Source organism: Pristiophorus japonicus, unplaced genomic scaffold (assembly GCF_044704955.1).
Source record: "Pristiophorus japonicus isolate sPriJap1 unplaced genomic scaffold, sPriJap1.hap1 HAP1_SCAFFOLD_336, whole genome shotgun sequence".
NCBI lineage: Eukaryota > Metazoa > Chordata > Chondrichthyes > Pristiophoridae > Pristiophorus > Pristiophorus japonicus.
In genome coordinates, this window is record NW_027253172.1 from 235,880 (window position 1) to 307,968 (window position 72,089).

General features: G+C 42.3%; 8 non-coding genes across 8 annotated transcripts; all 8 read left to right on the forward strand.

Annotated features, from left to right (window-relative positions):
* The first annotated feature begins 21,912 nt into the window (after window positions 1-21,912).
* trnap-ugg (transfer RNA proline (anticodon UGG)) lies at window positions 21,913-22,000 on the forward strand. Its single transcript is given in 2 exon segments — window positions 21,913-21,948; window positions 21,965-22,000. It is a non-coding gene; the product is annotated as a tRNA-Pro (tRNA).
* A 3,041-nt stretch (window positions 22,001-25,041) lies between these two features.
* On the forward strand, window positions 25,042-25,129 carry trnap-ugg (transfer RNA proline (anticodon UGG)). Its single transcript is given in 2 exon segments — window positions 25,042-25,077; window positions 25,094-25,129. It is a non-coding gene; the product is annotated as a tRNA-Pro (tRNA).
* Window positions 25,130-28,173: 3,044 nt separating this feature from the next.
* Window positions 28,174-28,261, forward strand: trnap-ugg (transfer RNA proline (anticodon UGG)). The gene is given in 2 exon segments: window positions 28,174-28,209; window positions 28,226-28,261. It is a non-coding gene; the product is annotated as a tRNA-Pro (tRNA).
* Window positions 28,262-31,302: 3,041 nt separating this feature from the next.
* trnap-ugg (transfer RNA proline (anticodon UGG)) lies at window positions 31,303-31,390 on the forward strand. The gene is given in 2 exon segments: window positions 31,303-31,338; window positions 31,355-31,390. It is a non-coding gene; the product is annotated as a tRNA-Pro (tRNA).
* A 3,044-nt stretch (window positions 31,391-34,434) lies between these two features.
* trnap-ugg (transfer RNA proline (anticodon UGG)) lies at window positions 34,435-34,522 on the forward strand. The gene is given in 2 exon segments: window positions 34,435-34,470; window positions 34,487-34,522. It is a non-coding gene; the product is annotated as a tRNA-Pro (tRNA).
* Window positions 34,523-43,810: 9,288 nt separating this feature from the next.
* Window positions 43,811-43,898, forward strand: trnap-ugg (transfer RNA proline (anticodon UGG)). Its single transcript is given in 2 exon segments — window positions 43,811-43,846; window positions 43,863-43,898. It is a non-coding gene; the product is annotated as a tRNA-Pro (tRNA).
* A 9,272-nt stretch (window positions 43,899-53,170) lies between these two features.
* Window positions 53,171-53,258, forward strand: trnap-ugg (transfer RNA proline (anticodon UGG)). The gene is given in 2 exon segments: window positions 53,171-53,206; window positions 53,223-53,258. It is a non-coding gene; the product is annotated as a tRNA-Pro (tRNA).
* Window positions 53,259-56,286: 3,028 nt separating this feature from the next.
* Window positions 56,287-56,374, forward strand: trnap-ugg (transfer RNA proline (anticodon UGG)). Its single transcript is given in 2 exon segments — window positions 56,287-56,322; window positions 56,339-56,374. It is a non-coding gene; the product is annotated as a tRNA-Pro (tRNA).
* Window positions 56,375-72,089: the final 15,715 nt, after the last annotated feature.

A 72,089-nucleotide genomic window follows, 5' to 3' on the forward strand; every position in this document is an offset into this window, starting at 1 on the left:
CATTCTGTGCGTGTGTCTGCTTAATATTAGTCTGATTACAGCTGTGAAGACCGAATTTGTAAGGTGATATATTTGAAAGCGAAATGGGTTTCCTTGCGTAGGAGTGAACCCAGTTGACAGCGCGTCTGTTGAATAATTCAAAATGTATTTATATTTGAGTAAAACCCTTTCTCCAATCATAGCTGAAGCCCTGAAAAAGCTCCCAATTCTCTCCACAATAAAGTGACCAGCTGTGGACACATTGCCGAATGGATAAGGCATCCGCGTTCAGTTTTAATCGTGATGTTGTCAGAAGATTGCAGGTTCGGGTTGTGCTCCGGTTGTTTAACTCACCGGGCAAAACTTATTCTTCTGTGTTCCGACTCTCCCCAAAAAGCGACCAATTCTGACAGTTACTCAACTGAAATTATGGAAACGCCTGCTTACTGAGACTGATTCTGCGTTTTCCATATTGCCGATCTGGGGGCACCCGCAAGGCATGCGACGAACATAAGAAAATAAGCATTAGTAGAAAGGGTCGGCGATTCTGCCCTTCCAGCCTGCTCCGCAATGCAATCACCTCCAATTCTTCTAAACTCTGTAGAATATAGGCCGAGTATACTCAACCTCTCCTCATGGAACATAACATTGCGGTTTCGAGTCTGTTGAGGTCGGTTTGCCCAGTGGCTTTCAACGTGGAAAGGAACTGTTTTTACCCGAACATTTCTAACAGTCTCTGACCTTACATAACGGACTTAGCGAAATTAATTTTGCTCACAGAAGCTGACTGCCAGTTTTTCACATTGTTGCTCCGGGTGCACGGGCAGGTCCTATGGTAAAGAGAACAGTCGTGCACGTTTTCTCTTTGAATGTCATTTCTTAAAAAATCTTTGTCAGTTCACTCCAGACGAATGATCTGAAGGAAGAAGTGAGGAAAAGTTCCATCTCCGATCCGGATCTCTGTTCCACCTTCATTCAAGAAATGAAGAATTCCAATAGTCAGTGTTCATTTTAACAAGACCTGAACAATGCTTGGACAGAGACCAGTGGTTTTAAGGAGATGTGGATTCAATGCCTATTGTATGTAAGTTTCAGTCAAATTCTGGGAAGATTCATCAGCATCAAAATTTACAATAAATGAGCACAACGGTTTAGGCGGCCATCGCCATAACGTCCCGTCTACTGTCTAAGACAACTCAGCCATTCAACCTGGTGCTGTTAGTCTCCAACCAGAAATACTCTGCTAGAATGTCCCCCTCACCTTCAAAGTCCTGCCCGTGCACCCAGATTGACAAAGTTCAAAATGTAGAATCAGATTCTGCAAGCAAAATGCCTTCAGGAATGCTCTAAACTACCTCATGGAATGAAGCCTTTTACACTGATCAGACAGCCTGGCGACGCCGGGTTCATTCCCAGTCATTACAGAATCCTCTACAGATAGACAACATTTGGCGTACTTTGTGCAAATCTGGTCGCCATATAATTTACAAAATTGATGTAATGGAACTGGAGAGGGTAAAGAGAGGATTTACAAGGAGTATACATGAAATGCGAGGAAATATATATTAGGAAAGGATGAACAGGCCGCGTCTCTTTTCACTTGAGAAGAGAAGTCTGAGAGTGACCTAATAGAGGTCTGCTAGACATGAAAGTGTTTGATACGTTAAATGCACAGAGAGAGAGTTTCCACATGTGGGGAGGACCGTCACTGGAGGGTATCAATATAAGATCGTCACCAACAAATCCAATAAAGAATTCACAAGAAACTTGTGTATCAGAGATTGAGAATGTAGAACTCACTATCACAGGAATTTGTTGAAGCAAGTAGGATATAATCATATCAGGGACAGTTAGATAAGTATACGTGTGAAAAAGGAATATAGCGTAATTCTGATGAGAGGATGTCCAGTGGACCATAAAGGTGGGAATCGACTGGTTGGGTCGAATGGCCTGCTCCTTCTCTGTATATCCTAAATAATCGTATGCATTCGACACACATGATAGTAATTCAAAGGCCAGCTCCTTAAAACCTTCAGCACTAGAGAATGGGCACTGACTAAAATACAGTGCTGAGGATTTTTCAACATTATTGTGAGCTGGACGCTGAATTTAAATGTATCCAAATTCAGGCGAGTTCCTGCGTGCTGAATGGAACACGGGTGTCAGACGTCAAGTCGACACAGCGCCGCTACACCGGGAAACAATTAACTTTACTCAGTGGATTAGTTTTCATTAGTTGCTCATGTGAAGCTCTGAGATTTAGGAAAATGTGGGGAAAATGGAGCAAATTCATAAGTTTATATTTACTTTTATCTAATAGCCAGCGAGGCTCGCTTATTAATTTGAGAAATTTCATGAGCTGAGTGTAACATGCTTGGTAGAAAAAGATGAATCTGGACATGACCTTCAAGGTAAAAGTACAATGAAAAAAAAACAGAGGCATGAAACATTCCACAAAAATATTACGAGAATGGGATCAGAACCAACACGTGCAGTGTATAAGGGATTGCAGTACATCTACTTAACCACACGGCCACCTCGTCTGAGGCCTAAAGTGTGATCTGCCCTTCGGTTTCCTGTTTTTTGCATCCAAACATATATACCCTGCGACAAAGTCCAGTTCACCACTTGTATGGCCCGAGCATCCAGGTCCACAAATTTCAAAGTCTACAATCAGATTCTGTAAGCAAAAGCTCTTCCAATACTTCAGGTGAGGGAGTTTCAGAAATGGCCAGTTTTGAGACAGTTTCACAGCAGAATAGAAAAGTTATTTCCCGGTGAGTTATGCAGCCCCGACAGGGCATGGTTAGCACCAAAGTCAGACGCCTTATCCATTGAGCCAAATCCCACTGCCGTTGTCAGTAGATGTGTTATATTTGGAACATAAGAACATAAGACATAGGTGCAGGAGTCGGCTATTTGGCCCTGCTCCGCTACTCAATAAGATGATGGCTGATCTGATAATGGAATCAGCTCCACTTCCCTGTCCGCACTCCATAACCCTTTACAAAATTATTGCTCAAAAAGCTATCTATCTCCGCTTTAAATATATTCAGACCAAGCCTCCACAGCGCTCTGGGGCATTGTTTAACAAAATTCTGAGAGAGGAAATGTTTCCTCATCTCAGTTTTAAATAGGCAGCACATTATTTTAAGACTATATCCCCTTGTTTTATTTTCTCCTAAGAGTGGAAATATCCTCTCTGCATCCACCTAGTCGAGCTCCCTAACGATCTTATACGTTTCAATCAGATCACCTCGCATTCTTCAGAACTCCAATGTGTATAGGGCCAACCTACCAAACCTATCCTCAAATCAACGCCCTCATCTTCGGAATGAACCTAGAGAACCTTCTCTGAGCAGCCTCCAATGCAAGTATAACCTTTCTTAAAATGGAGAACAAAACTGTACGCAGTACACTACGTGGTGACCTGTACAGTTGTAGCAGGACTTCATTGTTTTTATACTCTATCTCCCTTGCAATAAATGCCAACAAGCTATATGCCTTCCTGATTACTTACTGTAACTGAATAATAACGTTTTTGTGTTTAATGCACAAGGACCCCCAGGTCTCCTTTTATTGCATCACGTTTCAACGTTTCTCCATTTAAATTGTGGGCCATGAAATTCCGTTTTCGCCTTCCCGCGGGCATTTCAGAGATAAAATACGCATCTACATTAAGCTGTTGACCACGTTCGACTTTATTGAGGACTCCTTCGACTCTGCTTTGCAGCGTGTGCACGGCCTGGAGCTGGAGTCACATGGCTTTGTGCAGCCAATCAGGTGAGGTATCATAGTAATAGGAGTTCCGCAGGATCCTATACTCCTGTTACTATGATTGTGATAGAGCCTGAAACACTAAAAACACAGCCCCAAACAGCTAAAACACTTATAAAAAAAATAATTACACTACTTCCATTTAAATTAAAGTTAATAATATCTTTAAAAAATTCACGAATTTTAACATTTTCTTTAACAAACTTACCGTTGTGGGGAGGCTTTTTAATGATAAAATATGTTTCAATAACTTTATTTTTATATGTTTCTTGCTTTTTAAAACACTTGCGCCTGTAAAAGTCAGCTATGCGCCTGCTTTTTCAGGCGCAAGATTTTTGAGGACATTAGTAAGAATAATTATGGGGAATTTCCACCTACAAGTGTCCTTGCTCCAGGGATACGGCAAGTCAGAAACTTGCACACTGAAAACCGGCATTTCCGATGCCTTCCCGGGTCCATAGGAACTCCGTACAGACCCGGGGAAGCCGGAATTTCAGGGCCAATATTTGCTTTTCTATTATTTCTGCCAAAGTTGATAACCTCACATGTTCCCACATTATAATCAATCTGCCTAATTATTGCCCAGTCACTTAGCCTGTCTATATCCCTTTGAAGGTTTGTTTTGTGCTGCTCACGATTTGCTTTCCCACCCATATTTGTATCATCAGCAAACTTGGCTACTTTACACTCGGTCCTTTCATCCATGTAATTAATACAGATTTTAAATAGTTGAGGACCCAGCACAAATCTCTGCGGCACTTCATTAGTCACTGTTTCCCATCCAGAAAATGACCCGTTTATCCTGACTCTCTGATTTCTGTTAGTTAGCCAATCCTCTACCATGCTAATATATTACCGCCTACCCCGTGAGCGTTTATCTTATGTAGTAACCTCTTATGTGGCATCTTATCGAATGCCGTCTGGAAATCCAAATGCACCACATCCTCTTGTTCCCCCTTATTCACTCTGCTCGATATATCCTCAAAGATTTGCAGGATATTTATCAAACATGACTTCCGTTTCATAAAACCATGTTGAGTCTGCTTGATTCAATCATGTTTGATCAAATGTCCTGCTACTGCTTCCTTAATAATGGACTCCAGCTTTTTCCCAACGACAGATGTTAGTCTAACTGGTTTATAGTTTCCAGCTTTGCGTCTGCCTTTTTATTTAAATAGGGACTTTACGTTTGCGATATTCCAATCCGCTGGGACTAACCCAGAATCGAGGGAATTTTGGTAGATTACAACCAAACCATCCATTATCTATGCTGCCGTTTCTCTTAAGACCCTAGGATATAAGCCATCAGATTCAGGTGACTTGTCCGCCTTTAGTCCCATTATTTTACATCTTATTACTTCCTTAGTGATAATGATAGTGTTAAGTGCCTCCCTCCCTATAGCCCATGGATAATCCATATTGGGATGTTTTTAGTGACTTCTACCGTGAGAACTGATACAAAATATTTGTTCAAAGTCTCTGCCACTTCCCGGTTCTCCATTATTAATTCCACATTCTCATCCTCCAGGAGAACAACATTTACTTTAGCCACTCTTTTCTTTTTTATATATCTGTATAACTCTTATTATCTGTTTTCTATATTTCGTGCAAGTTAACATTCATAATCTATCCTCTTTTAATCATATTTTTAGTCGTTCTTGGCTCGATTTTAAAAATGTCCCAATCCTCTGGAATCGAACGAGTGGATAATTGGGCGAGCGTGATGTAACAGGTGGCCTAAAAGTTGCTGCAAAATAATTCAGAAGAATTTCAGCTGAAATGAACTCCAATCCGAGCGGATTACGATCAAATGCCTACACTCACTGATTCACTACGAGTAGGGCTCGAACCTACTCGGGAACAATTCCATAAAATTCCGAATCCAACGATTTAAGCAGATTAATAGTGCAGCTAGCACATTGAATTTTTAAGCATACACCGAGTGAAGCAGCACTGACAGCACAACCATTTTAAACAGACAAAGACTAATCCGAGTCTGACAGCACAACTTGATGTCGCTGTATTACGCAGTATAAAGCGGGATAGGCTGAATCACTTTCGGCGGAAAATAAAATGTGAATCCCTGCTTGTCTCAGCTAATCAGCTCGGTGGTCAAGGGGTATGATTGTCTCTTTGATAGGAAAATAATGGAACCCTTCCTAATAGAAGAACATCTAGAAACCAAAAGTATAAAAATGAATTATCAGCATTGATTTCAACAGGGAAAGTCCTGCTGGACCAACCTCACATACTTTCTGAAGAGGTAATAGAGAGAGTAGACCTTGATAAGGCAATAAGTGTGATGTATCGAGATTTTCAAAAGATCTTTGCTTTGATACCAAATAATAGCCTACTGAATACGGTCAGGGGATAAGTAGCAGAATGGATAGCGAGCTCGCTTCAAGACTGCAATCAGAGATTGGACATAAACGGTAGCTATTCACATTGGCAGAATGTCGGCAGTGGTTTTCCAAAAGGATCAATGCTGGGACCATTATTGTTCACAAATTATAATAACGATTTAGATTTGGAACTAAAAACAGAATTTCCAAATATGTTAATGATACCAAATTGGAGGAAATTTATACTGAGAAGGACTGCAGCAAATTAAGGACAACACTGATAAACATGCAGAATGGGCACATCATTTTCAATGAAGTTCCACACACATAAATGTAAGTTATTACATTTTGGTGGGAAGAATATGGAGGTCACTTATTACTTGGTGCAACTGACTCTCGGGGGTGCAAGAGGTACAATAGGATCTCTCAGTATAACAACTCACTTAAATCGTGACAGAGTTTAGCAAGGCAAAATAAAGGTAACTAAGAGTGGAGATTATTTCCAGTGTTATAGAATTGCAAAGTAGGAAGGTTATGCTGAAACAGTATTGAACCTCGGTTAGACCACACTTAGAGTACTGCATGCAGTTCTGGTTATAAAGATGATATAGAGGCTCTTGGGAGGGTGCAGAGAGGATTTACACGGACGATACCGGAAACGTGAGGTTATTCATAAGAGGAAATAATGAACAAGTTAGGGGATTCAGAAGCAACTTCTTTCTGGAAAGAGTGATGAGAATGTGGAACTCAAAATGCAGGAGTGGTTCAAGCGAATAGTATAGATAAGTTTAAGGAGAGGCTATACAAGCATATGAGGGAGAAAGGAATAGACGGCTATGCTGGTAGATTTAAATCAGGAAAGACTCGAGAAGATTCGATTAGAACATAAAAGCTGGCATGGTTGGATTAGGCAGAAAGGCAGCGTAGTCTATGCTCTCCTTTGTAAGCCTATACATTTCCGTTATCTGCAGCATTAGGCATTGGATTCAATGACAAGCTCTCTGGGTATATGTAGGGGTGTCTGGGTCACGATAAGAACTTTCAGTTTCTGGATCTCGTTAGATGCTGTCTGGGTCTGTGTTGCAGCTGCCTGTGTCAGATTGTGAGCTGACTGTGTCTGTTTAAGTGTTGTCCGTGATTGCGGAGGAACGTCGTGATTTGTATTGCAGCTCCATGTGTCAGGTTTGGAGCTGAATTGGTCTGTGCAAGAGTTGTCTCTGTTTGTGTTGGAGAGTCTGCGTCCGTGTTGGAGTGTGTCGGTCTGAGTTGATCTTCCTGGGTAGATGTTGCTCTGTATTGGCGTATTTGCTTCATTGCCGATACTGTCTTGATCTTCAAATGAGGTGTCTGGGTCTCCGAAGCTAGCTGTCTGGCTGGGTGTAGCAGCAGTCTGGTCCTTTGCTGGAACAGTCTGCGCCCGTGTAAGAACTGATTATCTCTGTGTAAGAGCTCTCTTGGATCTGTGTTGGTGAAGCCTTGGCAAGGGTAAAGCTGTCTATGTCTATGTAGAAGGGAATTAATCTGTCTCGGAGGTCCCTATGTCTGTGATAGGAGCTGTATGGGCCTGTGTAGTAAAGTTTGTGCCTGTGCTGTTGATCCCTGCTTCAGTGTAGCACCTGCCTGGTTCTGTACAGGAGCTGCCTGCTTTCACGAAGGAAATGTCAGTGTCTCTGTCGAAGCTCTCTGGAAAGGTTTTGGTGTTGTCTGTGGCTGATGAGGATATGTTTGCTCCTGTGTAGTTGATGCTGGGTCTGTGAAAGGAACTGTCTGAAAAATGTAAACAAGCATTTTGATGCTGTGTATGAGGTTTGCCTATCTGCACAGGAGTGTCTGCATCTGTGCAGTTATGTCTGGCTCGGTGTAGGATCAGTACCCCTCTGTGCGGGAGCTGCCTGCGTCTGTTTAACCGCTGTCTAGGTCGCTGTAGGACAAGTTTGGATCTGTGAAGGTAGAGTGTGGGACTGTGTAGGAAGATTCTGAATCTGTGAAGGTAGAGTCTGGGAATGTGAACGAGCAGTCTGAGTCAGTGTTGCAGCTCTCTGGGTCTGTGAAGGAATAGTTTGGATCTGTGAAGGAACATAGACATTTAGAAATCCACAGCGCTGACGGAGACCACTTCGGCCCATCGTATACGTGCCGGCTGACAATGAGCCACAAGGCACTTTGATCAACAACACTGAAGGCTATATATGAACCTGTGATGATTAACAATGGCGGAATGATAAAGAATGCCCAACCTAATAAGTCCGCACCGCACAACTGCTACACCCCTTCCACCGAAATCTTATACACAGCACCATAACTGGAGCCATGTGAAATCATGTGAGAAGCAAAAAACAGAAAAAAAAGCAAGCTAATGTGGGAAAAAAAATCTGTGTAACTTCCTCTCCATCTTGTCGATTGAAATTAGTCCAGGAGATCAACTTGGCCGTATTGGATTCCCTGCAGTACTTACCATTATATCTGCGCCAGCCAACAAGAGGTTATCCAGCCTATTCCCACTTACCAGCTCTCGGTCCGTAACTCTGCAGGTTACAGCAAGGACATTATAATTGACTTTATAAAGCATTGGTCAGGCGGCAGCTGGAATACTGTGTGCCGTTCTCGTCATCACATTTCAGAAAAAAGATGGAAATCCGCTGGAAAGGGTACTGAGGAGATTTCCAAAAATAGTTGCCTGGACTGGAGAATTTGGGTGATGAGGAAAGATTGGAAATGCTGAGTCTGCTTTCTTTGCAACAGAGGAGGCTGAGGGGAGACTATATTCAGGTGCATAACTTTATGAGGACCCTAGATAGAGTTGGTAGGAAGGACTTGTTTCCCTTTACAGAGTGGTCAACAACCAGGGGGAATGGTTTTAAAGTAATTGCGGGGTGTACCACTTCCCCTCTCTCGGGAGCCTCCTATCAACAAGAGCAGGCATTGATGATGAGAGGCAACACCGCCTCCAGTGCGCCAGTGCAGCCTTCGGCCGTCTGAGGAAAAAAGTGTTTGAAGATCAATCCCTTAAAACTGTCACCAACTCATGGTCTACAAGGCTGTAGTAATACCCGCCCTCCTGTATGGCTCAGAGACCTGGACCATGTACAGTAAACACCTCAAGTCGCTGGAGAAAACCACTATCGATGTCTCTGCAAGATCCAGCAAATTCCCTAGCAGGACAGACGCACAAACATTATCGTCCTCGTCCAGGACAGCATACCCAGCATTGAAGCACTGACCACATTTGATCAGCTCCGCTGGGCAGGCCACGTGCCAGACACGAGATTGCAAAAGCAAGCGCTCTTCGAGGAAATCGTCCACGGCAAGTGAGCCAAGGGCGGGCAGAGGAAACGTTACAAGTACACGCTCAAAGCCTCACTGATAAAGTATGACATCCCCAATGACACCTGGAAGACCTTGGCCATAGACTGCGCGAAGTGGAGGAAGTTCATTCGGGAGTGTCCTGAGCTCCTCGAGTATCGTTGCCGAGAGCATGCAGAAATCAAGCGCGGAAGGAGCGTGCGGCAAACCAGGCTCCCTTTCCATCCTTTCCCTCAACGAATATCTGTCCGACCTGTGGCAGAGACTGTAGTTCTCGTATTAGACTGTACAGCCACCTAAGAACACATGCTAAGAGTGGAAGCAAGTCTTCCTCGATCCCGAGGGCTGCCTATGATGATGAATTAGGGGGAGTGTTAGACGAGTTATGAGGGTAAATATCTTTACCCAGGGGGGCCTGGTAGTCGGGAACTCATTGCCTGGATGGGCGGTAGCGGCAGAAATACTCACACCTTTTAAAAATACTTGGATGCCACTGATAGTGCTGTAACCTACTTAGAGCTGGGAAGGGAGAATTAGGCTGGAAAGCTCTTGGTCGGCCTGCGCAGACACGATTGGCTGAAACGGCCTCCTTCCATGCTATACATGTTTGCGTCTCCTACATTACAACAGTGAATTAAAAGTAATTAATTTGCTCAGAACCACCTTGTGAAGTGCTGAGGTGAATGTCGCTGTACAAATGCTAGCATTTTAATGTTAAAGTGACTTAAGAAAGGACGCAGCGTTGAGGCAGGTTAGCTCAGTTGGTGAGAGCGTCGTACTAATAACGCAAAATTCGCGGGTTTGAACTCATTACGGGCCATCTATTATATTTTCGGAGTTGCGGTTAGGCTGCAAGTATTTTAGAGCAACTTAAACATTCAGGAACGAAAATCACACCGGAACTATAGTATATTGAAGTAACGCTGCAAAACATTAGTTCTGCCGAGAGCTGATAGCCCTGCGGAGTGTTTTCAGCATTTCATGAATAATTCCATATCCTCCGGGGCTTTGTGACTTCTCGTATTTCAATCAATGAAAGGCTCGCTGCCGCTGATTGGTTTGCAGTGCAAAGTATGGAACTGATCAAAATGCAATTCCGCTGTGTAATCCTTCATTCTCATCATTAGCCTGCTGCAAACGGCAGGGGCCACGTCGCTTAATGGATATGGCATCTCACTTTGATGCAAACGCTGATGTTATCAGAAAATCGCAACGTCAAATGCTGCCGCTGTTATTTTGTCAAATCTTGTTCAACTTTATGAAACCAAACCCCGTTCCCACTCATGAACGGAAGGTGATTTCCTCCCTAACAAAGCAGGGATCTTTATTAAAAGGCATTTTTTCATGCGGTGTATATTTCTCACTGATTTTTGCAGATAGTTTATAACAAACCAACAATCAAGAATTAATACTGATAAATAATTAGTGTTTCCAGTTCGAACAACAGCTTCGCGTCTATCAGTGTAATAAAGGGCAGTGGAGGGAATTGTGGTCAGATTCCAGTGATATCCACAGGGAGTCGAGTAAAAAAAAAAGTCGCCTGTTGAATCACTGCGAGGAGGATTCAAACTTTTAAATCCAACGCCTTAACCTCTCGGCCATCGCAGTTACACGATAACGCTGTTTTAATAGTCCAATGGTTGGTGCAAATTATCAGAGAGACTGCCTGCATGCTTGCCCTGTTGCCTCTCCCAGACGATGTGAAAATTAAATCGGAGAATCATAGAATCTCACAGCAAAGAAGGAAACATTTCGGTCAGAACTGAAATAATTTACATTTCGGGAAATGTAAATGAACAGACTGGGGAGCTTCTTTCTAGAAAAACAAGGGAGAAATATTTTTAACATTATGAAGGTATGTGATCGGCTTGATGTGGAGAAAATGTTTGATATAGTGCAGGATTTCAGAACGGAGGTCACCGCTAAATTCAGTTGGCAATTCAACAGTAACTTATTTACCAAAGAGTGGTTAGAATGTGGAAGATGCTACACAAGCAGTAGTTGAGGCGAATAGCACAGATTTTTTTCGAGGGAGTACCTAAGCACATGACTGAGAAAGCAAAAGAACAGTATGCTGTTAGGATCAAGTGAAGTCGGGTAGTGTGGAGCATTAACTTCAGCAACACCAGTTAGGTGCAATTGTCTCTTTCTGTGGTGAAAACTCTATATAACATCGAAACATAGAAATATAGAAAATAGGTGCAGGAGTAGGCCATTCGGCCCTTCTAGCCTGCACCGCCATTCAATGAGTTCATGGCTGAACATTCAACTTCAGTACACCATTCCTGCTTTCTCACCATACCCCTTGATTCCCCTAGTAGTAAGGACTTCATCTAACTCCTTTTTGAATATATTTAGTGAATTGGCCTCAACAACTTTCTGTGGTCGAGAATTCCACAGGTTCACCACTCTCTGGGTGAAGAAATTCCTCCTCATCTCGGTCCTAAATGGCTTCCCCCTTATCCTTAGACTGTGTCCCCTGGTTCTGGACTTCCCCAACATTGGGAACATTCTTCCTGCATCTAACCTGTCTAACCCCGTCAGAATTTTAAACGTTTCTATGAGGTCCCCTCTCATTCTTCTGAACTCCAGTGAATAACGTTACGTAACACACATTTTAAACAACAACTTATATACAATTAGCGCCTTGAAATTAGAGAAACGTCCATGGTGCTTCACAAGAGTATTATGCGATACAAATTTGACACCTAGCCGCTAAATACAAGTTAGCGCAGGTGACTAAAAGATTAGTGAACCAGGTATGGTTGACAATGAGGAAGAAAGCTGTACATTGCAGGAAGATATCAAAGAACTGGTCAGGAGTTTAATGGAATTTAACACGGAGAAGTGTGAGATAATGCATTTGGGGAGTGCTTATAGGGAAAGCGAATAAACATTAAATGTTAGGCCACTGATGAGTGTAGAGGTGCAAATGACCTTGGAGTGCATGTCCACAGAATCCTTGACGGTAGCAGGGCCAGTAGATAAGATGCTTGGGAAGGCTAGACAGAAACAAAAAGAAGGCGGGTGGCGCTGTTGGTTAAAGAGGAAATTAATGCAATAGTAAAGAGGACATTAGCTTGGATGATATGGAAGCGGTATGGCTCGAGCTGCTGAATACCAAATGGCAGAAAACGCTCGTGGGAGTTTTGTGCAGACCTCCAAACACTAGTAGTGAGGTTGGGGACTGCATCAAACAAGAAATAAGGGATGTGTGCAATAATGGTACAGCAGTTACCATGGGCGATTATAATCTACATATTGATTGGGCTGAACACATGGTAGCACTGCGGTGGTGGACGATTTCCTGGCGTGTATTAGGGATGGTTTTCTAGATCAATATATCGAGGGATCAACTGGAGAGCTGGCCATCCTAGACTGGGTGATGTGTAATGAGAGGGGGCTAATTGGCAATCTTGTTGTGCGAGGCCCCTTGGGGAAGAATGACCATAACATGGTCGAATTCTTTATTAAGATGGCGAGTGAAACAATTAATTCAGAAACTAGGGACCTGAACTTAAGGAAAGGTAATTACGATGGAATGAGGCGTGAATTGGCAAGAATAGACTGGCAAATGATACTTAAAGGGATGACGGTGGATAGGCAATGGCAAACATTAAAAGAGCACATGGATCAACTTTAACAATTTACATTCCTGTCTGGAGTAAAAATAAACGGGGCAGTTGGCTCAACCGTGGCGAACAAGGGAAGTTAAGGATAGTGTTAAATCCAAGGAAGAGACATATAAATTAGCCAGAAAAAGCAACAAACCTAAGGACTGGGAGAAATATACAATTCAGCAGAGCAGGATTAAGGGTTTAATTAAGAGGGGGGAAATAGAGTACGAGAGGAAGCTTGCCGGACACATAAAAAATGAGTGCAAAAGCTTCTTTCGATATGTGAAGTGAAAAAGATTAGTGAAGACAAACGTCGGTCGCTTGCAGTCGGATTCAGGTGAATTTATAATGGGGAACAAAGAAATAGTCGAGTAATTGAACAAATACTTTGGTTCTGTCTTCATGATGGAAGACACAAATAACCTTCCGGGTGTATTAATGGACCGAGTGTCTCGTGAGAAGGAGGAACCGAAGGATATCCTTATTAGATGGGAAATTGTCTTAGAGAAATTGATGGGATTGAAGACAGATACATCCCCGGAGCCTGATAGTCTGCATCCAATAGTACTTAACGAAGTGGCCCTAGAAATATTGGATGAATTGGTGATCATTTTCCAACAGTCTATCAATTCTGGATCTGGGTAGCTAATGTAATATCACATTTTTAAAAAGGAGGGAGAGAGAAAATGGGTAATTATAGAATGGTTAGCCTGATATCAGTAGTGGGGAAAATGTTGGAATAAATAATTAAGTATGATATAGCAGCGCATTTGGAAAGCTGTGATAGGGTCGGTCCAAGTCAGCATGGATTTAAGAAGGGAAAATCATGCTTGACAAATCTTCTGGACTTTTTGACGATATAACTACCAGAGTGGACAAGGGAGAATCAGTGGATGTGGTCTATTTGGACTTTCAAAAGGCTGTTGACAAGGTCCCACATAAGCACATGGTATTGGGGGTAATGTACTGACGTGGATAGAGAACTAATTGGAAGACAGGAAGCAGAGTGTCGGGATAAACGGATCCTTTTAAGAATTTGCAGGCAGTGATTAGTGGAGTGCCGCATGGCTCAGTGCTGTGATCCCAGCTCTTAACAGTACATTAATTATTTGGATGAAGGAATTGAGTGTAATATCTCCAGGTTAGCAGATGAAACTAAATTGTGTGGCGGTGTGCGCCATTAGGAGGACGCTAAGAGGCTGCAGGATGACTTGGGCAGGTTCGGTGAGTGGGCAAATACATGGCAGATGCAGTATACTGTTGATAAATGTGAGGTTATCCACTTTGGTGGCAAAAACACGAAGGCAGAATATTATCTGAATGGCGGCAGATTAGGAAAAGTGGGGGTGCAACGCGACCTGGGTGTCATGGTACATCGGTCATTGAAAGTTGGCATGCAGGTTCAGCAGGCGGTGAACAGGGCAAATGGTATGTTGGCCTTCATAGCTTGGGGATTTGAGTATAGGAGCACGGTGGTCTTACTGCTGTTCTACAGGGCCTTGGTGAGACCTCACCTGGAATATTCTGGTCAGTTTTGATCTCCTAATCCGAGGAAGGACATTCTTGCTATTGAGGGAGCGCTGCGTAGGTTCACCAGACTGATTCCCGGGATGGCAGGACTGACATATGAGGAGAGACTGGATCAACTGGGCCTTTATACACTGGAGTTTAGAAGGATGAGAGGGGGTCTCATAGAAACGTATAAGATTCTGACGGGACTGGACAGGTTAATGCGGGAAGAATGTTACTTATTTTGCGAAAGTCCGGAACCAGGTGACACATTCTTAGGATAAGGGACAGACCATTTAGGATAAGATGAGGAGAAATTTCTTCACTCAGAGAGTTGTTAACCTGTTGAATTCCCTGGCGCAGAGGGTTGTTGATGCCAGTTCATAGGATATATTCAACAGGTAGTTAGGTATGGCCTTACGGCTAAATGGATCAAGGGGTATGGAGAGAAACAGGAACGGGGTACTGAGGGAATGATCAGCCATGATCTTATTGAGTGGTGGTGCAGGCTCGAAGTGCCAAATGGCGTATGATGCGCCTAATTGCTATATTTCTATGTTAAGATTCAACACGGAATAGTTGCCTTCATTAGATGAGTCGTAGATTATAAGATCGGGGAAGTTATGCTTCAAATGTGTAAAGCTCTAGTTAGGCCACAGCTCGAGTATTACATGCAGTTCTGCTCACGGTACTATGGGAAGGATCTGACTGCACTCGTGAAGATACAGGATAGATTTAGGCGGATGGTGAATTTAGCTCTGAGTAAATACTGCATAGACTGAGTTTGTTTTCTTTGGAACTAAGGAGGCTAAAAGGTGTCCGTATTGAAGTGAATAAAACTATGACTAGCCTAGATAGAGTGCATAGAAAGGATAGATTTCCCTTAGCAGAGTTGTCAACAACCAGGCGGCATAGATTTAAAGTAATTGGTCGGAGGTTATAGGGAGTTGAGGTGCAATGCTTTCACCCAGGGAGTGGTAAGAGTCTGAAAATCACAGCCTGAAAGGACTTTCGATGGCGAAGTCCTCACCACTTTTAAAAAGTCCTTGAATGTGCACTTGAATTCCAGTAATCTAAAAGGCTACGGACCAAGAGCCGGATGTGGCATTCGTCTGGATAGCTTGGATTTAAGTCGTAATTTCGGTCATGAGCTGGTGTTTCCTCGGCCGCTCAGTACATTTTGCAGCAAATCAATACTTCCGAGAAGGGAAACTGCGGGCCTGCACTTCCTGTAACACAAGTGGCTCCAATCCCACCCACTTTTCTATTGAGTTCTCTTAGCACACTGAGTCTGTTACACAGCAACCGGAGCAAGCCATCAACCCTGTTACAGAAGGACAGTAGAATTCCATTAACCCCTCGAGCCAGTTGCAAGGGTCAAGAGGAAGTCAGTCAGATACTTGGGCTTTTTATACAAGAATAGTAGAACGCCATTCGGCCGCTCGTACCTGCTGCAGAGATGACGAGGAGGCACTCTTTCCTGTTACACAGATTTAGGAGGAGGCCTTTCAGCCGCACCGCACTGTTGCACAGGGAAAGGAGGAAGCCATTAACGCCTCAAATCTGAGCCTTAGCAGAGGCAGAAGCCGATCAGTTCCTTGAGCTTGCTCTACAAGAAGAGCAAAAGTCCATTTAGATCCTAAAACATAGAAACATGCAGTAGTCGTCCATTCGGCCCTTCGAGTCTGCACCACTATTCAATATGATCATTCCTAATCCTCTATCTCAACAACATATTCAGGCTTTTTCCCCATATCACTGGATGTCTTTTGTGTCTAGAAATCTATCACCATCTTAAATATATTCAGTGACTCGGGCTTCACAGTCTTCTGTAGTAGAGAATTCCACAGCTGCACCACTCTCTGAGTGAAAAAAAACCTCCACTTCTCCTTTCTAAACTACCTACCCCGTATCCTGAGACTGTGACTCCTTGTTAAAATCTTCCCATCAGGAGAATCATCTTCCCCGCATCCAGTCTATTCATCCTCTCAGAATGGTAGAAGTTTCAATGAGATCTTCTCTCATTCTTATAAACTCCACTGAATACAGGCCGAGTCGACTCAATCTCTCCTCATACGACAATCCTGACATCCCAATAATCCGTCTGGTGAACCTTCGCTGCACTCCCTCTATGGCAAGTATATCCTTTCTTGATTTACGAAACCAAAACTGCACGCCATACTCCAGGTGCGGTCTCACCAAGGCTCTGTACAACTAGTAACACATCGTTGCTCCTTTACTCAAATCTTCTTGCACTGAAGACCAACATGCCATCTGCCTTCTTAACTGCTTGTTGCACCTGCATGTATGCTTTCACATTACAGTTTTACAAGGACACCGATCCCGCTGCCCATCGATCCTGTTTCCTGTCCATTAAACAATTTTCAATTCATGCTAGTAAATTACCCCCAATCCGATGTACTTTTATTTTGCACACTACATCTTACGTGGGACTTTATCCGAGGCCTTCTGAAAATCCAAATACACTATATACACTGGTTCTACCTTATGTTTTCTATTATTACTTACTCAAAAAACGCCAGTTTGTCAAACATGATTTTCTTTTCATTAATTCATGTTGACTTTCTCTAATCCCTTTGATATTATGTAAGTGTGCCGTTATAAAATCCTTTATTATAGGCTCTCGCATTTTCCCTGCAGCTGATGTTAGGCTAACCGGTCTGTAGTTCCTTGTTTTCTCTCTCCATCCATTTTTAAACAGTGAGGTTACATTTGCCACCGTCCAGTCTGCAGGAACTGTTCCATAAACTATAGATTTTTGGAAGTTGTCAACCAATGCAATGCATGCACTCTTTCCATTGCAATCTCTTTTAGTACTCTTGGATGCAGATCATCAGGCCCTGGTGATTAATCGGCCTTCAGTCCCATTTGTTTCCTCAGCACTATTTTCTTACAAATAATAATTTCCTTTAATTCCTCTTGCGCAGTAGACCTTTGGTTCGCAAGCATTTCTGGAATGTTACTTGTGTCCTCGTCCTTGAAGACAGAAACGAAGTATTTATTTAATTGTCCTGCCATTTCCTTGTTCCATATTATAAATTCTCCCGTGTCTGTCTGTAAAGGACCTACGTTTGCCTTCACTAATCTTTTCCTTTTTATGAACTTGTAGAATCTACTACAGTTGGTGTTTATGTTCCTTGCAAGTTCACTCTCATACTCTATGTCTCGCCTCTTAATCAATCTCTTGGCACATTTTTACTGAATTCTAAATTGTCCACCATCCTCAGGCTTGCTACTTTTTCTGGCAACTTTGTATAACTCTTCTTTGAATTTAATACTATCCTTAATTTATTTTGTTAGCCATGGTTGGGTCAGTATCATTTTTGTGTTTTTACACCAGAAAGGAAAGTATAACTGTCGCACTTCATGCATTCGTTCCAGAAATGTTAGCTGTTGCCCATCCACCAACATGACGTTTATTGATTCTTCCCAATCTAGCACGGCCAATTCATTCCCCATACATTCATCGTTTCCTTTGCTTGGATTTAGGACCATAGGTTCGGATTGGAATACTTCACTTTCCATCTTAATAAAGAATTCAATCATATTATTGCCACTCTTCCCGAAAGGACCCCGGTCAAAAAGATTGCTAAATAACCACTTCTCATTACATAATACCCAATATAGGATATTCTGTTCCCTAATAGGCTCCGAAAATACTGGGCTAAAAAAACATCTCATACACATGCCAGGAATCAATCGGCCATATTATTATTACTTTAATTTATATGCAGTTTAAAGTCACCTTCGATGATGGTAGTACCCTTGTTACATGCAGCTCCAATTTCCTGTTAATGTTATCCTCTACACTACCACAACTGTTTGGAGGCCTATAGACAACTCACACCAATCTTTTCTGCCCCTTCGTTGTCCTTCGTGCCACCCAGACTGAATCTACATCTTGACTTTCCGTGCTGTTAAACTTTCTCATTCTTGCGCTGATTTCATCCTTTACTAACAAAGCCACACAACCCGCTCTTCCTTTCTGCCTGTCCTTCCGAAATACCGGATATTGTTTGATATTCAGTTCCCAACCCTGGTCACCGTGCAACCATATCTCTGTAATTGCAACGATATTGTATCCGTTTACATCTATTTGAGCTGTCAATTCTTCTACCTTATTACAGATGCTTCGTTCATTCAGATACAATGCTTTTAGATTTGTCACTTTAAATCGTAACATTATTTTGTACTATAGCCCTATTTATCTTATCGCTTTTTTTCTTACCAGGATCCTTTTTGTTAGTGCCCCCTGTTGTTTCTATGCTCTGTCCCTTCTTGACATAATGTGGTTACAATACAACAATCACTTTCCGGCATTGTTTCCTTTTCATTTCTCTTTAGCATTCTAGATTTCTCTGCAACACGACCTCCGCCCCCTCTCCGCGCGGCCCCACATCCCGAACCCCACTCTGCTCTCCCCTTAATAGAACACGTTGCATAGGATTAGGACGAGGCATTTCAGACCAACCGACCTGTTATACAGGAACAGGTTGAGACTAAACAACCCCTCGAACCTGTTACATAGGACTCGGAGGATGACATTCCATCCCTCAACCTGTTGCACAGGAACAGGAGGAGTCATTCAGCCCCTCTAGCACATTACACAGGCGGAGGCCAATCATAATAGAATAATGGTTATGGCACTGGACTAGTAATCCAGTGTTAGTAATGTTGACCATTGATGCAACACACCCATCTCGTTCGATGGTCTCCTTTAGTGAAGGAAATCTGCAGTCCTTACTGGTCTGGGCCTAAATGGGGCTCCAGATCCCGAGCAACATGGTTGACTCTGAACTGCCCTCTGAAATGGCCTAGCAAGAAACTCAGTTGCATAAGATGGCTAACCATTACCTTCACAAGGGCAATTAGGGAAAGGCAAAAATGGTTGCCCTTGCTAGCATTATCCACATGCTAGAATATATAAAAGAAATACTAGGATTGCTAGATTGTTAAACAGGAAAAAAAAGAACCGCAAGTCAGGTCAGAGAATGTTGAATCAGGAGACAACTAGATAAATGCATAGCTAGCTGGCTTCAAGACAGAAAGCAGAGTGTAGGGGTAAAAGTTAGCTTTCATAGTGGCAGATGGTGGCTAGTGCTGTTCCAGAAGGATCTGTGCTGGGACCACTGTTGTTTACAATTTATATTTAAGATTTAGACCTAGGAATCAAAAACATAATTTCTCAATTTGCGGATGACGCCAAATTAGTTGGATATTCAATACTGAGGATGACTGCAACAAATTCGGTCGCGCGAACCTGTTGCATGGATGAGGAGAAGGCAATGCCAAACCAACGAACCTGTTGCTCAGAAATAGTAGAAGGCAATTGAGCCCCTCCAGTCTGTTACACAAGAACAGGAGAAGGCCATTAAATCCTTGCTAGCGATGTCCACATGCTTGAATGAATAAAATGAAACCATAGTTTGTTACATGGGAACAAGAAGAGCTGGAAAGTGGGTTCAGGTTGGATAGGTATTTGTCGGACATTGCGGACACAGTGGGGCGAAGTGGCCTTATTCCAAGCTGAAAAGTTCCATCAGTCAATGACAAAACATCACTTTCAAACAGTAACATGATGATTCGGGTCTGAAAGAGCATCCGTTTTGGACGGCAGAGATTGATCCAGTTGCGACCCAACAAGTTCACTCTGTTTCTCTCTTCGCAGGTTTTTGCCTCGTCTGCTGAGTATATGCAGATTTTTCTGTTTTTAGCTCAGATTATGCATCTATTTTAATTTTGGATTGATGCAACATTTGGCGGCTCGGTGGTGCACTGGATAGCACGTTGGCACTTCTAATCCATAGCATATTAAACATTTGTGGGTTCCACTCACACCAAAGTCAGTATTTGGGCTTGGGCTGCATAGTGAATTGTGCAGCAAAACAATACTTCAAAGAAGGCTAGCTGCGGTACCTGCGCTTTCTGTTGCACAAGTGGCTGCAGTCCTTCCCAATTATCATCTGAGTATTTTGCACAATAGCAGATGCAAGCAATCGTTACACACGGACAGGTGGAGGCCATTGTGTCCATTAACCCCTCAAACCAATTGCAAAGGGCAGGAGGAAGCCATTCAGCTTCTTGTGCCTGTTTTACACGAAATGTCGAACTCCATTCGGTCGCTCGAACTTTTGCATAGATGACGAGAAGGCAATGCCAAACCAACGAAGCTGTTGAGCAACAGTTTACTATCCTCCCTCCTTCCTGCCTGTCCATCACCAGTGGCTTCAACAACCGTCCCAGTCCTGCTTGGTCCTGAGACCCGCGCTCAATCACGCACAGCACAATTGCATTCAGGAATGATAGAAATCCCACTTTATTCTTCTGAAATGGAACTGCTGTTCGTGAAGGGCCATTCTACAGCTGTGTAAGAGGGATGTGCTTCCTGTCCAGGATCATTCGGTGTCTGTGTCAACGGGATGGTTGTCAGTTCCGGTTCATCAATTGCCCCTTTAAAACGTATTTTCTCATTATCCGGATCATCCTGTACATTTAAAAAGGAGTGTGATTATCAGCTGTGATAACCGAATTGTTAAACTGTTGTGTTTCAAGGTACATTGACGTTGCCTGTGTCCGTGCACATCCATATCGCAGCGCATCTCTTCATTACTCAAAATATGCTCATGTTTTCCGATATCCACTCCTTGATGTAACCCTTGTCCCAAATTTGCTCTCAATATAAAAAACAACAAATTATGCACCGACGGTAGCGGCCGCGTGGCCTAAAGGATAAGGTGTCTGATTTCGATTGTAACTGTGATCTTATCAGATGATTGCAGGTTCGAGTCCGGCAGTGGTCAGCTATCGCGCTTTGTGAAATTTTATATTCTTTGTTTTGATTCTGCCTCAAAACCAACCATCTCGGACAGTCACTCACCTAAAGTAAAGGAAGGCTGTGTGCTTTAAGAAGCTAATGGCACATTTTCATCACTGTCGATCTGGTTGCACGGGCAAAACAAGTGGTGAAGTAGATTTTCGTGCATATTATTTCTGTTTGAATGCAAAAAGTAGGGGATGGATGTCTGACTTTGCAGTCAATAGGAGACAAGGTGACTGACAGGTTGAAGCAATGGACTGCTGATCCAGTATGCCCCCAGCTTCGTCGTTATTGTGTTAAACATTTTCCCCTAGTTTTTTTATTCAATCACATTTATCCTCATTGCCAAATTCACCTTTTACTGAAAAGGATGCAGCTCGTTGATGAAGTAATGTCACAAAAAATAATCACTTCATCAAAGGGAAAACATTAGCAGAACGATGGAGAGGGGGACTCATGAAATCGGTCTCTGAGAGTCAGCACAGGCACGATGGGCCGAATAGCAAACTAACATCAGAAACTGAGAGCTACGCTCCTCACTGTCGGCGGGTCGTTGGTCTAGGGGTATGATTCTCGCTTTGGGATTATAATAATTGAAATGCGAGAGGTCCCGGGTTCAAATCCCGGACGAGCCCTGCCAACCTTTTGTCAAAAAACGACTTCTCAGCCGGTCGACATGTGAGAAAACTGACATGTTTCAAATTAAAACGTGTGATTGCACTCCGTTGTTCACACAGCGTACAAAAATCCTGGAGATTCCCAGGAGCAAAGTGAAACTCACCGAACTGAGTAAAGTTCATGTTTCTCAGATGTGCTCGGCTCTGCGTCTCATTGGACAACATAAACCCCGTTTTGATTCCGGCAAATACTTGATCAGTGTATCTTCCTTTCTGCACGCATGAGCTCACCTCCATAGGGATAAGCATACATTCAACGTCAATCTCAAATTCAACGTGAAACAGACTCTGCCCTGAATATGAGTGCGTCCTGTTTCTCTCGCGCTGAAAAGATGTGAGAAGCTGGCTTTGGATTTAGTCCCTTGGCTGCCGAATTTAAACCGTGCAGGAAATCGATCCGGGGTGGCCAAGCTGCCTGGTCTAATTAAAAGGCGTTCAAACCCTAGATTCCAGGCAGGTTATAGTGTTCTGGCCTCAACATTCGGTTCAACGTATCGGATCATAAGCACCGCTCCTATTGTCTGCTAATGGTTCTGCTGTTCACACTAACACCTCCTCTGGTCCATCCTTTGTTACTTTATTGCCGCTTACCACTCACTTTGCCTTTTTGCATTGTGCCATTTATTATTCAATCACTCCTACGCTCCACTGTATCACAGGCATTCCCTTTTGTCCTTCCTCGCTGCCTATTTTTCCAGGCGCTATTTTCCAGGAAAAATCTGTAAACTTTACATTTTTCTTAAAATATCGGAATGATCATCTGACTGAACGTGAGCCCGGGAAATTCATCCACAGAATGTTCACGGCCTGCTGAGTTTTACAGAATGCTTTGTTTTTGTTCATTGTGTTCCTGTATCCCTTTTAAGGTGATGTGCTGGTCTGCCCGGGGTCATTCTCTGTCTCTCCAAAATGGTGTGCTATCAGTATCGGATCATTATCTATCTGTTTAAAAGGAATGTGCTGTCTGTCTCGGATTTCAAATTTCAAATTTCAAAATCTGCCTTTGGAGAGTGCAGAATTTTTAGTTTGTTGGTGTGTTAGTGTAAGTGAGAGAGTGCGTGGAAACGTTCTGCGCGATCTTACTGTGCATTTCATGTCATGGGAGGAAAAATGCATTACATGCAACTTGAAGCCACACTGATTTGATTCAACACGCATTCAGGGACTGACTGACAGGAGAAGAGTCTGCTGTGGGATTTTGCTATTCCACATGTGAAAGAAGGCAAATTATATAAGTTAGAAACATAGCGATTTTAGCGAGAGCTTGCGGATGGGCTGTGTGACATGATGAGCTCCTTCCCCCTTATTTTCAAATACAAATCAAATCAAGACAAGACAAGACATGACTGACTGACTGACTTTGTTTATATAAATTTCTGTATCAATATTTATATATGCATATATTTACATACATTCCCTACTTTTTAACTTTCACAATAAATGTGCTTTTCTGTTCTGCCTGCATTGGCTCTATTACATTTGACCTCTTTCACAGCACACGCAGCTTCTGTCTGATCCTGCAGAAAAGCACTCGCGACTTTAAAAGATGGCGTTTGTTGCCCACATCTTCCCTCGTGGCTTGTCTTACACCATGGGCTTACTGTGTTTGGGAATTTACTGACTGCACACCCTGATTTCCAGTGCATTTCATGCAGTCGCACAGACTTCGTTCAATCAAAAATATATAGATTAAGAAACAATTATTTATTTATTTCAATCAAATCAAATTCAATTTTATGCAATAAAATTGTAAATGTATTTATTTTCTTATTATGATAAATATATATATGTTTTAAATTGTCTTTTTGTCTGGGTTGGTTTTATTTCCCTCCCTCTTTCCTGCTTGTCTATTAAATGTGGCTTCAACAACCGTCCCAGTCCCGCGTGCTCATGAGAACCGCGCTCATTCACGCACAACACAATTGCATTCAGGAATGATAGAAATTCCAATTTATTATTCTGAAAGGGAACTGCTGTCCGTGAAGGGCAATTCTACAGCTGTGTAAGAGGGATGTGCTTCCTGTCCAGGATCATTCGGTGTCTGTTTCAACGGGATGGTTGTCAGTTCCGGTTCATCAATTGCCCCTTTAAAACGTATTTTCTCATTATCCGGATCATCCTGTACATTTAAAAAGGAGTGTGATTATCAGCTGTGATAACCGAATTGTTAAACTGTTGTGTTTCAAGATACATTGACTTTGCCTGTGTCCGTGTACATCCATATCGCAGCGCATCTGTTCATTACTCAAAATATGCTCATGTTTTCCGATATCCACTCCTTGATGTAACCCTTGTCCCAAATTTGCTCTCAATATAAAAAACAACAAATTATGCACCGACGGTAGCGGCCGCGTGGCCTAAAGGATAAGGTGTCTGATTTCGATTGTAACTGTGATCTTATCAGATGATTGCAGGTTCGAGTCCGGCAGTGGTCAGCTATTGCGCTTTGTGAAATTTTATATTCTTTGTTTTGATTCTGCCTCAAAACCAACCATCTCGGACAGTCACTCACCTGAAGTAAAGGAAGGCTGTGTGCTTTAAGAAGCTAATGGCACATTTTCATCACTGTCGATCTGGTTGCACGGGCAAAACAAGTGGTGAAGTAGATTTTCGTGCATATTATTTCTGTTTGAATGCAAAAAGTAGGGGATGGATGTCTGACTTTGCAGTCAATAGGAGACAAGGTGACTGACAGGTTGAAGCAATGGACTGCTGATCCAGTATGCCCCCAGCTTCGTCGTTATTGTGTTAAACATTTTCCCCTAGTTTTTTTATTCAATCACATTTATCCTCATTGCCAAATTCACCTTTTACTGAAAAGGATGCAGCTCTTTGATGAAGTAATGTCACAAAAAATAATCACTTCATCAAAGGGAAAACATTAGCAGAACGATGGAGAGGGGGACTCATGAAATCGGTCTCTGAGAGTCAGCACAGGCACGAAGGGCCGAATAGCAAACTAACATCAGAAACTGAGAGCTACGCTCCTCACTGTCGGCGGCTCGTTGGTCTAGGGGTATGATTCTCGCTTTGGGATTATAATAATTGAAATGCGAGAGGTCCCGGGTTCAAATCCCGGACGAGCCCTGCCAACCTTTTGTCAAAAAACGACTTCTCAGCCGGTCGACATGTGAGAAAACTGACATGTTTCAAATTAAAACGTGTGATTGCACTCCGTTGTTCACACAGCGTACAAAAATCCTGGAGATTCCCAGGCGCAAAGTGAAACTCACCGAACTGAGTAAAGTTCATGTTTCTCAGATGTGCTCGGCTCTGCGTCTCATTGGACAACATAAACCCCGTTTTGATTCCGGCAAATACTTGATCAGTGTATCTTCCTTTCTGCACGCATGAGCTCACCTCCATCGGGATAAGCATACATTCAACGTCAATCTCAAATTCAACGTGAAACAGACTCTGCCCTGAATATGAGTGCGTCCTGTTTCTCTCGCGCTGAAAAGATGTGAGAAGCTGGCTTTGGATTTAGTCCCTTGGCTGCCGAATTTAAACCGTGCAGGAAATCGATCCGGGGTGGCCAAGCTGCCTGGTCTAATTAAAAGGCGTTCAAACCCTAGATTCCAGGCAGGTTATAGTGTTCTGGCCTCAACATTCGGTTCAACGTATCGGATCATAAGCACCGCTCCCATTGTCTGCTAATGGTTCTGCTGTTCACACGAACACCTCCTCTGGTCCATCCTTTGTTACTTTATTGCCCGCTTACCACTCACTTTGCCTTTTTGCATTGTGCCATTTATTATTCAATCACTCCTACGCTCCACTGTATCACAGGCATTCCCTTTTGTCCTTCCTCGCTGCCTATTTTTCCAGGCGCTATTTTCCAGGAAAAATCTGTAAACTTTACATTTTTCTTAAAATATCGGAATGATCATCTGACTGAACGTGAGCCCGGGAAATTCATCCACAGAATGTTCACGGCCTGCTGAGTTTTACAGAATGCTTTGTTTTTGTTCATTGTGTTTCTGTATCCCTTTTAAGGTGATGTGCTGGTCTGCCCGGGGTCATTCTCTGTCTCTCCAAAATGGTGTGCTATCAGTATCGGATCATTATATCTATCTGTTTAAAAGGAATGTGCTGTCTGTCCCGGATTTCAAATTTCAAATTTCAAAAACTGCCTTTGGAGAGTGCAGAATTTTTAGTTTGTTGGTGTGTTTGTGTAAGTGAGAGAGTGCGCGGAAACGTTCTGCGCGATCTTACTGTGCATTTCATGTCATGTGAGGAAAAATGCATTACATGCAACTTGAAGCCACACTGATTTGATTCAACACGCATTCAGGGACTGACTGACAGGAGAAGAGTCTGCTGTGGGATTTTGCTATTCCACATGTGAAAGAAGGCAAATTATATAAGTTAGAAACATAGCGATTTTAGCGAGAGCTTGCGGATGGGCTGTGTGACATGATGAGCTCCTTCCCCCTTATTTTCAAATACAAATCAAATCAAGACAAGACAAGACATGACTGACTGACTGACTTTGTTTATATAAATTTCTGTATCAATATTTATATATGCATATATTTACATACATTCCCTACTTTTTAACTTTCACAATAAATGTGCTTTTCTGTTCTGCCTGCATTGGCTCTATTACATTTGACCTCTTTCACAGCACACGCAGCTTCTGTCTGATCGTGCAGAAAAGCACTCGCGACTTTAAAAGATGGCCTTTGTTTCCCACATCTTCCTTCGTGGCTTGTCTTACACCATGGGCTTACTGTGTTTGGGAATTTACTGACTGCATACGCTGATTTCCAGTGTATTTCATGCAGTCGCACAGACTTCGTTCAATCAAAAATATATAGATTAAGAAACAATTATTTATTTATTTCAATCAAATCAAATTCAATTTTTTGCAATAAAATTGTAAATTTATTTATTTTCTTATTATGATAAATATATATATGTTTTAAACTGTCTTTTTGTCTGGGTTGGTTTTATTTCCCTCCCTCTTTCCTGCTTGTCTATCACATGTGGCTTCAACAACCGTCCCAGTCCCGCGTGCTCATGAGAACCGCGCTCATTCACGCACAACACAATTGCATTCAGGAATGATAGAAATTCCAATTTATTCTTCTGAAAGGGAACTGCTGTCCGTGAAGGGCAATTCTACAGCTGTGTAAGAGGGATGTGCTTCCTGTCCAGGATCATTCGGTGTCAGTTTCAACGGGATGGTTGTCAGTTCCGGTTCATCAATTGTGCCTTTAAAACGTATTTTCTCATTATCCGGATCATCCTGTACATTTAAAAAGGAGTGTGATTATCAGCTGTGATAACCGAATTGTTAAACTGTTGTGTTTCAAGATAGATTGACTTTGCCTGTGTCCGTGTACATCCATATCGCAGCGCATCTGTTCATTACTCAAAATATGCTCATGTTTTCCGATATCCACTCCTTGATGTAACCCTTGTCCCAAATTTGCTCTCAATATAAAAAACAACAAATTATGCACCGACGGTAGAGGCCGCGTGGCCTAAAGGATAAGGTGTCTGATTTCGATTGTAACTGTGATCTTATCAGATGATTGCAGGTTCGAGTCCGGCAGTGGTCAGCTATCGCGCTTTGTGAAATTTTATATTCTTTGTTTTGATTCTGCCTCAAAACCAACCATCTCGGACAGTCACTCACCTGAAGTAAAGGAAGGCTGTGTGCTTTAAGAAGCTAATGGCACATTTTCATCACTGTCGATCTGGTTGCACGGGCAAAACAAGTGGTGAAGTAGATTTTCGTGCATATTATTTCTGTTTGAATGCAAAAAGTAGGGGATGGATGTCTGACTTTGCAGTCAATAGGAGACAAGGTGACTGACAGGTTGAAGCAATGGACTGCTGATCCAGTATGCCCCCAGCTTCGTCGTTATTGTGTTAAACATTTTCCCCTAGTTTTTTTATTCAATCACATTTATCCTCATTGCCAAATTCACCTTTTACTGAAAAGGATGCAGCTCGTTGATGAAGTAATGTCACAAAAAATAATCACTTCATCAAAGGGAAAACATTAGCAGAACGATGGAGAGGGGGACTCATGAAATCGGTCTCTGAGAGTCAGCACAGGCACGAAGGGCCGAATAGCAAACTAACATCAGAAACTGAGAGCTACGCTCCTCACTGTCGGCGGCTCGTTGGTCTAGGGGTATGATTCTCGCTTTGGGATTATAATAATTGAAATGCGAGAGGTCCCGGGTTCAAATCCCGGACGAGCCCTGCCAACCTTTTGTCAAAAAAGGACTTCTCAGCCGGTCGACATGTGAGAAAACTGACATGTTTCAAATTAAAACGTGTGATTGCACTCCGTTGTTCACACAGCGTACAAAAATCCTGGAGATTCCCAGGCGCAAAGTGAAACTCACCGAACTGAGTAAAGTTCATGTTTCTCAGATGTGCTCGGCTCTGCGTCTCATTGGACAACATAAACCCCGTTTTGATTCCGGCAAATACTTGATCAGTGTATCTTCCTTTCTGCACGCATGAGCTCACCTCCATAGGGATAAGCATACATTCAACGTCAATCTCAAATTCAACGTGAAACAGACTCTGCCCTGAATATGAGTGCGTCCTGTTTCTCTCGCGCTGAAAAGATGTGAGAAGCTGGCTTTGGATTTAGTCCCTTGGCTGCCGAATTTAAACCGTGCAGGAAATCGATCCGGGGTGGCCAAGCTGCCTGGTCTAATTAAAAGGCGTTCAAACCCTAGATTCCAGGCAGGTTATAGTGTTCTGGCCTCAACATTCGGTTCAACGTATCGGATCATAAGCACCGCTCCCATTGTCTGCTAATGGTTCTGCTGTTCACACTAACACCTCCTCTGGTCCATCCTTTGTTACTTTATTGCCGCTTACCACTCACTTTGCCTTTTTGCATTGTGCCATTTATTATTCAATCACTCCTACGCTCCACTGTATCACAGGCATTCCCTTTTGTCCATCCTCGCTGCCTATTTTTCCAGGCGCTATTTTCCAGGAAAAATCTGTAAACTTTACATTTTTCTTAAAATATCGGAATGATCATCTGACTGAACGTGAGCCCGGGAAATTCATCCACAGAATGTTCACGGCCTGCTGAGTTTTACAGAATGCTTTGTTTTTGTTCATTGTGTTCCTGTATCCCTTTTAAGGTGATGTGCTGGTCTGCCCGGGGTCATTCTCTGTCTCTCCAAAATGGTGTGCTATCAGTATCGGATCATTATCTATCTGTTTAAAAGGAATGTGCTGTCTGTCTCGGATTTCAAATTTCAAATTTCAAAATCTGCCTTTGGAGAGTGCAGAATTTTTAGTTTGTTGGTGTGTTAGTGTAAGTGAGAGAGTGCGTGGAAACGTTCTGCGCGATCTTACTGTGCATTTCATGTCATGGGAGGAAAAATGCATTACATGCAACTTGAAGCCACACTGATTTGATTCAACACGCATTCAGGGACTGACTGACAGGAGAAGAGTCTGCTGTGGGATTTTGCTATTCCACATGTGAAAGAAGGCAAATTATATAAGTTAGAAACATAGCGATTTTAGCGAGAGCTTGCGGATGGGCTGTGTGACATGATGAGCTCCTTCCCCCTTATTTTCAAATACAAATCAAATCAAGACAAGACAAGACATGACTGACTGACTGACTTTGTTTATATAAATTTCTGTATCAATATTTATATATGCATATATTTACATACATTCCCTACTTTTTAACTTTCACAATAAATGTGCTTTTCTGTTCTGCCTGCATTGGCTCTATTACATTTGACCTCTTTCACAGCACACGCAGCTTCTGTCTGATCCTGCAGAAAAGCACTCGCGACTTTAAAAGATGGCGTTTGTTGCCCACATCTTCCCTCGTGGCTTGTCTTACACCATGGGCTTACTGTGTTTGGGAATTTACTGACTGCACACCCTGATTTCCAGTGCATTTCATGCAGTCGCACAGACTTCGTTCAATCAAAAATATATAGATTAAGAAACAATTATTTATTTATTTCAATCAAATCAAATTCAATTTTTTGCAATAAAATTGTAAATGTATTTATTTTCTTATTATGATAAATATATATATGTTTTAAATTGTCTTTTTGTCTGGGTTGGTTTTATTTCCCTCCCTCTTTCCTGCTTGTCTATTAAATGTGGCTTCAACAACCGTCCCAGTCCCGCGTGCTCATGAGAACCGCGCTCATTCACGCACAACACAATTGCATTCAGGAATGATAGAAATTCCAATTTATTATTCTGAAAGGGAACTGCTGTCCGTGAAGGGCAATTCTACAGCTGTGTAAGAGGGATGTGCTTCCTGTCCAGGATCATTCGGTGTCTGTTTCAACGGGATGGTTGTCAGTTCCGGTTCATCAATTGCCCCTTTAAAACGTATTTTCTCATTATCCGGATCATCCTGTACATTTAAAAAGGAGTGTGATTATCAGCTGTGATAACCGAATTGTTAAACTGTTGTGTTTCAAGATACATTGACTTTGCCTGTGTCCGTGTACATCCATATCGCAGCGCATCTGTTCATTACTCAAAATATGCTCATGTTTTCCGATATCCACTCCTTGATGTAACCCTTGTCCCAAATTTGCTCTCAATATAAAAAACAACAAATTATGCACCGACGGTAGCGGCCGCGTGGCCTAAAGGATAAGGTGTCTGATTTCGATTGTAACTGTGATCTTATCAGATGATTGCAGGTTCGAGTCCGGCAGTGGTCAGCTATTGCGCTTTGTGAAATTTTATATTCTTTGTTTTGATTCTGCCTCAAAACCAACCATCTCGGACAGTCACTCACCTGAAGTAAAGGAAGGCTGTGTGCTTTAAGAAGCTAATGGCACATTTTCATCACTGTCGATCTGGTTGCACGGGCAAAACAAGTGGTGAAGTAGATTTTCGTGCATATTATTTCTGTTTGAATGCAAAAAGTAGGGGATGGATGTCTGACTTTGCAGTCAATAGGAGACAAGGTGACTGACAGGTTGAAGCAATGGACTGCTGATCCAGTATGCCCCCAGCTTCGTCGTTATTGTGTTAAACATTTTCCCCTAGTTTTTTTATTCAATCACATTTATCCTCATTGCCAAATTCACCTTTTACTGAAAAGGATGCAGCTCTTTGATGAAGTAATGTCACAAAAAATAATCACTTCATCAAAGGGAAAACATTAGCAGAACGATGGAGAGGGGGACTCATGAAATCGGTCTCTGAGAGTCAGCACAGGCACGAAGGGCCGAATAGCAAACTAACATCAGAAACTGAGAGCTACGCTCCTCACTGTCGGCGGCTCGTTGGTCTAGGGGTATGATTCTCGCTTTGGGATTATAATAATTGAAATGCGAGAGGTCCCGGGTTCAAATCCCGGACGAGCCCTGCCAACCTTTTGTCAAAAAACGACTTCTCAGCCGGTCGACATGTGAGAAAACTGACATGTTTCAAATTAAAACGTGTGATTGCACTCCGTTGTTCACACAGCGTACAAAAATCCTGGAGATTCCCAGGCGCAAAGTGAAACTCACCGAACTGAGTAAAGTTCATGTTTCTCAGATGTGCTCGGCTCTGCGTCTCATTGGACAACATAAACCCCGTTTTGATTCCGGCAAATACTTGATCAGTGTATCTTCCTTTCTGCACGCATGAGCTCACCTCCATCGGGATAAGCATACATTCAACGTCAATCTCAAATTCAACGTGAAACAGACTCTGCCCTGAATATGAGTGCGTCCTGTTTCTCTCGCGCTGAAAAGATGTGAGAAGCTGGCTTTGGATTTAGTCCCTTGGCTGCCGAATTTAAACCGTGCAGGAAATCGATCCGGGGTGGCCAAGCTGCCTGGTCTAATTAAAAGGCGTTCAAACCCTAGATTCCAGGCAGGTTATAGTGTTCTGGCCTCAACATTCGGTTCAACGTATCGGATCATAAGCACCGCTCCCATTGTCTGCTAATGGTTCTGCTGTTCACACGAACACCTCCTCTGGTCCATCCTTTGTTACTTTATTGCCCGCTTACCACTCACTTTGCCTTTTTGCATTGTGCCATTTATTATTCAATCACTCCTACGCTCCACTGTATCACAGGCATTCCCTTTTGTCCTTCCTCGCTGCCTATTTTTCCAGGCGCTATTTTCCAGGAAAAATCTGTAAACTTTACATTTTTCTTAAAATATCGGAATGATCATCTGACTGAACGTGAGCCCGGGAAATTCATCCACAGAATGTTCACGGCCTGCTGAGTTTTACAGAATGCTTTGTTTTTGTTCATTGTGTTTCTGTATCCCTTTTAAGGTGATGTGCTGGTCTGCCCGGGGTCATTCTCTGTCTCTCCAAAATGGTGTGCTATCAGTATCGGATCATTATATCTATCTGTTTAAAAGGAATGTGCTGTCTGTCCCGGATTTCAAATTTCAAATTTCAAAAACTGCCTTTGGAGAGTGCAGAATTTTTAGTTTGTTGGTGTGTTTGTGTAAGTGAGAGAGTGCGCGGAAACGTTCTGCGCGATCTTACTGTGCATTTCATGTCATGTGAGGAAAAATGCATTACATGCAACTTGAAGCCACACTGATTTGATTCAACACGCATTCAGGGACTGACTGACAGGAGAAGAGTCTGCTGTGGGATTTTGCTATTCCACATGTGAAAGAAGGCAAATTATATAAGTTAGAAACATAGCGATTTTAGCGAGAGCTTGCGGATGGGCTGTGTGACATGATGAGCTCCTTCCCCCTTATTTTCAAATACAAATCAAATCAAGACAAGACAAGACATGACTGACTGACTGACTTTGTTTATATAAATTTCTGTATCAATATTTATATATGCATATATTTACATACATTCCCTACTTTTTAACTTTCACAATAAATGTGCTTTTCTGTTCTGCCTGCATTGGCTCTATTACATTTGACCTCTTTCACAGCACACGCAGCTTCTGTCTGATCGTGCAGAAAAGCACTCGCGACTTTAAAAGATGGCCTTTGTTTCCCACATCTTCCTTCGTGGCTTGTCTTACACCATGGGCTTACTGTGTTTGGGAATTTACTGACTGCACACGCTGATTTCCAGTGTATTTCATGCAGTCGCACAGACTTCGTTCAATCAAAAATATATAGATTAAGAAACAATTATTTATTTATTTCAATCAAATCAAATTCAATTTTTTGCAATAAAATTGTAAATTTATTTATTTTCTTATTATGATAAATATATATATGTTTTAAACTGTCTTTTTGTCTGGGTTGGTTTTATTTCCCTCCCTCTTTCCTGCTTGTCTATCACCTGTGGCTTCAACAACCGTCCCAGTCCCGCGTGCTCATGAGAACCGCGCTCATTCACGCACAACACAATTGCATTCAGGAATGATAGAAATTCCAATTTATTCTTCTGAAAGGGAACTGCTGTCCGTGAAGGGCAATTCTACAGCTGTGTAAGAGGGATGTGCTTCCTGTCCAGGATCATTCGGTGTCAGTTTCAACGGGATGGTTGTCAGTTCCGGTTCATCAATTGTGCCTTTAAAACGTATTTTCTCATTATCCGGATCATCCTGTACATTTAAAAAGGAGTGTGATTATCAGCTGTGATAACCGAATTGTTAAACTGTTGTGTTTCAAGATAGATTGACTTTGCCTGTGTCCGTGTACATCCATATCGCAGCGCATCTGTTCATTACTCAAAATATGCTCATGTTTTCCGATATCCACTCCTTGATGTAACCCTTGTCCCAAATTTGCTCTCAATATAAAAAACAACAAATTATGCACCGACGGTAGCGGCCGCGTGGCCTAAAGGATAAGGTGTCTGATTTCGATTGTAACTGTGATCTTATCAGATGATTGCAGGTTCGAGTCCGGCAGTGGTCAGCTATCGCGCTTTGTGAAATTTTATATTCTTTGTTTTGATTCTGCCTCAAAACCAACCATCTCGGACAGTCACTCACCTGAAGTAAAGGAAGGCTGTGTGCTTTAAGAAGCTAATGGCACATTTTCATCACTGTCGATCTGGTTGCACGGGCAAAACAAGTGGTGAAGTAGATTTTCGTGCATATTATTTCTGTTTGAATGCAAAAAGTAGGGGATGGATGTCTGACTTTGCAGTCAATAGGAGACAAGGTGACTGACAGGTTGAAGCAATGGACTGCTGATCCAGTATGCCCCCAGCTTCGTCGTTATTGTGTTAAACATTTTCCCCTAGTTTTTTTATTCAATCACATTTATCCTCATTGCCAAATTCACCTTTTACTGAAAAGGATGCAGCTCGTTGATGAAGTAATGTCACAAAAAATAATCACTTCATCAAAGGGAAAACATTAGCAGAACGATGGAGAGGGGGACTCATGAAATCGGTCTCTGAGAGTCAGCACAGGCACGAAGGGCCGAATAGCAAACTAACATCAGAAACTGAGAGCTACGCTCCTCACTGTCGGCGGCTCGTTGGTCTAGGGGTATGATTCTCGCTTTGGGATTATAATAATTGAAATGCGAGAGGTCCCGAGTTCAAATCCCGGACGAGCCCTGCCAACCTTTTGTCAAAAAACGACTTCTCAGCCGGTCGACATGTGAGAAAACTGACATGTTTCAAATTAAAACGTGTGATTGCACTCCGTTGTTCACACAGCGTACAAAAATCCTGGAGATTCCCAGGCGCAAAGTGAAACTCACCGAACTGAGTAAAGTTCATGTTTCTCAGATGTGCTCGGCTCTGCGTCTCATTGGACAACATAAACCCCGTTTTGATTCCGGCAAATACTTGATCAGTGTATCTTCCTTTCTGCACGCATGAGCTCACCTCCATCGGGATAAGCATACATTCAACGTCAATCTCAAATTCAACGTGAAACAGACTCTGCCCTGAATATGAGTGCGTCCTGTTTCTCTCGCGCTGAAAAGATGTGAGAAGCTGGCTTTGGATTTAGTCCCTTGGCTGCCGAATTTAAACCGTGCAGGAAATCGACCCGGGGTGGCCAAGCTGCCTGGTCTAATTAAAAGGCGTTCAAACCCTACTTTCCAGGCAGGTTATAGTGTTCTGGCCTCAACATTCGGTTCAACGTATCGGATCATAAGCACCGCTTCTATTGTCTGCTAATGGTTCTGCTGTTCACACTAACACCTCCTCTGGTCCATCCTTTGTTACTTTATTGCCCGCTTACCACTCACTTTGCCTTTTTGCATTGTGCCATTTATTATTCAATCACTCCCACGCTCCACTGTATCACAGGCATTCCCTTTTGTCCTTCCTCGCTGCCTATTTTTCCAGGCGCTATTTTCCAGGAAAAATCTGTAAACTTTACATTTTTCTTAAAATATCGGAATGATCATCTGACTGAACGTGAGCCCGGGAAATTCATCCACAGAATGTTCACGGCCTGCTGAGTTTTACAGAATGCTTTGTTTTTGTTCATTGTGTTTCTGTATCCCTTTTAAGGTGATGTGCTGGTCTGCCCGGGGTCATTCTCTGTCTCTCCAAAATGGTGTGCTATCAGTATCGGATCATTATCTATCTGTTTAAAAGGAATGTGCTGTCTGTCTCGGATTTCAAATTTCAAATTTCAAAAACTGCCTTTGGAGAGTGCAGAATTTTTAGTTTGTTGGTGTGTTTGTGTAAGTGAGAGAGTGCGTGGAAACGTTCTGCGCGATCTTACTGTGCATTTCATGTCATGGGAGGAAAAATGCATTACATGCAACTTGAAGCCACACTGATTTGATTCAACACGCATTCAGGGACTGACTGACAGGAGAAGAGTCTGCTGTGGGATTTTGCTATTCCACCTATGAAAGAAGGCAAATTATATAAGTTAGAAACATAGCGATTTTAGCGAGAGCTTGCGGATGGGCTGTGTGACATGATGAGCTCCTTCCCCCTTATTTTCAAATACAAATCAAATCAAGACAAGACAAGACATGACTGACTGACTGACTTTGTTTATATAAATTTCTGTATCAATATTTATACATGCATATATTTACATACATTCCCTACTTTTTAACTTTCACAATAAATGTGCTTTTCTGTTCTGCCTGCATTGGCTCTATTACATTTGACCTCTTTCACAGCACATGCAGCTTCTGTCTGATCCTGCAGAAAAGCACTCGCGACTTTAAAAGATGGCCTTTGTTGCCCACATCTTCCCTCGTGGCTTGTCTTACACCATGGGCTTACTGTGTTTGGGAATTTACTGACTGCACACCCTGATTTCCAGTGCATTTCATGCAGTCGCACAGACTTCGTTCAATCAAAAATATATAGATTAAGAAACAATTATTTATTAATTTCAATCAAATCAAATTCAATTTTTTGCAATAAAATTGTAAATTTATTTATTTTCTTATTATAATAAATATATATATGTTTTAAATTGTCTTTTTGTCTGGGTTGGTTTTATTTCCCTCCCTCTTTCCTGCTTGTCTATCACCTGTGGCTTCAACAACCGTCCCAGTCCCGCGTGCTCATGAGAACCGCGCTCATTCACGCACAACACAATTGCATTCAGGAATGATAGAAATTCCAATTTATTCTTCTGAAAGGGAACTGCTGTCCGTGAAGGGCAATTCTACAGCTGTGTAAGAGGGATGTGCTTCCTGTCCAGGATCATTCGGTGTCTGTTTCAACGGGATGGTTGTCAGTTCCGGTTCATCAATTGCCCCTTTAAAACGTATTTTCTCATTATCCGGATCATCCTGTACATTTAAAAAGGAGTGTGATTATCAGCTGTGATAACCGAATTGTTAAACTGTTGTGTTTCAAGATACATTGACTTTGCCTGTGTCCGTGTACATCCATATCGCAGCGCATCTGTTCATTACTCAAAATATGCTCATGTTTTCCGATATCCACTCCTTGATGTAACCCTTGTCCCAAATTTGCTCTCAATATAAAAAACAACTAATTATGCACCGACGGTAGCGACCGCGTGGCTTAAAGTATAAGGTGTCTGATTTCGATTGTAACTGTGATCTTATCAGATGATTGCAGGTTCGAGTCCGGCAATGGTCAGCTATAGCACTTTGTGAAATTTTATATTCTTTGTTTTGATTCTGCCTCAAAACCAACCATCTCGGACAGTCACTCACCTGAAGTAAAGGAAGGCTGTGTGCTTTAAGAAGCTAATGGCACATTTTCATCACTGTCGATCTGGTTGCACGGGCAAAACAAGTGGTGAAGTAGATTTTCGTGCATATTATTTCTGTTTGAATGCAAAAAGTAGGGGATGGATGTCTGACTTTTCAGTCAATTGGAGACAAGGTGACTGACAGGTTGAAGCAATGGACTGCTGATCCAGTATGCCCCCAGCTTCGTCGTTATTGTGTTAAACATTTTCCCCTAGTTTTTTTATTCAATCACATTTATCCTCATTGCCAAATTCACCTTTTACTGAAAAGGATGCAGCTCGTTGATGAAGTAATGTCACAAAAAATAATCACTTCATCAAAGGGAAAACATTAGCAGAACGATGGAGAGGGGGACTCATGAAATCGGTCTCTGAGAGTCAGCACAGGCACGATGGGCCGAATAGCAAACTAACGTCATAAACTGAGAGCTACGCTCCTCACTGTCGGCGGCTCGTTGGTCTCGGGGTATGATTCTCGCTTTGGGATTATAATAATTGAAATGCGAGAGCTCCCGGGTTCAAATCCCGGACGAGCCCTGCCAACCTTTTGTCAAAAAACGACTTCTCAGCCGGTCGACATGTGAGAAAACTGACATGTTTCAAATTAAAACGTGTGATTGCACTCCGTTGTTCACACAGCGTACAAAAATCCTGGAGATTCCCAGGAGCAAAGTGAAACTCACCGAACTGAGTAAAGTTCATGTTTCTCAGATGTGCTCGGCTCTGTGTCTCATTGGACAACATAAACCCCGTTTTGATTCCGGCAAATACTTGATCAGTGTATCTTCCTTTCTGCACGCATGAGCTCACCTCCATCGGGATAAGCATACATTCAACGTCAATCTCAAATTCAACGTGAAACAGACTCTGCCCTGAATATGAGTGCGTCCTGTTTCTCTCGCGCTGAAAAGATGTGAGAAGCTGGCCTTGGCTGCCGAATTTAAACCGTGCAGGAAATCAATCCGGGGTGGCCAAGCTGCCTGGTCTAATTAAAAGGCATTCAAACCCTACATTCCAGGCAGGTTATAGTGTTCTGGCCTCAACATTCGGTTCAACGTATCGGATCATAAGCACAGCTCCCATTGTCTGCTAATGGTTCTGCTGTTCACACTAACACCTCCTCTGGTCCATCCTTTGTTACTTTATTGCCCGCTTACCACTCACTTTGCCTTTTTGCATTGTGCCATTTATTATTCAATCACTCCTACGCTCCACCGTATCACAGGCATTCAATTTTGTCCTTCCTCGCTGCCTATTTTTCCAGGCGCTATTTTCCAGGAAAAATCTGTAAACTTTACATTTTTCTTAAAATATCGGAATGATCATCTGACTGAACGTGAGCCCGGGAAATTCATCCACAGAATGTTCACGGCCTGCTGAGTTTTACAGAATGCTTTGTTTTTGTTCATTGTGTTTCTGTATCCCTTTTAAGGTGATGTGCTGGTCTGCCCGGGGTCATTCTCTGTCTCTCCAAAATGGTGTGCTATCAGTATCGGATCATTATCTATCTGTTTAAAAGGAATGTGCTGTCTGTCCCGGATTTCAAATTTCAAATTTCAAAAACTGCCTTTGGAGAGTGCAGAATTTTTAGTTTGTTGGTGTGTTTGTGTAAGTGAGAGAGTGCGTGGAAACGTTCTGCGCGATCTTACTGTGCATTTCATGTCATGTGAGGAAAAATGCATTACATGCAACTTGAAGCCACACTGATTTGATTCAACACGCATTCAGGGACTGACTGACAGGAGAAGAGTCTGCTGTGGGATTTTGCTATTCCACATGTGAAAGAAGGCAAATTATATAAGTTAGAAACATAGCGATTTTAGCGAGTGCTTGCGGATGGGCTGTGTGACATGATGAGCTCATTCCCCCTTATTTTCAAATACAAATCAAATCAAGACAAGACAAGACATGACTGACTGACTGACTTTGTTTATATAAATTTCTGTATCAATATTTATATATGCATATATTTACATACATTCCCTACTTTTTAACTTTCACAATAAATGTGCTTTTCTGTTCTGCCTGCATTGACTCTATTACATTTGACCTCTTTCACAGCACACGCAGCTTCTGTCTGATCCTGCAGAAAAGCACTCGCGACTTTAAAAGATGGCCTTTGTTGCCCACATCTTCCCTCGTGGCTTGTCTTACACCATGGGCTTACTGTGTTTTGGAATTTACTGACTGCACACCCTGATTTCCAGTGCATTTCATGCAGTCGCACAGACTTCGTTCAATCAAAAATATATAGATTAAGAAACAATTATTTATTTATTTCAATCAAATCAAATTCAATTTTTTGCAATAAAATTGTAAATTTATTTATTTTCTTATTATAATAAATATATATATGTTTTAAATTGTATTTTTGTCTGGGTTGGTTTTATTTCCCTCCCTCTTTCCTGCTTGTCTATTAAATGTGGCTTCAACAACCGTCCCAGTCCCGCGTGCTCATGAGAACCGCGCTCATTCACGCACAACACAATTGCATTCAGGAATGATAGAAATTCCAATTTATTCTTCTGAAAGGGAACTGCTGTCCGTGAAGGGCAATTCTACAGCTGTGTAAGAGGGATGTGCTTCCTGTCCAGGATCATTCGGTGTCTGTTTCAACGGGATGGTTGTCAGTTCCGGTTCATCAATTGCCCCTTTAAAACGTATTTTCTCATTATCCGGATCATCCTGTACATTTAAAAAGGAGTGTGATTATCAGCTGTGATAACCGAATTGTTAAACTGTTGTGCTTCAAGATACATTGACTTTGCCTGTGTCCGTGTACATCCATATCGCAGCGCATCTGTTCATTACTCAAAATATGCTCATGTTTTCCGATATCCACTCCTTGATGTAACCCTTGTCCAAAATTTGCTCTCAATATAAAAAACAACAAATTATGCACCGACGGTAGCGGCCGCGTGGCCTAAAGGATAAGGTGTTTGATTTCGATTGTAACTGTGATCTTATCAGATGATTGCAGGTTCGAGTGCGGCAGTGGTCAGCTATCGCGCTTTGTGAAATTTTATATTCTTTGTTTTGATTCTGCCTCAAAACCAACCATCTCGGACAGTCACTCACCTGAAGTAAAGGAAGGCTGTGTGCTTTAAGAAGCTAATGGCACATTTTCATCACTGTCGATCTAGTTGCACGGGCAAAACAAGTGGTGAAGTAGATTTTCGTGCATATTATTTCTGTTTGAATGCAAAAAGTAGGGGATGGATGTCTGACTTTGCAGTCAATAGGAGACAAGGTGACTGACAGGTTGAAGCAATGGACTGCTGATCCAGTATGCCCCCAGCTTCGTCGTTATTGTGTTAAACATTTTCCCCTAGTTTTTTTATTCAATCACATTTATCCTCATTGCCAAATTCACCTTTTACTGAAAAGGATGCAGCTCGTTGGTGAAGTAATGTCACAAAAAATAATCACTTCATCAAAGGGAAAACATTAGCAGGACGATGGAGAGGGGGACTCATGAAATCGGTCTCTGAGAGTCAGCACAGGCACGATGGGCCGAATAGCAAACTAACGTCAGAAACTGAGAGCAACGTTCCTCGCTGTCGGCGGCTCGTTGGTCTAGGGGTATGATTCTCGCTTTGGGATTATAATAATTGAAATGCGACAGGTCACGGGTTCAAATCCCGGATGAGCCCTGCCAACCTTTTGTCAAAAAACGACTTCTCAGCCGGTCGACATGTGAGAAAACTGACTTGTTTCAAATTAAAACGTGTGATTGCACTCCGTTGTTCACACAGCGTCCAAAAATCCTGGAGATTCCCAGGAGCACAGTGAAACTCACCGAACTGAGTAAAGTTCATGTTTCTCAGATGTGCTCGGCTCTGCGTCTCATTGGACAACATAAACCCCGTTTTGATTCCGGCAAATACTTGATCAGTGTATCTTCCTTTCTGCACGCATGAGCTCACCTCCACAGGGATAAGCATACATTCAACGTCAATCTCAAATTCAACGTGAAACAGACTCTGCCCTGAATATGAGTGCGTCCTGTTTCTCTCGCGCTGAAAAGATGTGAGAAGCTGGCTTTGGATTTAGTCCCTTGGCTGCCGAATTTAAACCGTGCAGGAAATCGATCCGGGGTGGCCAAGCTGCCTGGTCTAATTAAAAGGCGTTCAAACCCAACTTTCCAGGCAGGTTATAGTGTTCTGGCCTCAACATTCGGTTCAACGTATCGGATTATAAGCACCGCTCCTATTGTCTGCTAATGGTTCTGCTGTTCACACTAACACCTCCTCTGGTCCATCCTTTGTTACTTTATTGCTCGCTTACCACTCACTTTGCCTTTTTGCATTGTGCCATTTATTATTCAATCACTCCTACGCTCCACTGTATCACAGGCATTCCCTTTTATCCTTCCTCGCTGCCTATTTTTCCAGGCGCTATTTTCCAGGAAAAATCTGTAAACTTTACATTTTTCTTAAAATATCGGAATGATCATCTGACTGAACGTGAGCCCGGGAAATTCATCCACAGAATGTTCACGGCCTGCTGAGTTTTACAGAATGCTTTGTTTTTGTTCATTGTGTTTCTGTATCCCTTTTAAGGTGATGTGCTGGTCTGCCCGGGGTCATTCTCTGTCTCTCCAAAATGGTATGCTATCAGTATCGGATCATTATCTATCTGTTTAAAAGGAATGTGCTGTCTGTCTCGGATTTCAAATTTCAAATTTCAAAAACTGCCTTTGGAGAGTGCAGAATTTTTAGTTTGTTGGTGTGTTTGTGTAAGTGAGAGAGTGCGTGGAAACGTTCTGCGCGATCTTACTGTGCATTTCATTTCATGGGAGGAAAAATGCATTACATGCAACTTGAAGCCACACTGATTTGATTCAACACGCATTCAGGGACTGACTGACAGGAGAAGAGTCTGCTGTGGGATTTTGCTATTCCACCTGTGAAAGAAGGCAAATTATATAAGTTAGAAACATAGCGATTTTAGCGAGAGCTTGCGGATGGGCTGTGTGACATGATGAGCTCCTTCCCCCTTATTTTCAAATACAAATCAAATCAAGACAAGACAAGACATGACTGACTGACTGATTTTGTTTATATAAATTTCTGTATCAATATTTATATATGCATATATTTACATACATTCCCTACTTTTTAACTTTCACAATAAATGTGCTTTTCTGTTCTGCCTGCATTGGCTCTATTACATTTGACCTCTTTCACAGCACATGCAGCTTCTGTCTGATCCTGCAGAAAAGCACTCGCGACTTTAAAAGATGGCCTTTGTTGCCCACATCTTCCCTCGTGGCTTGTCTTACACCATGGGCTTACTGTGTTTGGGAATTTACTGACTGCACACCCTGATTTCCAGTGCATTTCATGCAGTCGCACAGACTTCGTTCAATCAAAAATATATAGATTAAGAAACAATTATTTATTAATTTCAATCAAATCAAATTCAATTTTTTGCAATAAAATTGTAAATTTATTTATTTTCTTATTATAATAAATATATATATGTTTTAAATTGTCTTTTTGTCTGGGTTGGTTTTATTTCCCTCCCTCTTTCCTGCTTGTCTATCACCTGTGGCTTCAACAACCGTCCCAGTCCCGCGTGCTCATGAGAACCGCGCTCATTCACGCACAACACAATTGCATTCAGGAATGATAGAAATTCCAATTTATTCTTCTGAAAGGGAACTGCTGTCCGTGAAGGGCAATTCTACAGCTGTGTAAGAGGGATGTGCTTCCTGTCCAGGATCATTCGGTGTCTGTTTCAACGGGATGGTTGTCAGTTCCGGTTCATCAATTGCCCCTTTAAAACGTATTTTCTCATTATCCGGATCATCCTGTACATTTAAAAAGGAGTGTGATTATCAGCTGTGATAACCGAATTGTTAAACTGTTGTGTTTCAAGATACATTGACTTTGCCTGTGTCCGTGTACATCCATATCGCAGCGCATCTGTTCATTACTCAAAATATGCTCATGTTTTCCGATATCCACTCCTTGATGTAACCCTTGTCCCAAATTTGCTCTCAATATAAAAAACAACAAATTATGCACCGACGGTAGCGACCGCGTGGCTTAAAGTATAAGGTGTCTGATTTCGATTGTAACTGTGATCTTATCAGATGATTGCAGGTTCGAGTCCGGCAATGGTCAGCTATAGCGCTTTGTGAAATTTTATATTCTTTGTTTTGATTCTGCCTCAAAACCAACCATCTCGGACAGTCACTCACCTGAAGTAAAGGAAGGCTGTGTGCTTTAAGAAGCTAATGGCACATTTTCATCACTGTCGATCTGGTTGCACGGGCAAAACAAGTGGTGAAGTAGATTTTCGTGCATATTATTTCTGTTTGAATGCAAAAAGTAGGGGATGGATGTCTGACTTTGCAGTCAATTGGAGACAAGGTGACTGACAGGTTGAAGCAATGGACTGCTGATCCAGTATGCCCCCAGCTTCGTCGTTATTGTGTTAAACATTTTCCCCTAGTTTTTTTATTCAATCACATTTATCCTCATTGCCAAATTCACCTTTTACTGAAAAGGATGCAGCTCGTTGATGAAGTAATGTCACAAAAAATAATCACTTCATCAAAGGGAAAACATTAGCAGAACGATGGAGAGGGGGACTCATGAAATCGGTCTCTGAGAGTCAGCACAGGCACGATGGGCCGAATAGCAAACTAACGTCATAAACTGAGAGCTACGCTCCTCACTGTCGGCGGCTCGTTGGTCTAGGGGTATGATTCTCGCTTTGGGATTATAATAATTGAAATGCGAGAGCTCCCGGGTTCAAATCCCGGACGAGCCCTGCCAACCTTTTGTCAAAAAACGACTTCTCAGCCGGTCGACATGTGAGAAAACTGACATGTTTCAAATTAAAACGTGTGATTGCACTCCGTTGTTCACACAGCGTACAAAAATCCTGGAGATTCCCAGGAGCAAAGTGAAACTCACCGAACTGAGTAAAGTTCATGTTTCTCAGATGTGCTCGGCTCTGTGTCTCATTGGACAACATAAACCCCGTTTTGATTCCGGCAAATACTTGATCAGTGTATCTTCCTTTCTGCACGCATGAGCTCACCTCCATCGGGATAAGCATACATTCAACGTCAATCTCAAATTCAACGTGAAACAGACTCTGCCCTGAATATGAGTGCGTCCTGTTTCTCTCGCGCTGAAAAGATGTGAGAAGCTGGCCTTGGCTGCCGAATTTAAACTGTGCAGGAAATCAATCCGGGGTGGCCAAGCTGCCTGGTCTAATTAAAAGGCATTCAAACCCTACATTCCAGGCAGGTTATAGTGTTCTGGCCTCAACATTCGGTTCAACGTATCGGATCATAAGCACAGCTCCCATTGTCTGCTAATGGTTCTGCTGTTCACACTAACACCTCCTCTGGTCCATCCTTTGTTACTTTATTGCCCGCTTACCACTCACTTTGCCTTTTTGCATTGTGCCATTTATTATTCAATCACTCCTACGCTCCACCGTATCACAGGCATTCAATTTTGTCCTTCCTCGCTGCCTATTTTTCCAGGCGCTATTTTCCAGGAAAAATCTGTAAACTTTACATTTTTCTTAAAATATCGGAATGATCATCTGACTGAACGTGAGCCCGGGAAATTCATCCACAGAATGTTCACGGCCTGCTGAGTTTTACAGAATGCTTTGTTTTTGTTCATTGTGTTTCTGTATCCCTTTTAAGGTGATGTGCTGGTCTGCCCGGGGTCATTCTCTGTCTCTCCAAAATGGTCTGCTATCAGTATCGGATCATTATCTATCTGTTTAAAAGGAATGTGCTGTCTGTCCCGGATTTCAAATTTCAAATTTCAAAAACTGCCTTTGGAGAGTGCAGAATTTTTAGTTTGTTGGTGTGTTTGTGTAAGTGAGAGAGTGCGTGGAAACGTTCTGCGCGATCTTACTGTGCATTTCATGTCATGTGAGGAAAAATGCATTACATGCAACTTGAAGCCACACTGATTTGATTCAACACGCATTCAGGGACTGACTGACAGGAGAAGAGTCTGCTGTGGGATTTTGCTATTCCACATGTGAAAGAAGGCAAATTATATAAGTTAGAAACATAGCGATTTTAGCGAGTGCTTGCGGATGGGCTGTGTGACATGATGAGCTCATTCCCCCTTATTTTCAATTACAAATCAAATCAAGACAAGACAAGACATGACTGACTGACTGATTTTGTTTATATAAATTTCTGTATCAATATTTATATATGCATATATTTACATACATTCCCTACTTTTTAACTTTCACAATAAATGTGCTTTTCTGTTCTGCCTGCATTGGCTCTATTACATTTGACCTCTTTCACAGCACATGCAGCTTCTGTCTGATCCTGCAGAAAAGCACTCGCGACTTTAAAAGATGGCCTTTGTTGCCCACATCTTCCCTCGTGGCTTGTCTTACACCATGGGCTTACTGTGTTTGGGAATTTACTGACTGCACACCCTGATTTCCAGTGCATTTCATGCAGTCGCACAGACTTCGTTCAATCAAAAATATATAGATTAAGAAACAATTATTTATTAATTTCAATCAAATCAAATTCAATTTTTTGCAATAAAATTGTAAATTTATTTATTTTCTTATTATAATAAATATATATATGTTTTAAATTGTCTTTTTGTCTGGGTTGGTTTTATTTCCCTCCCTCTTTCCTGCTTGTCTATCACCTGTGGCTTCAACAACCGTCCCAGTCCCGCGTGCTCATGAGAACCGCGCTCATTCACGCACAACACAATTGCATTCAGGAATGATAGAAATTCCAATTTATTCTTCTGAAAGGGAACTGCTGTCCGTGAAGGGCAATTCTACAGCTGTGTAAGAGGGATGTGCTTCCTGTCCAGGATCATTCGGTGTCTGTTTCAACGGGATGGTTGTCAGTTCCGGTTCATCAATTGCCCCTTTAAAACGTATTTTCTCATTATCCGGATCATCCTGTACATTTAAAAAGGAGTGTGATTATCAGCTGTGATAACCGAATTGTTAAACTGTTGTGTTTCAAGATACATTGACTTTGCCTGTGACCGTGTACATCCATATCGCAGCGCATCTGTTCATTACTCAAAATATGCTCATGTTTTCCGATATCCACTCCTTGATGTAACCCTTGTCCCAAATTTGCTCTCAATATAAAAAACAACAAATTATGCACCGACGGTAGCGACCGCGTGGCTTAAAGTATAAGGTGTCTGATTTCGATTGTAACTGTGATCTTATCAGATGATTGCAGGTTCGAGTCCGGCAATGGTCAGCTATAGCGCTTTGTGAAATTTTATATTCTTTGTTTTGATTCTGCCTCAAAACCAACCATCTCGGACAGTCACTCACCTGAAGTAAAGGAAGGCTGTGTGCTTTAAGAAGCTAATGGCACATTTTCATCACTGTCGATCTGGTTGCACGGGCAAAACAAGTGGTGAAGTAGATTTTCGTGCATATTATTTCTGTTTGAATGCAAAAAGTAGGGGATGGATGTCTGACTATGCAGTCAATAGGAGACAAGGTGACTGACAGGTTGAAGCAATGGACTGCTGATCCAGTATGCCCCCACCTTCGTCGTTATTGTGTTAAACATTTTCCCCTAGTTTTTTTATTCAATCACATTTATCCTCATTGCCAAATTCACCTTTTACTGAAAAGGATGCAGCTCGTTGATGAAGTAATGTCACAAAAAATAATCACTTCATCAAAGGGAAAACATTAGCAGGACGATGGAGAGGGGGACTCATGAAATCGGTCTCTGAGAGTCAGCACAGGCACGATGGGCCGAATAGCAAACTAACGTCAGAAACTGAGAGCTACGTTCCTCACTGTCGGCGGCTCGTTGGTCTAGGGGTATGATTCTCGCTTTGGGATTATAATAATTGAAATGCGACAGGTCACGGGTTCAAATCCCGGATGAGCCCTGCCAACCTTTTGTCAAAAAACGACTTCTCAGCCGGTCGACATGTGAGAAAACTGACTTGTTTCAAATTAAAACGTGTGATTGCACTCCGTTGTTCACACAGCGTCCAAAAATCCTGGAGATTCCCAGGAGCAAAGTGAAACTCACCGAACTGAGTAAAGTTCATGTTTCTCAGATGTGCTCGGCTCTGCGTCTCATTGGACAACATAAACCCCGTTTTGATTCCGGCAAATACTTGATCAGTGTATCTTCCTTTCTGCACGCATGAGCTCACCTCCATAGGGATAAGCATACATTCAACGTCAATCTCAAATTCAACGTGAAACAGACTCTGCCCTGAATATGAGTGCGTCCTGTTTCTCTCGCGCTGAAAAGATGTGAGAAGCTGGCTTTGGATTTAGTCCCTTGGCTGCCGAATTTAAACCGTGCAGGAAATCGATCCGGGGTGGCCAAGCTGCCTGGTCTAATTAAAAGGCGTTCAAACCCAACTTTCCAGGCAGGTTATAGTGTTCTGGCCTCAACATTCGGTTCAACGTATCGGATCATAAGCACCGCTCCTATTGTCTGCTAATGGTTCTGCTGTTCACACTAACACCTCCTCTGGTCCATCCTTTGTTACTTTATTGCCCGCTTACCACTCACTTTGCCTTTTTGCATTGTGCCATTTATTATTCAATCACTCCTACGCTCCACTGTATCACAGGCATTCCCTTTTGTCCTTCCTCGCTGCCTATTTTTCCAGGCGCTATTTTCCAGGAAAAATCTGTAAACTTTACATTTTTCTTAAAATATCGGAATGATCATCTGACTGAACGTGAGCCCGGGAAATTCATCCACAGAATGTTCACGGCCTGCTGAGTTTTACAGAATGCTTTGTTTTTGTTCATTGTGTTTCTGTATCCCTTTTAAGGTGATGTGCTGGTCTGCCCGGGGTCATTCTCTGTCTCTCCAAAATGGTGCGCTATCAGTATCGGATCATTATCTATCTGTTTAAAAGGAATGTGCTGTCTGTCTCGGATTTCAAATTTCAAATTTCAAAAACTGCCTTTGGAGAGTGCAGAATTTTTAGTTTGTTGGTGTGTTTGTGTAAGTGAGAGAGTGCGTGGAAACGTTCTGCGCGATCTTACTGTGCATTTCATGTCATGGGAGGAAAAATGCATTACATGCAACTTGAAGCCACACTGATTTGATTCAACACGCATTCAGGGACTGACTGACAGGAGAAGAGTCTGCTGTGGGATTTTGCTATTCCACCTGTGAAAGAAGGCAAATTATATAAGTTAGAAACATAGCGATTTTAGCGAGAGCTTGCGGATGGGCTGTGTGACATGATGAGCTCCTTCCCCCTTATTTTCAAATACAAATCAAATCAAGACAAGACAAGACATGACTGACTGACTGACTTTGTTTATATAAATTTCTGTATCAATATTTATATATGCATATATTTACATACATTCCCTACTTTTTAACTTTCACAATAAATGTGCTTTTCTGTTCTGCCTGCATTGGCTCTATTACATTTGACCTCTTTCACAGCACACGCAGCTTCTGTCTGATCCTGCAGAAAAGCACTCGCGACTTTAAAAGATGGCCTTTGTTGCCCACATCTTCCCTCGTGGCTTGTCTTACACCATGGGCTTACTGTGTTTGGGAATTTACTGACTGCACACCCTGATTTCCAGTGCATTTCATGCAGTCGCACAGACTTCGTTCAATCAAAAATATACAGATTATGAAACAATTATTTATTTATTTCAATCAAATCAAATTCAATTTTTTGCAATAAAATTGTAAATTTATTTATTTTCTTATTATAATAAATATATATATGTTTTAAATTGTCTTTTTGTCTGGGTTGGTTTTATTTCCCTCCCTCTTTCCTGCTTGTCTAAAACCTGTGGCTTCAACAACCGTCCCAGTCCCGCGTGCTCATGCGAACCGCGCTCATTCACGCACAACACAATTGCATTCAGGAATGATAGAAATTCCAATTTATTCTTCTGAAAGGGAACTGCTGTCCGTGAAGGGCAATTCTACAGCTGTGTAAGAGGGATGTGCTTCCTGTCCAGGATCATTCGGTGTCTGTTTCAACGGGATGGTTGTCAGTTCCGGTTCATCAATTGCCCCTTTAAAACGTATTTTCTCATTATCCGGATCATCCTGTACATTTAAAAAGGAGTGTGATTATCAGCTGTGATAACCGAATTGTTAAACTGTTGTGTTTCAAGATACATTGACTTTGCCTGTGTCCGTGTACATCCATATCGCAGCGCATCTGTTCATTACTCAAAATATGCTCATGTTTTCCGATATCCACTCCTTGATGTAACCCTTGTCCCAAATTTGCTCTCAATATAAAAAACAACAAATTATGCACCGACGGTAGCGACCGCGTGGCTTAAAGTATAAGGTGTCTGATTTCGATTGTAACTGTGATCTTATCAGATGATTGCAGGTTCGAGTCCGGCAATGGTCAGCTATCGCGCTTTGTGAAATTTTATATTCTTTGTTTTGATTCTGCCTCAAAACCAACCATCTCGGACAGTCACTCACCTGAAGTAAAGGAAGGCTGTGTGCTTTAAGAAGCTAATGGCCATTTTCATCACTGTCGATCTGGTTGCACGGGCAAAACAAGTGGTGAAGTAGATTTTCGTGCATATTATTTCTGTTTGAATGCAAAAAGTAGAGGATGGATGTCTGACTTTGCAGTCAATAGGAGACAAGGTGACTGACAGGTTGAAGCAATGGACTGCTGATCCAGTATGCCCCCAGCTTCGTCGTTATTGTGTTAAACATTTTCCCGTAGTTTTTTTATTCAATCACATTTATCCTCATTGCCAAATTCACCTTTTACTGAAAAGGATGCAGCTCGTTGATGAAGTAATGTCACAAAAAATAATCACTTCATCAAAGGGAAAACATTAGCAGAACGATGGAGAGGGGGACTCATGAAATCGGTCTCTGAGAGTCAGCACAGGCACGATGGGCCGAATAGCAAACTAACGTCAGAAACTGAGAGCTACGCTCCTCACTGTCGGCGGCTCGTTGGTCGAGGGGTATGATTCTCGCTTTGGGATTATAATAATTGAAATGCGAGAGCTCCCGGGTTCAAATCCCGGACGAGCCCTGCCAACCTTTTGTCAAAAAACGACTTCTCAGCCGGTCGACATGTGAGAAAACTGACATGTTTCAAATTAAAACGTGTGATTGCACTCCGTTGTTCACACAGCGTACAAAAATCCTGGAGATTCCCAGGAGCAAAGTGAAACTCACCGAACTGAGTAAAGTTCATGTTTCTCAGATGTGCTCGGCTCTGTGTCTCATTGGACAACATAAACCCCGTTTTGATTCCGGCAAATACTTGATCAGTGTATCTTCCTTTCTGCACGCATGAGCTCACCTCCATAGGGATAAGCATACATTCAACGTCAATCTCAAATTCAACGTGAAACAGACTCTGCCCTGAATATGAGTGCGTCCTGTTTCTCTCGCGCTGAAAAGATGTGAGAAGCTGGCCTTGGCTGCCGAATTTAAACCGTGCAGGAAATCAATCCGGGGTGGCCAAGCTGCCTGGTCTAATTAAAAGGCATTCAAACCCTACATTCCAGGCAGGTTATAGTGTTCTGGCCTCAACATTCGGTTCAACGTATCGGATCATAAGCACAGCTCCCATTGTCTGCTAATGGTTCTGCTGTTCACACTAACACCTCCTCTGGTCCATCCTTTGTTACTTTATTGCCCGCTTACCACTCACTTTGCCTTTTTGCATTGTGCCATTTATTATTCAATCACTCCTACGCTCCACTGTATCACAGGCATTCCATTTTGTCCTTCCTCGCTGCCTATTTTTCCAGGCGCTATTTTCCAGGAAAAATCTGTAAACTTTACATTTTTCTTAAAATATCGGAATGATCATCTGACTGAACGTGAACCCGGGAAATTCATCCACAGAATGTTCACGGCCTGCTGAGTTTTACAGAATGCTTTGTTTTTGTTCATTGTGTTTCTGTATCCCTTTTAAGGTGATGTGCTGGTCTGCCCGGGGTCATTCTCTGTCTCTCCAAAATGGTGTGCTATCAGTATCGGATCATTATCTATCTGTTTAAAAGGAATGTGCTGTCTGTCCCGGATTTCAAATTTCAAATTTCAAAAACTGCCTTTGGAGAGTGCAGAATTTTTAGTTTGTTGGTGTGTTTGTGTAAGTGAGAGAGTGCGTGGAAACGTTCTGCGCGATCTTACTGTGCATTTCATGTCATGTGAGGAAAAATGCATTACATGCAACTTGAAGCCACACTGATTTGATTCAACACGCATTCAGGGACTGACTGACAGGAGAAGAGTCTGCTGTGGGATTTTGCTATTCCACATGTGAAAGAATGCAAATTATATAAGTTAGAAACATAGCGATTTTAGCGAGAGCTTGCGGATGGGCTGTGTGACATGATGAGCTCATTCCCCCTTATTTTCAAATACAAATCAAATCAAGACAAGACAAGACATGACTGACTGACTGACTTTGTTTCTATAAATTGCTGTATCAATATTTATATATGCATATATTTACATACATTCCCTACTTTTTAACTTTCACAATAAATGTGCTTTTCTATTCTGCCTGCATTGGCTCTATTACATTTGACCTCTTTCACAGCACACGCAGCTTCTGTCTGATCGTGCAGAAAAGCACTCGCGACTTTAAAAGATGGCCTTTGTTTCCCACATCTTCCTTCGTGGCTTGTCTTACACCATGGGCTTACTGTGTTTTGGAATTTACTGACTGCACACCCTGATTTCCAGTGCATTTCATGCAGTCGCACAGACTTCGTTCAATCAAAAATATATAGATTAAGAAACAATTATTTATTTATTTCAATCAAATCAAATTCAATTTTTTGCAATAAAATTGTAAATTTATTTATTTTCTTATTATAATAAATATATATATGTTTTAAATTGTCTTTTTGTCTGGGTTGGTTTTATTTCCCTCCCTCTTTCCTGCTTGTCTATTAAATGTGGCTTCAACAATCGTCCCAGTCCCGCGTGCTCATGAGAACCCCGCTCATTCACGCACAACACAATTGCATTCAGGAATGATAGAAATTCCAATTTATTCTTCTGAAAGGGAACTGCTGTCCGTGAAGGGCAATTCTACAGCTGTGTAAGAGGGATGTGCTTCCTGTCCAGGATCATTCGGTGTCTGTTTCAACGGGATGGTTGTCAGTTCCGGTTCATCAATTGCCCCTTTAAAACGTATTTTCTCATTATCCGGATCATCCTGTACATTTAAAAAGGAGTGTGATTATCAGCTGTGATAACCGAATTGTTAAACTGTTGTGTTTCAAGATACATTGACTTTGCCTGTGTCCGTGTACATCCATATCGCAGCGCATCTGTTCATTACTCAAAATATGCTCATGTTTTCCGATATCCACTCCTTGATGTAACCCTTGTCCCAAATTTGCTCTCAATATAAAAAACAACAAATTATGCACCGACGGTAGCGGCCGCGTGGCCTAAAGGATAAGGTGTCTGATTTCGATTGTAACTGTGATCTTATCAGATGATTGCAGGTTAGAGTCCGGCAGTGGTCAGCTATCGCGCTTTGTGAAATTTTATATTCTTTGTTTTGATTCTGCCTCAAAACCAACCATCTCGGACAGTCACTCACCTGAAGTAAAGGAAGGCTGTGTGCTTTAAGAAGCTAATGGCCATTTTCATCACTGTCGATCTGGTTGCACGGGCAAAACAAGTGGTGAAGTAGATTTTCGTGCATATTATTTCTGTTTGAATGCAAAAAGTAGAGGATGGATGTCTGACTTTGCAGTCAATAGGAGACAAGGTGACTGACCGGTTGAAGCAATGGACTGCTGATCCAGTATGCCCCCAGCTTCGTCGTTATTGTGTTAAACATTTTCCCCTAGTTTTTTTATTCAATCACATTTATCCTCATTGCCAAATTCACCTTTTACTGAAAAGGATGCAGCTCGTTGATGAAGTAATGTCACAAAAAATAATCACTTCATCAAAGGGAAAACATTAGCAGAACGATGGAGAGGGGGACTCATGAAATCGGTCTCTGAGAGTCAGCACAGGCACGATGGGCCGAATAGCAAACTAACGTCAGAAACTGAGAGCTACGTTACTCACTGTCGGCGGCTCGTTGGTCTAGGGGTATGATTCTCGCTTTGGGATTATAATAATTGAAATGCGAGAGCTCCCGGGTTCAAATCCCGGACGAGCCCTGCCAACCTTTTGTCAAAAAACGACTTCTCAGCCGGTCGACATGTGAGAAAACTGACATGTTTCAAATTAAAACGTGTGATTGCACTCCGTTGTTCACACAGCGTACAAAAATCCTGGAGATTCCCAGGAGCAAAGTGAAACTCACCGAACTGAGTAAAGTTCATGTTTCTCAGATGTGCTCGGCTCTGTGTCTCATTGGACAACATAAACCCCGTTTTGATTCCGGCAAATACTTGATCAGTGTATCTTCCTTTCTGCACGCATGAGCTCACCTCCATAGGGATAAGCATACATTCAACGTCAATCTCAAATTCAACGTGAAACAGACTCTGCCCTGAATATGAGTGCGTCCTGTTTCTCTCGCGCTGAAAAGATGTGAGAAGCTGGCCTTGGCTGCCGATTTTAAACCGTGCAGGAAATCAATCCGGGGTGGCCAAGCTGCCTGGTCTAATTAAAAGGCATTCAAACCCTACATTCCAGGCAGGTTATAGTGTTCTGGCCTCAACATTCGGTTCAACGTATCGGATCATAAGCACAGCTCCCATTGTCTGCTAATGGTTCTGCTGTTCACACTAACACCTCCTCTGGTCCATCCTTTGTTACTTTATTGCCCGCTTACCACTCACTTTGCCTTTTTGCATTGTGCCATTTATTATTCAATCACTCCTACGCTCCACTGTATCACAGGCATTCCATTTTGTCCTTCCTCGCTGCCTATTTTTCCAGGCGCTATTTTCCAGGAAAAATCTGTAAACTTTACATTTTTCTTAAAATATCGGAATGATCATCTGACTGAACGTGAGCCCGGGAAATTCATCCACAGAATGTTCACGGCCTGCTGAGTTTTACAGAATGCTTTGTTTTTGTTCATTGTGTTTCTGTATCCCTTTTAAGGTGATGTGCTGGTCTGCCCGGGGTCATTCTCTGTCTCTCCAAAATGGTGTGCTATCAGTATCGGATCATTATCTATCTGTTTAAAAGGAATGTGCTGTCTGTCCCGGATTTCAAATTTCAAATTTCAAAAACTGCCTTTGGAGAGTGCAGAATTTTTAGTTTGTTGGTGTGTTTGTGTAAGTGAGAGAGTGCGTGGAAACGTTCTGCGCGATCTTACTGTGCATTTCATGTCATTTGAGGAAAAATGCATTACATGCAACTTGAAGCCACACTGATTTGATTCAACACGCATTCAGGGACTGACTGACAGGAGAAGAGTCTGCTGTGGGATTTTGCTATTCCACATGTGAAAGAATGCAAATTATATAAGTTAGAAACATAGCGATTTTAGCGAGAGCTTGCGGATGGGCTGTGTGACATGATGAGCTCATTCCCCCTTATTTTCAAATACAAATCAAATCAAGACAAGACAAGACATGACTGACTGACTGACTTTGTTTCTATAAATTTCTGTATCAATATTTATATATGCATATATTTACATACATTCCCTACTTTTTAACTTTCACAATAAATGTGCTTTTCTATTCTGCCTGCATTGGCTCTATTACATTTGACCTCTTTCACAGCACACGCAGCTTCTGTCTGATCGTGCAGAAAAGCACTCGCGACTTTAAAAGATGGCCTTTGTTTCCCACATCTTCCTTCGTGGCTTGTCTTACACCATGGGCTTACTGTGTTTTGGAATTTACTGACTGCACACCCTGATTTCCAGTGCATTTCATGCAGTCGCACAGACTTCGTTCAATCAAAAATATATAGATTAAGAAACAATTATTTATTTATTTCAATCAAATCAAATTCAATTTTTTGCAATAAAATTGTAAATTTATTTATTTTCTTATTATAATAAATATATATATGTTTTAAATTGTCTTTTTGTCTGGGTTGGTTTTATTTCCCTCCCTCTTTCCTGCTTGTCTATTAAATGTGGCTTCAACAATCGTCCCAGTCCCGCGTGCTCATGAGAACCGCGCTCATTCACGCACAACACAATTGCATTCAGGAATGATAGAAATTCCAATTTATTATTCTGAAAGGGAACTGCTGTCCGTGAAGGGCAATTCTACAGCTGTGTAAGAGGGATGTGCTTCCTGTCCAGGATCATTCGGTGTCTGTTTCAACGGGATGGTTGTCAGTTCCGGTTCATCAATTGCCCCTTTAAAACGTATTTTCTCATTATCCGGATCATCCTGTACATTTAAAAAGGAGTGTGATTATCAGCTGTGATAACCGAATTGTTAAACTGTTGTGTTTCAAGATACATTGACTTTGCCTGTGTCCGTGTACATCCATATCGCAGCGCATCTGTTCATTACTCAAAATATGCTCATGTTTTCCGATATCCACTCCTTGATGTAACCCTTGTCCCAAATTTGCTCTCAATATAAAAAACAACAAATTATGCACCGACGGTAGCGGCCGCGTGGCCTAAAGGATAAGGTGTCTGATTTCGATTGTAACTGTGATCTTATCAGATGATTGCAGGTTAGAGTCCGGCAGTGGTCAGCTATCGCGCTTCGTGAAATTTTATATTCTTTGTTTTAATTCTGCCTCAAAACCAACCATCTCGGACAGTCACTCACCTGAAGTAAAGGAAGGCTGTGTGCTTTAAGAAGCTAATGGCACATTTTCATCACTGTCGATCTGGTTGCACGGGCAAAACAAGTGGTGAAGTAGATTTTCGTGCATATTATTTCTGTTTGAATGCAAAAAGTAGGGGATGGATGTCTGACTTTGCAGTCAATAGGAGACAAGGTGACTGAGAGGTTGAAGCAATGGACTGCTGATCCAGTATGCCCCCAGCTTCGTCGTTATTGTGTTAAACATTTTCCCCTAGTTTTTTTATTCAATCACATTTATCCTCATTGCCAAATTCACCTTTTACTGAAAAAGATGCAGCTCGTTGATGAAGTAATGTCACAAAAAATAATCACTTCATCAAAGGGAAAACATCAGCAGAACGATGGAGAGGGGGACTCATGAAATCGGTCTCTGAGAGTCAGCACAGGCACGATGGGCCGAATAGCAAACTAACGTCAGAAACTGAGAGCTACGCTCCTCACTGTCGGCGGCTCGTTGGTCTAGGGGTATGATTCTCGCTTTGGGATTATAATAATTGAAATGCGAAAGGTCCCGGGTTCAAATCCCGGACGAGCCCTGCCAACCTTTTGTCAAAAAACGACTTCTCAGCCGGTCGACATGTGAGAAAACTGACATGTTTCAAATTAAAACGTGTGATTGCACTCCGTTGTTCACACAGCGTACAAAAATCCTGGAGATTCCCAGGAGCACAGTGAAACTCACCGAACTGAGTAAAGTTCATGTTTCTCAGATGTGCTCGGCTCTGCGTCTCATTGGACAACATAAACCCCGGTTTGATTCCGGCAAATACTTGATCAGTGTATCTTCCTTTCTGCACGCATGAGCTCACCTCCATCGGGATTAGCATACATTCAACGTCAATCTCAAATTCAACGTGAAACAGACTCTGCCCTGAATATGAGTGCGTCCTGTTTCTCTCGCGCTGAAAAGATGTGAGAAGCTGGCCTTGGCTGCCGAATTTAAACCGTGCAGGAAATCAATCCGGGGTGGCCAAGCTGCCTGGTCTAATTAAAAGGCATTCAAACCCTACATTCCAGGCAGGTTATAGTGTTCTGGCCTCAACATTCGGTTCAACGTATCGGATCATAAGCACCGCTCCCATTGTCTGTTATGGTTCTGCTGTTCACACTAACACCTCCTCTGGTCCATCCTTTGTTACTTTATTGCCCGCTTACCACTCACTTCGCCTTTTTGCATTGTGCCATTTATTATTCAATCACTCCTACGCTCCACTGTATCACAGGCATTCCCTTTTGTCCTTCCTCGCTGCCTATTTTTCAAGGCGCTATTTTCCAGGAAAAATCTGTAAACTTTACATTTTTCTTAAAATATCGGAATGATCATCTGACTGAACGTGAGCCCGGGAAATTCATCCACAGAATGTTCACGGCCTGCTGAGTTTTACAGAATGCTTTGTTTTTGTTCATTGTGTTTCTGTATCCCTTTTAAGGTGATGTGCTGGTCTGCCCGGGGTCATTCTCTGTCTCTCCAAAATGGTGTGCTATCAGTATCGGATCATTATCTATCTGTTTAAAAGGAATGTGCTATCTGTCTCGGATTTCAAATTTCAAATTTCAAAATCTGCCTTTGGAGAGTGCAGAATTTTTAGTTTGTTGGTGTGTTTGTGTAAGTGAGAGAGTGCGTGGAAACGTTCTGCGCGATCTTACTGTGCATTTCATGTCATGGGAGGAAAAATGCATTACATGCAACTTGAAGCCACACTGATTTGATTCAACACGCATTCAGGGACTGACTGACAGGAGAAGAGTCTGCAGTGGGATTTTGCTATTCCACATGTGAAAGAAGGCAAATTATATAAGTTAGAAACATAGCGATTTTAGCGAGAGCTTGCGGATGGGCTGTGTGACATGATGAGCTCCTTCCCCCTTATTTTCAAATACAAATCAAATCAAGACAAGACAAGACATGACTGACTGACTGATTTTGTTTATATAAATTTCTGTATCAATATTTATATATGCATATATTTACATACATTCCCTACTTTTTAACTTTCACAATAAATGTGCTTTTCTGTTCTGCCTGCATTGGCTCTATTACATTTGACCTCTTTCACAGCACACGCAGCTTCTGTCTGATCCTGCAGAAAAGCACTCGCGACTTTAAAAGATGGCCTCTGTTGCCCACATCTTCCCTCGTGGCTTGTCTTACACCATGGGCTTACTGTGTTTGGGAATTTACTGACTGCACACCCTGATTTCCAGTGCATTTCATGCAGTCGCACAGACTTCGTTCAATCAAAAATATATAGATTAAGAAACAATTATTTATTTATTTCAATCAAATCAAATTCAATTTTTTGCAATAAAATTGTAAATTTATTTATTTTCTTATTATAATAAATATATATATGTTTTAAATTGTCTTTTTGTCTGGGTTGGTTTTATTTCCCTCCCTCTTTCCTGCTTGTCTATCACCTGTGGCTTCAACAACCGTCCCAGTCCCGCGTGCTCATGAGAACCGCGCTCAATCACGCACAACACAATTGCATTCAGGAATGATAGAAATTCCAATTTATTCTTCTGAAAGGGAACTGCTGTCCGTGAAGGGCAATTCTACAGCTGTGTAAGAGGGATGTGCTTCCTGTCCAGGATCATTCGGTGTCTGTTTCAACGGGATGGTTTTCAGTTCCGGTTCATCAATTGCCCCTTTAAAACGTATTTTCTCATTATCCGGATCATCCTGTACATTTAAAAAGGAGTGTGATTATCAGCTGTGATAACCGAATTGTTAAACTGTTGTGTTTCAAGATACATTGACTTTGCCTGTGTCCGTGTACATCCATATCGCAGCGCATCTGTTCATTACTCAAAATATGCTCATGTTTTCCGATATCCACTCCTTGATGTAACCCTTGTCCCAAATTTGCTCTCAATATAAAAAACAACAAATTATGCACCGACGGTAGCGGCCGCGTGGCCTAAAGGATAAGGTGTCTGATTTCGATTGTAACTGTGATCTTATCAGATGATTGCAGGTTCGAGTCCGGCAGTGGTCAGTTATCGCGCTTTGTGAAATTTTATATTCTTTGTTTTGATTCTGCCTCAAAACCAACCATCTCGGACAGTCACTCACCTGAAGTAAAGGAAGGCTGTGTGCTTTAAGAAGCTAATGGCACATTTTCATCACCGGGAGGGCGTTGAGCTCTTTGAGGCTTGATGCAAGCCACATGAAGAGCCCAGGCACACGCAGCGGAAGGAGCGCGCGGCAATCCAGCCCAACCGACCCCTTCCCCCGTCGAATGTCTGTCCCACCTGTGACAGAGTCTGTGGATTTCGCATCGGACTGTTCAGCCATGAAATTACTCACTTTGGGAGTGGAAGCAACTCCTCCTCAATTCCGAGGGGCTGCATATGATGATGGGGGAATTTTAGGATTGAGCAAAGTAGACCAATATGTGTTTAAATATGTCTGTGCTGTCAGTTCCGGATCATTCTGTGTCTCTTTAAATGGATATGCTGTCAGTTCAGTTCATTCTTTGTCAGTATAAAAGGGATGTGCTGTCTGTCTAGGATCATTCTGTGCGTGTGTCTGCTTAATATTAGTCTGATTACAGCTGTGAAGACCGAATTTGTAAGGTGATATATTTGAAAGCGAAATGGGTTTCCTTGCGTAGGAGTGAACCCAGTTGACAGCGCGTCTGTTGAATAATTCAAAATGTATTTATATTTGAGTAAAACCCTTTCTCTAATCATAGCTGAAGCCCTGAAAAAGCTCCCAATTCTCTCCACAATAAAGTGACCAGCTGTGGACACATTGCCGAATGGATAAGGCATCCGCGTTCAGTTTTAATCGTGATGTTGTCAAAAGATTGCAGGTTCGGGTTGTGCTCCGGTTGTTTAACTCACCGGGCAAAACTTATTCTTCTGTGTTCCGACTCTCCCCAAAAAGCGACCAATTCTGACAGTTACTCAACTGAAATTATGGAAACGCCTGCTTACTGAGACTGATTCTGCGTTTTCCATATTGCCGATCTGGGGGCACCCGCAAGGCATGCGACGAACATAAGAAAATAAGCATTAGTAGAAAGGGTCGGCGATTCTGCCCTTCCAGCCTGCTCCGCAATGCAATCACCTCCTATTCTTCTAAACTCTGTAGAATATAGGCCGAGTATACTCAACCTCTCCTCATGGAACATAACATTGCGGTTTCGAGTCTGTTGAGGTCGGTTTGCCCAGTGGCTTTCAACGTGGAAAGGAACTGTTTTTACCCGAACATTTCTAACAGTCTCTGACCTTACATAACGGACTTAGCGAAATTAATTTTGCTCACAGAAGCTGACTGCCAGTTTTTCACATTGTTGCTCCGGGTGCACGGGCAGGTCCTATGGTAAAGAGAACAGTCGTGCACGTTTTCTCTTTGAATGTCATTTCTTAAAAAATCTTTGTCAGTTCACTCCAGACGAATGATCTGAAGGAAGAAGTGAGGAAAAGTTCCATCTCCGATCCGGATCTCTGTTCCACCTTCATTCAAGAAATGAAGAATTCCAATAGTCAGTGTTCATTTTAACAAGACCTGAACAATGCTTGGACAGAGACCAGTGGTTTTAAGGAGATTGGGATTCAATGCCTATTGTATGTAAGTTTCAGTCAAATTCTGGGAAGATTCATCAGCATCAAAATTTACAATAAATGAGCACAACGGTTTAGGCGGCCATCGCCATAACGTCCCGTCTACTGTCTAAGACAACTCAGCCATTCAACCTGGTGCTGTTAGTCTCCAACCAGAAATACTCTGCTAGAATGTCCCCCTCACCTTCAAAGTCCTGCCCGTGCACCCAGATTGACAAAGTTCAAAATGTAGAATCAGATTCTGCAAGCAAAATGCCTTCAGGAATGCTCTAAACTACCTCATGGAATGAAGCCTTTTACACTGATCAGACAGCCTGGCGACGCCGGGTTCATTCCCAGTCATTACAGAATCCTCTACAGATAGACAACATTTGGCGTACTTTGTGCAAATCTGGTCGCCATATAATTTACAAAATTGATGTAATGGAACTGGAGAGGTTAAAGAGAGGATTTACAAGGAGTATACATGAAATGCGAGGAAATATATATTAGGAAAGGATGAACAGGCCGCGTCTCTTTTCACTTGAGAAGAGAAGTCTGAGAGTGACCTAATAGAGGTCTGCTAGACATGAAAGTGTTTGATACGTTAAATGCACAGAGAGAGAGTTTCCACATGTGGGGAGGACCGTCACTGGAGGGTATCAATATAAGATCGTCACCAACAAATCCAATAAAGAATTCACAAGAAACTTGTGTATCAGAGATTGAGAATGTAGAACTCACTATCACAGGAATTTGTTGAAGCAAGTAGGAAATAATCATATCAGGGACAGTTAGATAAGTATACGTGTGAAAAAGGAATATAGCGTAATTCTGATGAGAGGATGTCCAGTGGACCATAAAGGTGGGAATCGACTGGTTGGGTCGAATGGCCTGCTCCTTCTCTGTATATCCTAAATAATCGTATGCATTCGACACACATGATAGTAATTCAAAGGCCAGCTCCTTAAAACCTTCAGCACTAGAGAATGGGCACTGACTAAAATACAGTGCTGAGGATTTTTCAACATTATTTTGAGCTGGACGCTGAATTTAAATGTATCCAAATTCAGGCGAGTTCCTGCGTGCTGAATGGAACACGGGTGTCAGACGTCAAGTCGACACAGCGCCGCTACACCGGGAAACAATTAACTTTACTCAGTGGATTAGTTTTCATTAGTTGCTCATGTGAAGCTCTGAGATTTAGGAAAATGTGGGGAAAATGGAGCAAATTCATAAGTTTATATTTACTTTTATCTAATAGGCAGCGAGGCTCGCTTAATAATTTGAGAAATTTCATGAGCTGAGTGTAACATGCTTGGTAGAAAAAGATGAATCTGGACATGACCTTCAAGGTAAAAGTACAATGAAATAAAACAGAGGCATGAAACATTCCACAAAAATATTACGAGAATGGGATCAGAACCAACACGTGCAGTGTATAAGGGATTAGCAGTACATCTACTTAACCACACGGCCACCTCGTCTGAGGCCTAAAGTGTGATCTGCCCTTCGGTTTCCTGTTTTTTGCATCCAAACATATATACCCTGCGACAAAGTCCAGTTCACCACTTGTATGGCCCGAGCATCCAGGTCCACAAATTTCAAAGTCTACAATCAGATTCTGTAAGCAAAAGCTCTTCCAATACTTCAGGTGAGGGAGTTTCAGAAATGGCCAGTTTTGAGACAGTTTCACAGCAGAATAGAAAAGTTATTTCCCGGTGAGTTATGCAGCCCCGACAGGGCATGGTTAGTACCAAAGTCAGACGCCTTATCCATTGAGCCAAATCCCACTGCCGTTGTCAGTAGATGTGTTATATTTGGAACATAAGAACATAAGACATAGGTGCAGGAGTCGGCTATTTGGCCCTGCTCCGCTACTCAATAAGATGATGGCTGATCTGATAATGGAATCAGCTCCACTTCCCTGTCCGCACTCCATAACCCTTTACAAAATTATTGCTCAAAAAGCTATCTATCTCCGCTTTAAATATATTCAGACCAAGCCTCCACAGCGCTCTGGGGCATTGTTTAACAAAATTCTGAGAGAGGAAATGTTTCCTCATCTCAGTTTTAAATAGGCAGCACATTATTTTAAGACTATATCCCCTTGTTTTATTTTCTCCTAAGAGTGGAAATATCCTCTCTGCATCCACCTAGTCGAGCTCCCTAACGATCTTATACGTTTCAATCAGATCACCTCGCATTCTTCAGAACTCCAATGTGTATAGGGCCAACCTACCAAACCTATCCTCAAATCAACGCCCTCATCTTCGGAATGAACCTAGAGAACCTTCTCTGAGCAGCCTCCAATGCAAGTATAACCTTTCTTAAAATGGAGAACAAAACTGTACGCAGTACACTACGTGGTGACCTGTACAGTTGCAGCAGGACTTCATTGTTTTTATACTCTATCTCCCTTGCAATAAATGCCAACAAGCTATATGCCTTCCTGATTACTTACTGTAACTGAATAATAACGTTTTTGTGTTTAATGCACAAGGACCCCCAGGTCTCCTTTTATTGCATCACGTTTCAACGTTTCTCCATTTAAATTGTGGGCCATGAAATTCCGTTTTCGCCTTCCCGCGGGCATTTCAGAGATAAAATACGCATCTACATTAAGCTGTTGACCACGTTCGACTTTATTGAGGACTCCTTCGACTCTGCTTTGCAGCGTGTGCACGGCCTGGAGCTGGAGTCACATGGCTTTGTGCAGCCAATCAGGTGAGGTATCATATTAATAGGAGTTCCGCAGGATCCTATACTCCTGTTACTATGATTGTGATAGAGCCTGAAACACTAAAAACACAGCCCCAAACAGCTAAAACACTTATAAAAAAAATAATTACACTACTTCCATTTAAATTAAAGTTAATAATATCTTTAAAAAATTCACGAATTTTAACATTTTCTTTAACAAACTTACCGTTGTGGGGAGGCTTTTTAATGATAAAATATGTTTCAATAACTTTATTTTTATATGTTTCTTGCTTTTTAAAACACTTGCGCCTGTAAAAGTCAGCTATGCGCCTGCTTTTTCAGGCGCAAGATTTTTGAGGACATTAGTAAGAATAATTATGGGGAATTTCCACCTACAAGTGTCCTTGCTCCAGGGATACGGCAAGTCAGAAACTTGCACACTGAAAACCGGCATTTCCGATGCCTTCCCGGGTCCATAGGAACTCCGTACAGACCCGGGGAAGCCGGAATTTCAGGGCCAATATTTGCTTTTCTATTATTTCTGCCAAAGTTGATAACCTCACATGTTCCCACATTATAATCAATCTGCCTAATTATTGCCCAGTCACTTAGCCTGTCTATATCCCTTTGAAGGTTTGTTTTGTGCTGCTCACGATTTGCTTTCCCACCCATATTTGTATCATCAGCAAACTTGGCTACTTTACACTCGGTCCTTTCATCCATGTAATTAATACAGATTTTAAATAGTTGAGGACCCAGCACAAATCTCTGCGGCACTTCATTAGTCACTGTTTCCCATCCAGAAAATGACCCGTTTATCCTGACTCTCTGATTTCTGTTAGTTAGCCAATCCTCTACCATGCTAATATATTACCGCCTACCCCGTGAGCGTTTATCTTATGTAGTAACCTCTTATGTGGCATCTTATCGAATGCCGTCTGGAAATCCAAATGCACCACATCCTCTTGTTCCCCCTTATTCACTCTGCTCGATATATCCTCAAAGATTTGCAGGATATTTATCAAACATGACTTCCGTTTCATAAAACCATGTTGAGTCTGCTTGATTCAATCATGTTTGATCAAATGTCCTGCTACTGCTTCCTTAATAATGGACTCCAGCTTTTTCCCAACGACAGATGTTAGTCTAACTGGTTTATAGTTTCCAGCTTTGCGTCTGCCTTTTTATTTAAATAGGGACTTTACGTTTGCGATATTCCAATCCGCTGGGACTAACCCAGAATCGAGGGAATTTTGGTAGATTACAACCAAACCATCCATTATCTATGCTGCCGTTTCTCTTAAGACCCTAGGATATAAGCCATCAGATTCAGGTGACTTGTCCGCCTTTAGTCCCATTATTTTACATCTTATTACTTCATTAGTGATAATGATAGTGTTAAGTGCCTCCCTCCCTATAGCCCATGGATAATCCATATTGGGATGTTTTTAGTGACTTCTACCGTGAGAACTGATACAAAATATTTGTTCAAAGTCTCTGCCACTTCCCGGTTCTCCATTATTAATTCCACATTCTCATCCTCCAGGAGACCAACATTTACTTTAGCCACTCTTTTCTTTTTTATATATCTGTATAACTCTTATTATCTGTTTTCTATATTTCGTGCAAGTTAACATTCATAATCTATCCTCTTTTAATCATATTTTTAGTCGTTCTTGGCTCGATTTTAAAAATGTCCCAATCCTCTGGAATCGAACGAGTGGATAATTGGGCGAGCGTGATGTAACAGGTGGCCTAAAAGTTGCTGCAAAATAATTCAGAAGAATTTCAGCTGTAATGAACTCCAATCCGAGCGGATTACGATCAAATGCCTACACTCACTGATTCACTACGAGTAGGGCTCGAACCTACTCGGGAACAATTCCATAAAATTCCGAATCCAACGATTTAAGCAGATTAATAGTGCAGCTAGCACATTGAATTTTTAAGCATACACCGAGTGAAGCAGCACTGACAGCACAACCATTTTAAACAGACAAAGACTAATCCGAGTCTGACAGCACAACTTGATGTCGCTGTATTACGCAGTATAAAGCGGGATAGGCTGAATCACTTTCGGCGGAAAATAAAATGTGAATCTCTGCTTGTCTCAGCTAATCAGCTCGGTGGTCAAGGGGTATGATTGTCTCTTTGATAGGAAAATAATGGAACCCTTCCTAATAGAAGAACATCTAGAAACCAAAAGTATAAAAATGAATTATCAGCATTGATTTCAACAGGGAAAGTCCTGCTGGACCAACCTCACATACTTTTTGAAGAGGTAATAGAGAGAGTAGACCTTGATAAGGCAATAAGTGTGATGTATCGAGATTTTCAAAAGATCTTTGCTTTGATACCAAATAATAGCCTACTGAATACGGTCAGGGGATAAGTAGCAGAATGGATAGCGAGCTCGCTTCAAGACTGCAATCAGAGATTGGACATAAACGGTAGCTATTCACATTGGCAGAATGTCGGCAGTGGTTTTCCAAAAGGATCAATGCTGGGACCATTATTGTTCACAAATTATAATAACGATTTAGATTTGGAACTAAAAACAGAATTTCCAAATATGTTAATGATACCAAATTGGAGGAAATTTATACTGAGAAGGACTGCAGCAAATTAAGGACAACACTGATAAACATGCAGAATGGGCACATCATTTTCAATGAAGTTCCACACACATAAATGTAAGTTATTACATTTTGGTGGGAAGAATATGGAGGTCACTTATTACTTGGTGCAACTGACTCTCGGGGGTGAAAGAGGAACAATAGGATCTCTCAGTATAACAACTCACTTAAATCGTGACAGAGTTTAGCAAGGCAAAATAAAGGTAACTAAGAGTGGAGATTATTTCCAGTGTTATAGAATTGCAAAGTAGGAAGGTTATGCTGAACCAGTATTGAACCTCGGTTAGACCACACTTAGAGTACTGCATGCATTTCTGGTTATAAAGATGATATAGAGGCTCTTGGGAGGGTGCAGAGAGGATTTACACGGACGATACCGGAAACGTGAGGTTATTCATAAGAGGAAATAATGAACAAGTTAGGGGATTCAGAAGCAACTTCTTTCTGGAAAGAGTGATGAGAATGTGGAACTCAAAATGCAGGAGTGGTTCAAGCGAATAGTATAGATAAGTTTAAGGAGAGGCTATACAAGCATATGAGGGAGAAAGGAATAGACGGCTATGCTGATAGATTTAAATCAGGAAAGACTCGAGAAGATTCGATTAGAACATAAAAGCTGGCATGGTTGGATTAGGCAGAAAGGCAGCGTAGTCTATGCTCTCCTTTGTAAGCCTATACATTTCCGTTATCTGCAGCATTAGGCATTGGATTCAATGACAAGCTCTCTGGGTATATGTAGGGGTGTCTGGGTCACGATAAGAACTTTCAGTTTCTGGATCTCGTTAGATGCTGTCTGGGTCTGTGTTGCAGCTGCCTGTGTCAGATTGTGAGCTGACTGTGTCTGTTTAAGTGTTGTCCGTGATTGCGGAGGAGCGTCGTGATTTGTATTGCAGCTCCATGTGTCAGGTTTGGAGCTGAATTGGTCTGTGCAAGAGTTGTCTCTGTTTGTGTTGGAGAGTCTGCGTCCGTGTTGGAGTGTGTCGGTCTGTGGTTGATCTTCCTGGGTAGATGTTGCTCTGTATTGGCGTATTTGATTCATTGCCGATACTGTCTTGATCTTCAAATGAGGTGTCTGGGTCTCCGAAGCTAGCTGTCTGGCTGGGTGTAGCAGCAGTCTGGTCCTTTGCTGGAACAGTCTGCGCCCGTGTAAGAACTGATTATCTCTGTGTAAGAGCTCTCTTGGATCTGTGTTGGTGAAGCCTTGGCCAGGGTAAAGCTGTCGATGTCTATGTAGAAGGGAATTAATCTGTCTCGGAGGTCCCTATGTCTGTGATAGGAGCTGTATGGGCCTGTGTAGTAAAGTTTGTGCCTGTGCTGTTGATCCCTGCTTCAGTGTAGCACCTGCCTGGTTCTGTACAGGAGCTGCCTGCTTTCACGAAGGAAATGTCAGTGTCTCTGTCGAAGCTCTCTGGAAAGGTTTTGGTGTTGTCTGTGGCTGATGAGGATATGTTTGCTCCTGTGTAGTTGATGCTGGGTCTGTGAAAGGAACTGTCTGAATCTGTAAACAAGCATTTTGATGCTGTGTATGAGGTTTGCCTATCTGCACAGGAGTGTCTGCATCTGTGCAGTTATGTCTGGCTCGGTGTAGGATCAGTACCCCTCTGTGCGGGAGCTGCCTGCGTCTGTTTAACCGCTGTCTAGGTCGCTGTAGGACAAGTTTGGATCTGTGAAGGTAGAGTGTGGGACTGTGTAGGAAGATTCTGAATCTGTGAAGGTGGAGTCTGGGAATGTGAACGAGCAGTCTGAGTCAGTGTTGCAGCTCTCTGGGTCTGTGAAGGAATAGTTTCGATCTGTGAAGGAACATAGACATTTAGAAATCCACAGCGCTGACGGAGACCACTTCGGCCCATCGTATACGTGCCGGCTGACAATGAGCCACAAGGCACTTTGATCAACAACATTGAAGGCTATATATGAACCTGTGATGATTAACAATGGCGGAATGATAAAGAATGCCCAACCTAATAAGTCCGCACCGCACAACTGCTACACCCCTTCCACCGAAATCTTATACACAGCACCATAACTGGAGCCATGTGAAATCATGTGAGAAGCAAAAAACAGAAAAAAAAGCAAGCTAATGTGGGAAAAAAAATCTGTGTAACTTCCTCTCCATCTTGTCGATTGAAATTAGTCCAGGAGATCAACTTCGCCGTATTGGATTCCCTGCAGTACTTACCATTATATCTGCGCCAGCCAACAAGAGGTTATCCAGCCTATTCCCACTTACCAGCTCTCGGTCCGTAACTCTGCAGGTTACAGCAAGGACATTATAATTGACTTTATAAAGCATTGGTCAGGCGGCAGCTGGAATACTGTGTGCCGTTCTCGTCATCACATTTCAGAAAAAAGATGGAAATCCGCTGGAAAGGGTACTGAGGAGATTTCCAAAAATAGTTGCCTGGACTGGAGAATTTGGGTGATGCGGAAAGATTGGAAATGCTGAGTCTGCTTTCTTTGCAACAGAGGAGGCTGAGGGGAGATTATATTCAGGTGCATAACTTTATGAGGACCCTAGATAGAGTTGGTAGGAAGGACTTGTTTCCCTTTACAGAGTGGTCAACAACCAGGGGGAATGGTTTTAAAGTAATTGCGGGGTGTACCACTTCCCCTCTCTCGGGAGCCTCCTATCAACAAGAGCAGGCATTGATGATGAGAGGCAACACCGCCTCCAGTGCGCCAGTGCAGCCTTCGGCCGCCTGAGGAAAAAAGTGTTTGAAGATCAATCCCTTAAAACTGTCACCAACTCATGGTCTACAAGGCTGTAGTAATACCCGCCCTCCTGTATGGCTCAGAGACCTGGACCATGTACAGTAAACACCTCAAGTCGCTGGAGAAAACCACTATCGATGTCTCTGCAAGATCCAGCAAATTCCCTAGCAGGACAGACGCACAAACATTATCGTCCTCGTCCAGGACAGCATACCCAGCATTGAAGCACTGACCACATTTGATCAGCTCCGCTGGGCAGGCCACGTGCCAGACACGAGATTGCAAAAGCAAGCGCTCTTCGAGGAAATCGTCCACGGCAAGTGAGCCAAAGGCGGGCAGAGGAAACGTTACAAGTACACGCTCAAAGCCTCACTGATAAAGTATGACATCCCCAATGACACCTGGAAGACCTTGGCCATAGACTGCGCGAAGTGGAGGAAGTTCATTCCGGAGTGTCCTGAGCTCCTCGAGTATCGTTGCCGAGAGCATGCAGAAATCAAGCGCGGAAGGAGCGTGCGGCAAACCAGGCTCCCTTTCCATCCTTTCCCTCAACAAATATCTGTCCGACCTGTGGCAGAGACTGTAGTTCTCGTATTAGACTGTACAGCCACCTAAGAACACATGCTAAGAGTGGAAGCAAGTCTTCCTCGATCCCGAGGGCTGCCTATGATGATGAATTAGGGGGAGTGTTAGACGAGTTATGAGGGTAAATATCTTTACCCAGGGGGTCCTGGTAGTCGGGAACTCATTGCCTGGATGGGCGGTAGCGGCAGAAATCCTCACACCTTTTAAAAATACTTGGATGCCACTGATAGTGCTGTAACCTACTTAGAGCTGTGAAAGGGAGAATTAGGCTGGAAAGCTCTTGGTCGGCCTGCGCAGACACGATTGGCTGAAACGGACTCCTTCCATGCTATACATGTTTGCGTCTCCTACATTACAACAGTGAATTAAAAGTAATTAATTTGCTCAGAACCGCCTTGTGAAGTGCTGAGGTGAATGTCGCTGTACAAATGCTAGCATTTTAATGTTAAAGTGACTTAAGAAAGGACGCAGCGTTGAGGCAGGTTCGCTCAGTTGGTGAGAGCGTCGTACTAATAACGCAAAATTCGCGGGTTTGAACTCATTACGGGCCATCTATTATATTTTCGGAGTTGCGGTTAGGCTGCAAGTATTTTAGAGCAACTTAAACATTCAGGAACGAAAATCACACCGGAACTATAGTACATTGAAGTAACGCTGCAAAACATTAGTTCTGCCGAGAGCTGATAGCCCTGCGGAGTGTTTTCAGCATTTCATGAATAATTCCATATCCTCCGGGGATTTGTGACTTCTCGTATTTCAATCAATGAAAGGCTCGCTGCCGCTGATTGGTTTGCAGTGCAAAGTATGGAACTGATCAAAATGCAATTCCGCTGTGTAATCCTTCATTCTCATCATTAGCCTGCTGCAAACGGCAGGGGCCACGTCGCTTAATGGATAAGGCATCTCACTTTGATGCAAACGCTGATGTTATCAGAAAATCGCAACGTCAAATGCTGCCGCTGTTATTTTGTCAAATCTTGTTCAACTTTATGAAACCAAACCCCGTTCCCACTCATGAACGGAAAGTGATTTCCTCCCTAACAAAGCAGGGATCTTTATTAAAAGGCATTTTTTCATGCGGTGTATATTTCTCACTGATTTTTGCAGATAGTTTATAACAAACCAACAATCAAGAATTAATACTGATAAATAATTAGTGTTTCCAGTTCGAACAACAGCTTCGCGTCTATCAGTGTAATAAAGGGCAGTGGAGGGAATTGTGGTCAGATTCCAGTGATATCCACAGGGAGTCGAGTAAAAAAAAAAGTCGCCTGTTGAATCACTGCGAGGAGGATTCAAACTTTTAAATCCAACGCCTTAACCTCTCGGCCATCGCAGTTACACGATAACGCTGTTTTAATAGTCCAATGGTTGGTGCAAATTATCAGAGAGACTGCCTGCATGCTTGACCTGTTGCCTCTCCCAGACGATGTTTAAATTAAATCGGAGAATCATAGAATCTCACAGCAAAGAAGGAAACATTTCGGTCAGAACTGAAATAATTTACATTTCGGGAAATGTAAATGAACAGACTGGGGAGCTTCTTTCTAGAAAAACAAGGGAGAAATATTTTTAACATTATGAAGGTATGTGATCGGCTTGATGTGGAGAAAATGTTTGATATAGTGCAGGATTTCAGAACGGAGGTCACCGCTAAATTCAGTTGGCAATTCAACAGTAACTTATTTACCAAAGAGTGGTTAGAATGTGGAAGATGCTACACAAGCAGTAGTTGAGGCGAATAGCACAGATTTTTTTCGAGGGAGTACCTAAGCACATGACTGAGAAAGCAAAAGAACAGTATGCTGTTAGGATCAAGTGAAGTCGGGTAGTGTGGAGCATTAACTTCAGCAACACCAGTTAGGTGCAATTGTCTCTTTCTGTGGTGAAAACTCTATATAACATCGAAACATAGAAATATAGAAAATAGGTGCAGGAGTAGGCCATTCGGCCCTTCTAGCCTGCACCGCCATTCAATGAGTTCATGGCTGAACATTCAACTTCAGTACACCATTCCTGCTTTCTCACCATACCCCTTGATTCCCCTAGTAGTAAGGACTTCATCTAACTCCTTTTTGAATATATTTAGTGAATTGGCCTCAACAACTTTCTGTGGTCGAGAATTCCACAGGTTCACCACTCTCTGGGTGAAGAAATTCCTCCTCATCTCGGTCCTAAATGGCTTCCCCCTTATCCTTAGACTGTGTCCCCTGGTTCTGGACTTCCCCAACATTGGGAACATTCTTCCTGCATCTAACCTGTCTAACCCCGTCAGAATTTTAAACGTTTCTATGAGGTCCCCTCTCATTCTTCTGAACTCCAGTGAATAACGTTACGTAACACACATTTTAAACAACAACTTATATACAATTAGCGCCTTGAAATTAGAGAAACGTCCATGGTGCTTCACAAGAGTATTATGCGATACAAATTTGACACCTAGCCGCTAAATACAAGTTAGCGCAGGTGACTAAAAGATTAGGGAACCAGGTATGGTTGACAATGAGGAAGAAAGCTGTACATTGCAGGAAGATATCAAAGAACTGGTCAGGAGTTTAATGGAATTTAACACGGAGAAGTGTGAGATAATGCATTTGGGGAGTGCTTATAGGGAAAGCGAATAAACATTAAATGTTAGGCCACTGATGAGTGTAGAGGTGCAAATGACCTTGGAGTGCATGTCCACAGAATCCTTGACGGTAGCAGGGCCAGTAGATAAGATGCTTGGGAAGGCTAGACAGAAACAAAAAGAAGGCGGGTGGCGCTGTTGGTTAAAGAGGAAATTAATGCAATAGTAAAGAGGACATTAGCTTGGATGATATGGAAGCGGTATGGCTCGAGCTGCTGAATACCAAATGGCAGAAAACGCTCGTGGGAGTTTTGTGCAGACCTCCAAACACTAGTAGTGAGGTTGGGGACTGCATCAAACAAGAAATAAGGGATGTGTGCAATAATGGTACAGCAGTTACCATGGGCGATTATAATCTACATATTGATTGGGCTGAACACATGGTAGCACTGCGGTGGTGGACGATTTCCTGGCGTGTATTAGGGATGGTTTTCT